At 36.6% G+C, this 72089-nt stretch overlaps 5 protein-coding genes across 7 annotated transcripts in view; 3 read left to right on the forward strand and 2 right to left on the reverse strand.

Moving 5' to 3' along the window:
* The first annotated feature begins 988 nt into the window (after positions 1–988).
* rad21b (RAD21 cohesin complex component b) lies at positions 989–26630 on the forward strand. 3 transcript variants are annotated; one of them, XM_079828639.1, is made up of 14 exons: positions 989–1102; positions 5200–5387; positions 7937–8066; positions 8146–8245; positions 8328–8434; positions 11684–11893; positions 11970–12095; positions 12171–12302; positions 13374–13597; positions 13814–13967; positions 20830–20975; positions 21057–21221; positions 25396–25479; positions 25582–26630. In XM_079828639.1, the coding sequence occupies exons 2-14, from the start codon at positions 5244–5246 to the stop codon at positions 25771–25773; spliced, it is 1914 nt and encodes a 637-aa protein (XP_079684765.1). In that variant the 5' UTR covers positions 989–1102; positions 5200–5243; the 3' UTR covers positions 25774–26630. The 3 variants fall into 3 exon arrangements, with proteins under 3 accessions (XP_079684765.1, XP_079684766.1, XP_079684764.1); XM_079828640.1 differs by having other exon boundaries at positions 25399–25479; positions 25582–26629; XM_079828638.1 differs by having other exon boundaries at positions 1016–1102; positions 20830–21221; positions 25399–25479; positions 25582–26629.
* Positions 26631–26686: 56 nt separating this feature from the next.
* mterf3 (mitochondrial transcription termination factor 3) lies at positions 26687–36997 on the forward strand. The gene is made up of 8 exons (XM_079829190.1): positions 26687–26762; positions 28805–29125; positions 29207–29359; positions 29432–29621; positions 34741–34888; positions 35011–35082; positions 35164–35325; positions 35905–36997. The coding sequence occupies exons 2-8, from the start codon at positions 28825–28827 to the stop codon at positions 36097–36099; spliced, it is 1221 nt and encodes a 406-aa protein (XP_079685316.1). The 5' UTR covers positions 26687–26762; positions 28805–28824; the 3' UTR covers positions 36100–36997.
* uqcrb (ubiquinol-cytochrome c reductase binding protein) lies at positions 36290–42396 on the forward strand. The gene is made up of 6 exons (XM_079829191.1): positions 36290–36339; positions 37609–37645; positions 37722–37815; positions 38475–38543; positions 38646–38812; positions 42198–42396. Exons 2-6 carry the CDS (start codon positions 37640–37642, stop codon positions 42273–42275), a joined length of 414 nt encoding a protein of 137 aa, XP_079685317.1. The 5' UTR covers positions 36290–36339; positions 37609–37639; the 3' UTR covers positions 42276–42396.
* Positions 42397–42424: 28 nt separating this feature from the next.
* Positions 42425–56020, reverse strand: lrrc14b (leucine rich repeat containing 14B). The gene is made up of 3 exons (XM_079829189.1): positions 54988–56020; positions 47865–48224; positions 42425–43456 (listed from the first exon to the last, which is right to left on the reverse strand). Exons 1-3 carry the CDS (start codon positions 55890–55892, stop codon positions 43141–43143), a joined length of 1581 nt encoding a protein of 526 aa, XP_079685315.1. The 5' UTR covers positions 55893–56020; the 3' UTR covers positions 42425–43140.
* A 5538-nt stretch (positions 56021–61558) lies between these two features.
* Positions 61559–72089, reverse strand: part of LOC307134200 (protein naked cuticle homolog 2) — a gene marked incomplete at both ends in the record, with an annotated part of 22759 nt that continues 12228 nt past the window's right edge. The window contains 7 exons of the mRNA XM_079829732.1: positions 61559–61974; positions 62887–63011; positions 64712–64769; positions 64887–65010; positions 65088–65183; positions 70232–70341; positions 70490–70532. Coding sequence (XP_079685858.1) covers positions 61559–61974; positions 62887–63011; positions 64712–64769; positions 64887–65010; positions 65088–65183; positions 70232–70341; positions 70490–70532 — 972 coding nt within the window. The remainder of the gene's footprint in view (positions 61975–62886; positions 63012–64711; positions 64770–64886; positions 65011–65087; positions 65184–70231; positions 70342–70489; positions 70533–72089) is intronic.

Consider the following 72089-nt stretch of genomic DNA (forward strand, 5'->3'; position numbering starts at 1 on the left):
TTATAAGATAAAAGTCATTTTTAAACAATTTAATGTTGTAGAATTAGGGAAATTACTATTTAGGGCTTTTATAAATAAAATAAATAAAATATTACCAAAAGGAAAGACATTTTTGATTACACAATGATACATCATAGAAGAAAATACACCAATCTGGACACCAAGAAATCATGATTTTCAGCTATATAAGACACTTTTTACAGAAAATATTATATTTTTATGACCTGTAACATCTTGTGATCCATGACAATGAGTAACAATTATCAAAATAATAAAAAAAGCTACAAAAATGTACACCCTGTCATCTTCAACTTTTATGAAAATAAACAAATTATTTTAACAAGTTAACGATACCTTGTGTGTGATTTCTTGATAAACAAATGAGGGCCAGTTAGGCTTTAGTTAGGCTGATTTTATTTAGAAAAGAATATGAAACTATCACATATTTTATTTGGCAATACATATTGGCAGTAATCTCATTATTATCAAAAGACTTTTACCGTTAACTAAAATGTTTTGTTGTGAAAGGGACACTATCTTTCTGCAGATCTACATTTTATAACCCCTATGTTTTGAAAATTGATTTATTCTACTTTGAATTTGTCCATGACAGGGTGGACTTATCTTATGGTTTGCTCATATTGTCAGCTTGCAGTTAATTTTTTAAAAAGTGCTGGAGCTTGACCAGTATGAATTTCTAACAGCCTAGGGTCTCCTTAATACAACACAGTTAAATGGAAAATCGCAGATGTTTATTTTGGAGTCCCAAAAGGCACTTTATGGTGATTTTGACCCACCTGCAATTATAGAATCACCCATGCAGACACATATTGCAGATGAGCAAACACTAAAAAAAATACATCTTGCAGATGTAAATGCAGACATCAAATAGAAATCTCTGTGATGTGCATGTGTGTGTGTGTGTGTGTGTGTGTGTGTGTGTGTGTGTGCTCCCCCAGCTCGTTTTATATGAACCTCGCGGCGGGAGGGGGCGTCGCCATTTTGTTTGTTTTAGTGAAACTGTGCAGTGGGAGGAGGAGGGTGAGAAAGGTACCCTAGATACGGTTGCTAAATACGGAAAGCTACGATAGGACCGTTTCGCGTAAGTACTCTCGGCGAAAACAACTAAAAATGCATTTAAGTGCTTGCATCGGAATCATCACCATTCGTTTTCGTGTGGAAACTTGCTAGAAAATCATATTCTCCATCCCTACACCAGGGACAAATGACAGCCGCAGCCTGTGCAGCATCAGTTCTTTATGTTATCACAAAATACGCTAAAATGACTAGTGAAGAATGCGTTTGACGCCTTTGCGCATGCAATGCACGAGCAAAATCCGCACATGGCGCGAGCGCAGGCAGATGTTGATCTCGCGACAGCAGACCGTTAGCGTGTTAGCTCTTCCTTTAACCGCATCCTTACACAACAGTTGTCCTTCATTCATTATTAACGAACGTTAAATTGAACTTACATTTCATAGACTATTACAGCCCAGGAATAAAGCCATTGAGGGAATAATAACTGCGGAAATAATGAGCGCATCACACAGGCCCCGCCATCACTTACAGTCACACACCCATCTCTGTAATAATAAGGGGTATTTAGGAAAACATCCATTCTAGATAATTAGTTGATTTAAAGAATACAAACTGAACTGTAAATATGAATGAATACGTGTATTGCATCAAACATTCAAGTAGTACATCTAATATAATTACCATTACATTCATAAATTGTAAAGGTAAACTAAAATGTCAACAAATGGAATGGCATAAGGCCATCAGCATCTGCAAATGTATCTTTTAATATATTTTTTAAATGTATGTACATGTATAACACTATACAGTGTATTATATTACCTTTGTATTAAAAAAAAAAAGGCATAGGGGAGAGCAGGGCACAACCTAACGCTTTTTGACTTTCTCAGTTTGTGTAAATGCTCTTGGGGTTCAGAGTATTTATTTTTTTCCCACATTAATTTCACACGTCTTGTACAATTATGTGGTTTTGTTTCATTAATGCAGTGTATACTTTTTTCTTGATTTACCCCGAAAGAATGGAAGTGAAATGTGACAACATGCCCCATAGGTGACCAAATGACAGCTTAAACTGATATAATCAAAAAAATATCCATGACCAACTAAAATATTTTGTCAATAAAATACAATTATTAACTTTTTCAAATAAAATAATGGCATTTTTTAATCATTAAAAATATACAACAAACACACCATAAAACACAGTTATACAGCATAGTTCAAAACAATAATAATTCATAATTTCTGAGCATTGACTCTCACCTATTCACCTTTTTCTCATGGTTTCTCAAACAAATTCATAAAAGTATAAAATATAATAGCACAGTTCTAATAGGGGCGCATTGTAACGCACCCCATCTGCGCAACTGGGATTTAACCCCGGTGTCTTCTGCTGGTTAGATCAGCATTAAAGAACTAGCTCAAGTGTTAAATAACATAAGATTAAAAAAATATCAGATTTGTCTTATTTTAAATAAACACAAAAATACTGATTAAAAATAAACTTAAGAAATGTACTTTTGCTATGGTTAAATACATGTTCAGTAATTTTGGCGCAATTTTCTCTCGAAATAATGTTGATATGGCAACTAGTAAATACACTAAGTTTTGTCATCCTGGCATGTGTGGAAATTGTTAAACCATGCGCATTACAACTAACCCCGTGTTAGGTTGTTCCCTGCGCTCCACTAGTTCTCCCAAAAATTATCCCATAATTTACTCACCCTCAAGCCATCCAAGGTATATGCTTTTCTTCTTTTAGACAAATACAATCTGAGTTATATTAAAAATGTCCTGGCTCTTCCAAGCTTTATAATGGCAGTGAATGGCAGCCCAAAATTTGAAGCCCAAAAGGTGCATCTATCCATCATATAACTGCTCCACACGGCTCTGCTGGGTTAATAAAGGCCTTCTGAAGTGAATAGATGGGTTTGCGTTAGAAAAATATCCATATTTATAACTTTCTAAAGTAAAGAAACCCCCCGGAGCCGTGTGGAGCACTTTTAAAATGGATGGATGCACTTTTATGGGCTGCCTTTCACTGCCATTATAAAGCTTGGATCAGCCAGGACATTTTTAATATAACTCTGATTGTATTCGTCTGAAAGAAGAAAGTCATATACACCTAGGATGGCTTGAGGGTGAGTAAATCATGGGATGATTTTTATTTTTGGGTGAACTAACCCTTTAACGCTACTGTGCTGGCGATTCTAATACAGCAGCTGTTGGAGAGACAGTACAATTTATATCGTTCTCTCTTCGGGCTGCAGGTATCAATCTTTTTCAATCAATTTTTATTTTATTTTTAAGTTGTAAAAACACTGTTGTGGAGTTTTTCTTTTACTATTTGATCAAATAGAAACACAAAAAATATATATTTAATGTAGTTTACCAAACTATGACGACTTCCACTTCTGAGAAACCCGAAAATGTGAAAAGGGTCAAATTGCTAAATGTATGACTGCTGTCTTTAATCAAATCTATTATTCCTAAACATTTTCAATAAACAACCAACAAAGGCAAGCAACTTATGATCAGTGTTGGGGGGTAACGCATTACAAGTAACTTGAGTTATGTAATCAGATTACTTTTTTCAAGTAACTAGTAGTAAAGTAACGCATTACTTTAAATTTACAACAAAATATCTGAGTTACTTTTTCAAATAAGGGGTAAGAGTAAACATTATGGTTATTGATATAGTACTAGACTAAATGTGAGCATGCATGTACTCATCTCACTTGCTCAAAAAGATTCAGTATTCCTCAAAATGAATAAAAACAGTAAAATGCAAACTCAGAATATTACGGAAACCTGCTATAATTATGTTAAAGGTGCAGTGTGTAATATTTATGAGGATCTATTGACAGAAATGCAATATACATAACTATGTTTTCAGTGGAGTATAAAGACCTTACATAATGAACCGTTATGTTTTTATTACCCTCGAATGAGCCATTTCTATCTACATCCACCGCGGGTCCCTTACAGTGAAGTCGCCATTTTGTGCCGCCATGTTTCTCTACAGAGCGCTAGTCACTCTGTGCTCTCTCTCCTACAACAACATTTTTGTCTGGTGTCGGCCACCGTAGCTTCTCTATGTGCTTCGAAAGGGAGGGGTTAGCGGTGCATGGTTGCAATTCACAACCTCACCACTAGATGTCGATAAAATGTATGTGGGCTTTTTAATTTTTTTAATCTCACTTTATGAACCAATGTCTTTGCTGCCCAGGTTAGAAAAAGTAACGTGAACGTAATGCATTACTTTCTGGAAAAACGAAATAACGGAATTAGTTACTTTTAACGCAATTTTGTAACGCATTACCTTTAAAAGTCACTTTCCCCAACACTGCTTATAACTAGCACTCACTATAACTAGAGAGATTCGCCAATGATTCGTTTGTTTGAGTCGAATCTTTTGATTGAATCAGAACACACATACTGGACGAAAGCAAGTTGGATTTATTAAAACATGCAAGAGCATGCTTTATGACTACAAACGTAGTAATGTGAATGCAAACTGCAGTGGGCTCTAGATGATTGTATTTAAATGTGGTGTAGCAAATGGTCATGGATACATGAAATTACAATGAATAGAAACGTAATTGAATATTGACTTTTTAGAGCATGTAACTACGCCGGGGGGTCAGGGACATCATGACAGAAATTAATTATTACATCCCATTTTAGGGTTCTTGGAAACTAATCTGACCATCACTATTAGCAGCATAAACAATAAAAACAAGTTTCCTGAGCTGTCTTCCATTGTTTGGTCACACTGACAGTCCGGCACAACAGCAATGTTTTGATACCACTAGCATTTACAGCATTCAAGGGCATAAAACTACAATAAAGTTATCTCTGCATACACTGTACAGAAGGTACAAAAGCTGTCACTGGGGTACTACTACAATCAAAAGGTACACCTTTGCACCTAAAGAGTGCATATTACCTCAAAGGTACATATTGGTACCAAAAGCGTATATTTTAGTACCTAAATGGTACATAGACACCACCCTAGTGACAGCTTTTGTCCCAGTGTATTATCCTGGGAGCCTGAGACAGGAAAGTCTTAACATCAAAAAAAAAAAGAGACAAAGACACGTCCCCTTTAAGATCAATCAAATCAATAATTCCTAACACCAGTGTCATTTTATTCTGCAGGTTCAGCGTCCCCCTCCACCTCAGTGTGAGACGGTGCAGGGACGATGTTCTACGCCCACTTTGTCCTCAGCAAACGTGGGCCGCTGGCCAAAATCTGGCTGGCGGCCCACTGGGATAAGAAGCTGACCAAAGCACACGTGTTCGAGTGCAATCTGGAGAGCAGCGTAGAGAGCATCATCTCTCCAAAGGTCAATGGATTCTCTTGAAATCACGCTGTTTAGGCTGTTTGTTTATATCAATACTAAACGCAAACATGTAATGTGATGCACATATTCATTTACATGTGCATTATTATTATTATTAAATGGATTCAGGCCTGAACTTCAGTGCATTCCTAGTGATAATGTCACTGGAGCTACCATGAGTATAAATGTAATTTTTGTCTTGATAACTAATATCTAAAAAGAAAACTAGCTTGTTTCCGCCACAGAATAAAACATTTTAAAAGATAATTCAGACTTTATATCTCACAATTATGACTTTATATAACACAATTATGACTTTATATCTCACAATTCTGTCTTTATATCTCACAATTCTGTCTTTATATCTTACAATTATTACTTTATATCCCACAATTCTGACTTTATATCTCACAATTATGACTTTATATCACTCAATTATGACTTTAAATCACACAATTCTGTCTTTATATCTCACAATTCTGTCTTAATATCTTACAATTATGACTTTATATCACAATTCTGTCTTTATATCTCACAATTCTGACTTTATATCACACAATTCTGACTTTATATCACACAATTCTGACTTTATATCTCACAATTCTGTCTTTATATCTCACAATTATGACTTTATATCACACAATTATGACTTTATATCACACAATTATGACTTTAAATCACACAATTCTGTCTTTATATCTCACAATTATGACTTTATATCACACAATTATGACTTTAAATCACACAATTATGTCTTTATATCTCACAACTATGTCTTTATATCACACAATTATGACTTTATATCACAATTCTGTCTTTATATCTCACAATTATGACTTTATATCACACAATTCTGTCTTTATATCTCACAATTATGACTTTATATCTCACAATTATGACTTTATGTCTCACAATTCTGTCTTTATATCTCACAATTCTGTCTTTATATCTCACAATTATGACTTTATTATCACACAATTATGACTTTATATCTCAAAATTCTGTCTTTATATCTCATAATTATGACTTTATATCTCACAATTATGACTTTATGTCTCACAATTCTGACTTTATATCTCATAATTATGACTTTATATCTCACAATTCTGACTATATCACACAATTATGACTTTATATCTCACAATTATGACTTTATATCTCAAAATTCTGTCTTTATATCTCATAATTATGACTTTATATCTCACAATTATGACTTTATGTCTCACAATTCTGACTTTATATCTCATAATTATGACTTTATATCACACAATTCTGACTTTATATCTCACAATTCTGTCTTTATATCTCACAATTATGACTTTATGTCTCACAATTCTGTCTTTATATCTCACAATTCTGTCTTTATATCTCATAATTATGACTTTATATCACACAATTCTGACTTTATATCACACAATTCTGACTTTATATCTCACAATCCTGACTTTATATCTCACAATTCTGACTATATCACACAATTATGACTTTATATCTCACAATTATGACTTTATATCTCAAAATTCTGTCTTTATATCTCATAATTATGACTTTATATCTCACAATTATGACTTTATGTCTCACAATTCTGACTTTATATCTCATAATTATGACTTTATATCACACAATTCTGACTTTATATCTCAAAATTCTGTCTTTATATCTCACAATTATGACTTTATGTCTCACAATTCTGTCTTTATATCTCACAATTCTGTCTTTATATCACACAATTCTGACTTTATATGTCACAATTCTGACTTTATATCTCACAATTCTGACTATATCACACAATTATGACTTTATATCTCACAATTCTGACTATATCACACAATTATGACTTTATATCTCACAATTATGACTTTATATCACACAATTCTGAGATGTAATGTTGCAATTGGGAGAAAAAAAAAGAGTCAGAATCGTGAGATAAAAAGTCGCAATTACCTTTTTATTTTACTTTTAGAAAACTATGGAAGCTTGTTTTTGCCACAGAATAAAACATTTACATACAAAAGTTAACATACACAATACAGTCAAAATTACAAAATTGTATTTATTTTTTATTCTGTGGCGGAAACAAGCTTCCATAGAAAACTGGCAGTCGTGTCAGAAGAGCTTTTTTAGCTGATATGTAGTAAATAGATTGCAAGACATGATATGCAAAGCATACACACGTTCACATGACATAAAATGTATGTAAACATGCATATCAAAGATACTTTTCTTATTTTCTTTCCTGTTGATCAGATTATTTCAGGTCTACACCACCCCTTTTCAATTCGATCAAAATCTCATTCATAAATGAAGTCTTTTCAGTCCAAGTGAGCCATCAATCAAATTATAAACAGATTATTTGGGTGCATGTAAAAATAAATGTATAGAACAAACTGTGAAATCTCTTTTAGTAATGTTCACAGACCTTTACTCATAAATCAAAAACCGCTGTTCTAAAATCACATTAGAAATTCCCTCTGGGATGCTTGCAATTGATATCATGACTGAGCAACTCTATAGCAGCTCCATTTACTTCTAATATGTGCTTAATTTGATAGGTAAAAATGGCTCTGCGTACATCTGGTCACTTACTCCTGGGCGTGGTGAGGATCTACCACAGAAAAGCCAAGTACCTGCTGGCAGACTGCAATGAGGCTTTTATTAAGATTAAAATGGCTTTTCGCCCAGGTAAGTTGTGGCTGGACTACATAAGAAGTTGATCCTGTTGCACTGCAAGAGATAATATATTGTGTATTGTTTGACCCAGGTGTGGTCGACCTGCCGGAGGAGAACCGTGAAGCTGCCTACAACGCCATCACATTACCTGAGGAGTTTCACGACTTCGATCAGCCTCTTCCGGACCTGGAGTATGTGCAACTTTCACTTTGTATGTAGTAGTTAGACTCGCGTGCTGTCAGTGTTGACCCTTCCCTGTGTTGTGGATTGCAGCGACATTGACGTTGCTCAGCAGTTCACCCTGAATCAGTCCCGTGTGGAGGAGATCACCATGCGAGAAGAAGTGGGAAACCTCAGTCTACTGCAAGACAATGATTTTGGTATGGCATAAAAAGCATCCTCTTCACTCATGGCAAAATGCTTGTTGTGGTTCAAAGCTGTTTGTATTATACATACTGTTGTTATATACACTCATCTAAAGGATTATTAGGAACACCTGTTCAATTTCTCATTAATGCAATTATCTAATCAACCAATCACATGGCAGTTGCTGCAATGCATTTAGGGGTGTGGTCCTGGTCAAGACAATCTCCTGAACTCCAAACTGAATGTCAGAATGGGAAAGAAAGGGGATTTAAGCAATTTTGAGCGTGGCATGGTTGTTGGTGCCAGACGGGCCGGTCTGAGTATTTCACAATCTGCTCAGTTACTGGGATTTTCACACACAACCATTTCTAGGGTTTACAAAGAATGGTGTGAAAAAGGGAAAAACATCCAGTATGCGGCAGTCCTGTGGGCGAAAATGCCTTGTTGATGCTAAAGGTCAGAGGAGAATGGGCCGACTGATTCAAGCTGACAGAAGAGCAACTTTGACTGAAATAACCACTCGTTACAACCGAGGTATGCAGCAAAAGCATTTGTGAAGCCACAACACGCACAACCTTGAGGCAGATGGGCTACAACAGCAGAAGACCCCACCGGGTACCACTCATCTCCACTACAAATAGGAAAAAGAGGCTATAATTTGCACAAGCTCACCAAAATTGGACAGTTGAAGACTAGAAAATTGTTGCCTGGTCTGATGAGTCTCGATTTCTGTTGAGACATTCAGATGGTAGAGTCAGAATTTGGCGTAAACAGAATGAGAACATGGATCCATCATGCCTTGTTACCACTGTGCAGGCTGGTGGTGGTGGTGTAATGGTGTGGGGGATGTATTCTTGGCACACTTTAGGCCCCTTAGTGCCAATTGGGCATCGTTTAAATGCCACGGCCTACCTGAGCTTCATGCCCTGGATGTGCATCCCACAAATCTCCATCAACTGCAAGATGCTCTCCTATCAATATGGGCCAACATTTCTAAAGAATGCTTTCAGCACCTTGTTGAATCAATGCCACGTAGAATTAAGGCAGTTCTGAAGGCGAAAGGGGGTCAAACACAGTATTAGTATGCTGTTCCTAATCCTTTAGGTGAGTGTACATACCTATTATGCTTTTTTGCATTCACACTTTCTTTAGTGTGTAATGATGCTGTTTGAGCATGAAAGTCCCTCCAGCTGGAGTTCTTCTTTATATCAGTGTCAGTGTTTCTGAACTCCCTGAAATGCCTCCATTATAGTTTTCTTCCAGGAACAAACACAGCACAATATTCCTCATTTAAATAATTGCCGCCCAAGGGATATGCTAAATAAAGGGGCGGGCCTGGTTGAGTTAGTTAGTAGTGTTTTGAAACCAAGCAACCTTCCGATTTCTCTCTTGAATCCAACACGGAAGTGACTTAAACTGCAATTCATTGACTGGCCGCTAGAGAGTCAATCCCATAGACCCCCCATGTTAAAATGCCCGAATTTACAGCAGAAAAATGTGTTTACAGCCTGGTACAAAAAGTGGTTTTGGTCTATACGGCTAATTTTGCCCTTCATGACAACTATGAGGGGGCAATATAATTATAAGTCATCCGTTTAAATTATATTAAGCCTTAAAGTTCTGTATAATTAAGGGAGTGCCCACTTGACAGGGTTTTTCCTACATTGAACATTATTTGGCGGCCGCCAAAACCAATTTTTGTCCCGCTAAAGCCTCATTTGATCAGTTATTGTGATTTATGATTGATGTAGTAGATGACTGCTGCGCTTGCGTTAACTGAGTGACAGAGAGAACGATCAGAGCTCCTCTCCCGCTCGCACACTCTCTGTCTTCAAAATAAGCATTCTTAGCTTTCTAATATTTCACATATTACGTTAATCAAAATCAAAAGGTCGGAAGACCGAATCCATGTTGCACGTGACGCTATCAGACAATATTTTCCTTTAATTACCGCTCGGTGTGAATTGCGCTAAAAAAACATTGACTCTTCTCTGACCAGCTGACATAAACCATACTTTCAATGAACGGGAAACAAATCCTATCTGGTTATGAAGTGTTTTCTGTGTATTGACAATGCTCTAACAGACGGGATTCGCACACAATCCAATGCTCTCCATTGACTTTGCATTGCGTGAGGCTGCCTCCTTGTCATTTCAGACTTATAACAAAAAACAGAACAATGCCTAAAAGCTGCTATGTGACTAGGTGTACAGCAAACAAGCTGAAAAACACAGAAATAAATTTTTCTAAGCTGTCGACCCAAAAAACGAGCTTTTAAGGAGACAAAAGTGGAGACAGGCAACAAGACATAAAGCATCAGCAAGAAGAATGGTTACATTTTGGGATCCTGACACGTGTGCAGTAAACATTTTGTCACTGTTAAGTCAAATATCCAAATGTCAGTTTTATATATGATATTTCCTGTCGCTGATTACGTTCCCCTCTAGTGGGCGTAGTTCTCACTGTCGCGCTCTGTCTCAATTGCCTGTATCCAATTTTTGTCCTTAAACGCTCGTATTTTGGATCAACAGCTTATAAAAAATTCTAGGTTTTTGGTTCTGGGTTTGTTAGCTTGTTTGCTGTACACTTTGTCTCATATCAGCTTTTAGACATTGTTCTGATTTTTGTTATAAGTCAGAAATGATAAGGAGGCCGCTTCACGCAATACAAAGTCAATGGAGAGCGTTGGATTGTTTTCCCCCTGGTGGGCGTGGTTTTCAGATTATGACGCGTGTCACTCTGTCTCTATGGATTCAGCAACCAGGCACCTCAGCTCCACCCATGCCCCGCCTCTTTGCCCATTTTCGGTTATCCGGGAGTGACCCGATGCTAAGATGGTGACGACCAGCTCCGCCCACTTTGCGCTTCAAAAATGCTCTTTATAAACCTACGGGTGACTTCACGGACACTACGTACATTGTTTTATACAGTCTATAGTTGAAACTGGCAGTTATGGTTAGGGGCGGGACATTTCTCAAACACGCTCGAAGCAGTTGACCAATCACAACACACTGGTCCAGCCGACCAATCAGAGCGCATTTGCTTTTCAGAAGGAGGGGCTTCATAGAGACAGGAACTAAACAGAGCGTTACTGACAGACTGGGAAGAGAGGAGCTGCAACAATGGAGAATATGGGGAAAATAATGTGTTTTTAACATTCAAGCATGAAATCCTGTTAACAAGGGCATAAATGGGTCTTCTTTAAACTGATTATCTCATACAGTACAGTCGATAATTAATAGCCAACACATTTTCCTCAACAGCTGATTTTGGGATGGATGACCGAGAGATGATGCGAGAGGAAGGTGCATTTGAAGTGGACATCATCCATGGGGCGTCTGCGTCTAACCTGCTGCTGGAGACAGAGTCGAGTAGCGTACAGATGGCTGACAAGTCCAACCACCTAGAGTACGACCAATACAAGGACGACTTTGGAGACAACCCTATGGAGAGCACTGAGGGAGGCATGCTGGGTAAGAGAGTCATCCACCAGCACAGAGCTGAATTTAAAAGCATCCGCTGAGACTGAGCTGGCTGATATACTTGCAGTGGACAAGCTGCTCAGTAACGAGGATGGAGGTGGTATTTTTGATGACCCTCCTGCCATCCCTGAGGGTGTGATGTTGCCCCAAGACCACGCTGGAGATGATGAGGATGATTTTGACAACCTATCACGTAAGAAAGCATATGACATAGCGATATGTTAACATGTTTTGCATGATAATAGAAATGCTGTATTTTGTCCAATAGCAGCAGGAGGTCCAGACAGTCCTGATTCTGGACCTGTTGAGCAGCTGCCCACCATGACAGACCAGACTGAACAGACCACCCTAGTCCATAATGAAGAGGAGGCTTTTGCTTTAGAGCCCATCGACATCACAGGTCAGCCAGAACAGATACATAGTAGTAATAGTGCAGTAATACAGTTAACACAAGTGTTACATGCCTAATCATATAGTTTCTACTGATGTAAATATGTCACAAAGGTCAAGTTATGTAGCTGACTGATAAAAGGTTTTTGGATATTTTACTGCAAAAATGTTACATAGTGCACCTTTAAGTCTCACGGGTATTTTTGTGGCAATAGCCAACAATACATTGTATGGGTCAAAATTATCGATTTTTCTTTTATGCCAAAAATCATTAGGATATTAAGTAAAGATCATGTTCCATGAAGATATTTAGTACATTTCTTGCGTAAATATATAAAAAAATGTATTATTAGTACTTAAATGCCTTGCTAAGGACTTCATTTGGACAACTTTAAAGGTGATTTTTTTTAATATTTAGATTTTTTATGCACCCTCAGATTCCAGATTTTCAAATAGTATCTCGGCGAAATGTTGTCCTATCCTAAACCATACATCAATGGAAAGCTTATTTATTAAGCTTTCATATTATATATACATCTCGATTATAAAAAAAATGACCCTTATGACTGGTTTTGTGGTCCAGGGTCAAATGTTTATTAAAGGGATAGGTCATTCAAAATTAAATATTCTGTCATAATTTACTCACTCTCATGTTGTTCCAAACCTGTATGACTTTTTTTCTTCTGTGGAACATAAACAAAGATATTTTGAAGAATGTTGGTAACCAAACAGTTGGTTCCCATTGACTTCCATTGTATTTTTTGTTCATATAATGGACGTCAATTGAGTACCGAAATTGTTTGGTTACCAACTTATCTCCACAGAAGAAAGAAAGTCATACAGGTTTGAAACAGCACGAGGGTGAGTAAATAATGACAGAATTTTTGTAACTATCCCTTTAACAAAAAAACCCCCGAATGATTAATGAGGTTTTTAATGTACAATAATCTATAGTGAGCAAGTGAAAATAATTTTTTGTCGAGCTTAATAGCATTTTGTGCCAATGTACCTGAAGTTCTCTTGCAAACAAAATGTCATCATCTTAGATGCCTTTCACCTCACCATCCTCTTATATTATTAGTGAAAGAAACCAAAGCGAAAAGAAAGAGGAAGCTGATTGTGGACAGTGTGAAGGAGCTGGACAGTAAGACCATCCGTGCCCAGCTGAGCGACTACTCCGACATTGTCACCACTCTGGATCTGGCTCCCCCCACCAAGAAGCTGATGATGTGGAAGGAAACAGGAGGAGTGGAGAAGCTGTTTTCTCTGCCAGCTCAGCCCCTCTGGAACAGCAGACTGCTCAAGGTCAGGACACATCTCTGGAACAAGCTGTGAGACATTAATGCAGGCTTTAGTGCAACAAAATGCATAAGGAGCCTTGGATATGTCTGTTTTTGGCACTCTTTTGCTCATTATTATACACAGAAATATACTAAAACAACTTATTTGGACAGGTTTTTTAGCTTTAAAAAGTGTAGTTACCCAATGAATTGCTGAGACCAGCTGTGCCCCTCTGTGCAGATGTTCACACGCTGCCTGACCCCTCTGGTGCCCGATGAACTGAGGAAGAGGAGGAAGGGTGGAGAAGCTGACAGCCTGGACGAGTTCCTCAAAGACCTGGAGAACCCTGAGGTTCCTCGAGAAGAGGCTCTGTCTCAGCAAAGAGACATCATTGGTAAGATGGGCTGGATCGTTGTCATTAACTACTAGAGCTGCACAATTTATCATTAAAGGATCATAATCTCGATTCAAACACCCACGTGATCTTATTCCTAACTGACAGTCAGTGCTTGACATTAACACCCGCCAACCCGCCAAATGCGGGTAGATTTCAGCTGTGGTGGGTAAGGCAGCCACTCCCACTAGCCACTTTGGCGGGTTGAATATAATTTCAGCCTTACAGCCAAATGAAATGCCAAGACCGTTGTATCACAAAATATTACAATTCAGCAAATTTCAATTCTTTATCGATTAACTTGCAGTTAGTGAAGGCGGGATAGGCAGAATCGCGCTGAATGACAGACAACAGAAGCGATCTCTCTCTGTCGCACGCGCGATCAGTTCTCCTTGCGCCTGAATAGTCAAATACACCCGCACACAGATGTCAAATTTTCCGTCGTGTGGAGGATCTCGCATGAAAACAGTCAGTTATGGCTTAAGTGTACATAAACAGGTGGGTAATAACTGGATATGTGTCCGAATATTACGTTGTGTACGAATGAAAATAGGGTTAGCTCACTTAACCTAACTGGAGTGTATGCAAACACGGAGGCGATCGACATTAAACAGCTCACACTTTATTCCCTGCAAAACTCTCACAAGAGTGCGTCACAAACTCCATTCCGTCCACAGCATTACTTAATAAAACAAAAAAACTAAATGTTAGCAACAGAAAATAATTCGCATACATGGGTGCTCGAGGCACAAGGGCGCACACACAAAATGCAGGCAGTTCAACAGGGAGCCCGCACTCTTAAAGGGGTGGTAAACCACGATTTCACTATTCTAACTTTAGCTAGCGTGTAATGTTGCTGCTTGAGCATAAACAACATCTGCAAAGTTACAACGTTCAAAGTTTAAAGCAAAGGGAGATATTTGCTTTTAAAGAAATCAGTTTCTAAGAACTACAGCAAACGGTCAGCAGGCGACTACACACATTCCTCCAGGGTTGGTGACATCAACAGGCTCAATATTTACATAAACCCCTCCTCCAAGAATATTAAATAAGGGGGGGTGAGGCCATTTTGTATCGCGGCGCTGTTGTGGTATAGTCAGGCTGGAGTGGTGTTGCTGCAATGCCGAGGAAACGCTGTTATTTTCATCCGGATTGCAGGTCTGGGGTACTTGCTCTGTTCAGCCTTCCTTGGGACGGGGGTGCGTTGCAGAGCGTTTAACATACAGCATGTTATATGCACGTGTGTTTGAGTCAGCGGGGAATCAGGCGCGCGCAGGGCTCCCTGCAGAGGAGATCTAACATCTAAGCACATCTAACAGAGGAAAACATCCACCGTCTTCGCGATTTCAATGCCAGATTTGCACAACGTCAGCTGCGTGAAAAAAACACTGCCGGTGCGTGGATGCACGACGCGCGCGCTGCACATCTCACGGAGGACAACACAAACTTCGCGAGTTCAATACAGGATATGCACAATGGCTTGTCCTGAAAGCTGGATTTACAAACAGAAGCTGTTTACGGGCCACAACCTGTAAGTCTGATTTATTTTTCATCGATGTGTTTTCCTGTAATAGGTTGTAGCAAGGAAGTAAACAGATGACAACACTGTTCTGCAAACCAGTCTGTTAAATGCTCATTCATACTTAACGTTATCCGACGAACACCTATCGTTACAAACACTAACGTTAAAATCTCAACAGCGAACCTGGCATTAGTGTAAATGATTCTTTGATTAGAGCTTTTATGTATTGTTTATCTACAGGCATGCTAAACATGGTTCTGTGTGTGATTTGGCTAACTTACTAGTTAAAGCCAGTGCTTAGTGTTCGTTTTGGGTTAGTTCTTGCGACAGATATTTGGCTATAATCGTTCTAAAAATACAAAAGTTAAAGTGCCATTCAGTAGCGATCATTATAGATCCGCAGTCTTTACTCTTGAGGACTGAACAGGTTCTGCTCGATCATCTTCACTCAAATGTTCTGGGTCTGATTCGGGCTCATATGGTTTTATTGACGCCGTTGTTTCTATGACCAAAGCACAGCCTCCGGTAAGGGGCGTGACGTTTCCGACATGCGTGCACTAGGCGGTTAGCGAATCACAACACACTGGGCCAGCTAACCAATCAGAGCCCACTGCGTATTTTTGAGGGACTGGCTTCATACAACCCGGAAAGCATCAGACCGTTTTACAAGGAGGGACAGAGCAGTGTAGAATAAAGGTCAAATATATTTTTTTAAAACGAAGCATGAACACATGTTACAGTGCACCCCACAAACACAATCAAGCCTTCAAAAGAATGTGTTTTACCACCCCTTTAAAGGTAACACACTGTATTCATACTCGTTACAATGTCATTAATGTTAATCAAACAACTACAGGTGTTAAATAAATGTATACATATTAAATAAACCTACTGTATCTGTATCTTTTTTTAGAGAAATGTACTATTACTTATATGTAATTTGCTTCTTTGTTCTTTTATATAGCCTAAGAAAAATAACTTGTATATAAAATTTCTCATATTAGCCATATTGCCCACCTGCACACCAGCTGATATACACTGTAGTCTTGATTTGGGTGGTCACTCTGCATTGAAAGTTTGAAAGGGTTTTAAATCTTCTAAATCTAGTAAAATGACTCAAAATCAAGTAATTTAAGCATGCCAAAGTCAACTTTATTTAATGTTATTTCCAAGCAGTAAAATTGTGGCCTGTGAAAATGCTGAGTGGCTGGTGAGCAAAAAAGTTAATGTCAAGCCCTGCTGAAAGTTGTCCTAGACAGTGTACATTCAGAGCTGAGTTCTGACCCAGAGAGAGCAGTTGTCATGTATAGATATGAAACAGCTTCACAAACACAAACAGTCTTTTCAACCACACAGTATCATTATTTCAGTCTTATAATAATTCATATGAACACAGAAGTACTGGGATAAAAGTTTATAGTTCGGATATAAACACTGATGTCTAGCGATCAAAATAGAGTAAATCCCCATTGAAAGCAACTTGACACCTTAAAGATTGTCAATTCAGAATCAGAATCAGAAAGAGCTTTATTGCCAAGTGTGCTTGCACACACAAGGATTTTTTCTTGGTGCTGAAGCTTCCAGTGCACATATACAATACAAACACAACAAGAACATAGTAATACAAGAAAAAAAAAGAATAAAAAATATGAAAAATAGTATAAATTTTATATTTATAAGGTCACAGTTATGTTTAGTCAGACTAAACATTTACAGATTATGAACATATTTACAGTATTTGAGTAGTATGAATATATAAATATAAATAATCTCCTGTGTTTAGAAGATTGCACTAAACAGTCAGAGTATTGCACTTTAGGGAAGGGGGGTGTATTTAACTGTTCAAGAGGGAAATGGCCTGTGGGAAGAAATTGAATTGAATCAATTACATCGGTGGCGACAAGTGACTGTTAAAAATGTATTTGTCATTGAATCATTCATTCAAGAGATTGGTTCAAAATCACTGATTCATCCAGTAATGAAACAAGTGAAGTCTTTATGGGTGAGCAGTGGTGTAAAGTATTTGAGTAAATGTAATAATTAGTTGCTGTACTTAAGTATCGTTTTGGCTACTGTAGTTGTATTGAGTAGCAAAGATATTAGCAAGTTTTACACTCTACTTGACTACATTTTTGAACAAGTAAATACTTTTTACTCCAATACGTTTGTGTTGAGTAATGCAGTTACACATTACATTTTGTATGGCACCTATCTCTTTCTGAAGCAGTTTGTTTATGCTATAAAGAAGCGAAATCGGATTTGCCAGGTACTATATCTTGAGCGTTTTGCCTTTACTCACCCAAACATGCCAGCAAGGCTACTTTACAGGAATGTGAGTGCATAGGTAGTTGATGAATCACAAGTGTTTGATTTATGGGATGAGGACATGATTGCAGCTGGTGGTAACCCAAAACCAGCACATCCAGTGTAAGAAAGCTTTGAATATTTCATTTTACTTAACATTATTTTATTTATCCGCTATATAGACGATACCTTTTTGAAGGATATTGGTTTACTTATGGCCTTTTAGTGCACTTGAGCTTAACTGAGACTTGAGAGTTTTTAGACGTTTAAGAGGCTGTTGTGTCGACCTTGATTTATTGCAATGTTGCTGTGGTCAGTTTTATTTAGATTTTAGAAAATAAACTTAAAAATCAATAGTTTCTTATTTTCACTGGTATGTCTCTCAGGTGTCGAGTGCATCGTTGAGCCTACATTCAGTATGAGTAAAATACTTAAGTGCTGTTCAAATCAGATACTCAAAGACTTTTACTCAATTTGTATTGGAATTGGTGACTTGTAATGGAGTAATTTTCGCTCTAAGGAATCTTTACTTTTACTCAAGCAGGGTTTTCAGGTACTCTTTACACCTCTGTGGGTGAATGAGTCATTGAATCATTCATTCAAACTGTTTTTATAAAAAATTATAATTAATTCAAATGAATTTTGTCAGAACCTCTAGTAAATTAGATGTTATTTTGTTTAGTTGTTTTATTTAGACTCTAGGGAGAATCATGATCTCTTTTTTAAACAACAACAACAACAAAAAATAGAAAAGGAAAAAGGAATGGTTTTGATTCCCAATTTATCCAGAATTGCGCAGCTCTACTAACTACTCATTGGATCATAAGGCATGTAATAATATGATAACCTGACTGTAAATCCAACTGATAGACGGTTATTTTGATGCTTTGAATTGAGATACACAAATGTTCAAAAGTTTGGGAACAGTAAGATTCTTTTGAATGTTCAAACATGAAAAAAAAAAATGTATCACAGTTTCCACAGAAATATTAAGCGGCACAACTGTTTTCAACATTGATAATAATCAGAAATGTTTCTTGAGCATCAAATCATCATATTAGAATGATTTCTGAAGGATCATGTGACACTGAAGACTGGAGTAATGATGATAAATCAGCTTTGATCACAGGAATAAATTACACTTTACTTTGTATTACAATAAAAAAACAGTTATTTTAAATTGTAATAATATTTCTCTGTTTTTACTGTATTTTTGATCAAATAAATTCAGCTTTGCTTACAGGAATAAATTACACTTTACAAAATATATTAAAATAAAAAAACAGTTATTTTAAATTGTAATAATATTTCTATGTTTTTATTGTATTTTTGATCAAATAAATGCAGCTTTGATTACAGGAATAAATTACACTTTACAATATATTACAATAAAAAACTGTTATTTTAAATTGTAATAATATTTCACTGTTTTTACTGTATTTTTGATCAAATAAATGCAGCTTTGATCACTGGAATAAATTACACTTTACAATATATTACAATAAAAAACAGTTATTTTAAATTGTAATAATATTTCTCTGTTTTTATTGTATTTTTGATCAAATAAATGCAGCTTTGATTACAGGAATAAATTACACTTTACAATATATTACAATAAAAAACTGTTATTTTAAATTGTAATAATATTTCACTGTTTTTACTGTATTTTTGATCAAATAAATGCAGCTTTGATCACAGGAATAAATTACTCTTTACAATATATTACAATAAAAAACAGTTATTTTAAATTGTAATAATATTTCACTGTTTTTACTGTATTTTTGATCAAATAAATGCAGCTTTGCTTACAGGAATAAATTACACTTTACAATATATTACAATAAAAAACAGTAATTTTAAATTGTAATAATATTTCACTGTTTTTACTGTATTTTTGATCAAATAAATGCAGCTTTGATTACAGGAATAAATTACACTTTACAATATATTACAATAAAAAACAGTAATTTTAAATTGTAATAATATTTCACTGTTTTTACTGTATTTTTGATCAAATAAATGCAGCTTTGATCACAGGAATAAATTACACTTTACAATATATTACAATAAAAAAACAGTAATTTTAAATTGTAATAATATTTCACTGTTTTTACTGTATTTTTGATCAAATAAATGCAGCTTTGATCACAGGAATAAATTACACTTTACAATATATTACAATAAAAAAACAGTTATTTTAAATTGTAATAATATTTCTCAGTTTTTACAGTATTTTTGATCAAATAAATTTAGCTTTGATCACAGGAATAAATTACACTTTACAATATATTACAATAAAAAAACAGTTATTTTAAATTGTAATAATATTTCTCTGTTTTTACTGTATTTTTGATCAAATAAATTCAGCTTTGATTACAGGAATAAATTACACTTTACAATATATTACAATAAAAAACAGTAATGTCAAATTGTAATAATATTTCACTGTTTTACTGTATTTTTGATCAAATAAATTCAGCTTTGATTACAGGAATAAATTACACTTTACAATATATTACAATAAAAAACAGTTATTTTAAATTGTAATAATATTTCTCTGTTTTTACTGTATTTTTGATCAAATAAATGCAGCTTTGATTACAGGAATAAATTACACTTTACAATATATTACAATAAAAAACAGTAATTTTAAATTGTAATAATATTTCACTGTTTTTACTGTATTTTTGATCAAATAAATGCAGCTTTGATCACAGGAATAAATTACACTTTACTATATATTACAATAAAAAACAGTTATTTTAAATTGTAATAATATTTCACTGTTTTTACAGTATTTTTGATCAAATAAATTCAGCTTTGATTACAGGAATAAATTACACTTTACTATATATTACAATTAAAAAAAAAAACAGTTATTTTAAATTGTAATAATATTTCTCTGTTTTTATTGTATTTTTGATCAAATAAATTCAGCTTTAGTGAGCATAATAGAGTTTCAGAAATTAGCAACCCCAAATGTTTGAAAGGTAGTTTTCTAGTTTGTTACTAATGCCCGTGTTTGGCGTTTTGCAGACCAGACCATCTTGGAGGAGCCCAGTGTTCTGCAGGCTTCAGCCATGGAGGGCAGTCGCACGACCCTCGATGAATCCGTCATGCCTCCTCCATCTGGACACCGCGGACTAAAGCGCAAAGCTCCGGACGCAGAGCCTGCCTTACCTGTGAGATTTAGAACTGCAGGTTTTTCAATGTGGATTTGTGTATGTTTTTCTAACGCTGTGTTCTCACCTATTTTCCTACAGTTGCTTGAGGATGATCGCTCCTCCATTGTTTCCACGCAGCACGTGAACATGCAGCAGGTGGAGCTTCCCCCTGAGGAACCAACCAGCATCTCACAGCTCATGCCTGAGTTCGACCTGATAGGAGAGAAGAGCAAAGATAAGAAGGATGATGAGGAGGAGGAGGAGGTGAGGAGGCTTTAACAGCCGCAAGAAAATCTGATAGCTTATTTTTTAAATAAGAAAACCTTAGTACAGCCAAACTATCTGCATTCGCTTTTCATTTTTCAGCTTTAAGCATCATAATAGTAGAAACTTCATTTAAAAACTAGGGCTGGGCAAATTAACGCGTTAACGCGGGCGATTAATTTTTTCAGCTTAACGCATTAAAAATATTTAACGCAAATAACGCAGCATCCGTTTTTATATCCATTTTTGCCTAGCGTTACATGATCATCACGCTCCTATTCATGTAAATGCTTCCAAGCGCGACAAGACACAAGAGAACGCGCTGTATGTCAATGTCCTGTCTGTGTGTGTGTGTGTGTGTGTGTGTGTCCTGTCTGTGTGGCTGCGTCTCATGTCACACTCTGACACACACACACACACTCGACGCACAGACAGACTCGCGTCAGTCTCCTGCTCACATCGAGTTCTCTTTTGCTCTTGAACAAACAATAACAACAACACAGAGAATTTTGAGTATTCTCATATTAGGAGTCTTAAATTAGTTAAATAAGAGTTGTGAGGAAATGAGATGCGCGGCGCGTCAGATCCGCGTCATGTTCGTCAGCGGCCATTCTTAAAGTGACAAGAGCACGGAACAGAGAAAATTGTAGCTTTAATGATGATGATTAATCTATATTTCATTTATTATTTATTAGGGCTGGGTAAAAAATTGCGATTTCTCGATTTTAACCGATTCTCACTTTTACAAAACAATATCGATTCTTAAATCCCAAGAATCGATAAGTCAATTTTTTTTTTACGAAATTCAAAAACATAGATATCGTTTTGGTGCTGTGGCGTGAGATCGCTCTGCCGCAGCTCAAGAGAACCAGCAGCGCGGAGCAAACATGAACGGATCTTATCTTCCGCCTTAATACCAGTAACAGCGTGAAATAAACACGAATGAGCTTCTTAAAGTGTGTTAAAAGATACAGGACAACTTACCGAAATCCGTATCATGACACATAGAATCGCTCAATCAGTGTTTCAACTGCAGAAAGATGCAAGTAAAACGGCAAGTAAACAATGTCACGTAACGTCACCGTTACCTCAGAAAAACCGTATCCAGTGTCCATAAACTCGTTAGTCAGCTAGAAAAATGAACTCTAGAGAAGAGCATTTTGCTAATTATATGCACCACATTACATAGGCTATTCATTGTCAATGTTCTTCAATATTTAATAAATCTGGCAAGTTTTTATGACAGCCACCCTTTAAATGTGTTTTTTTTTTTTTTTTTTTACTAATTGGAGTAGAATAATGATTATGTAATTGTAAAGTTAATATTATAACTGTATTATTATATAAAAAAAAACATAATTAAGTGTCATTTAAGTGTTTGTATACAAATCAGTTCATTTTTACCTTCAATATTAGTAGGATAATGTAGTATCAACTGACTCCCATAGTTTACAACATTAGTTCAGAAATTAGTTTTCCTTGAGAACATTTTCCATGTATTATACCTCATACATATCCAAAAGAATTGATATTGAATTGAATCGAAAATAATCGAAAGCTTGTGAATCGAAATCGAATCGAATTGTGAAATTTGTGTCAATACCCAGCCCTATTATTTATGCAGTTAAGAAAGGTGTTTGATAACTATCAGTGATGCGCGGGTCAATGTATAAACAACCCGCACCCGACCGACGTTTTCAACTAACCCGCCCGCAACTCGGACCGCAAAAAAAAAAGAAGAAAATATTGTACCCGACCCGCTTCCTGACCCGCATTTTTTAAAAGTAGTAAATGCTCATCGTAGCTCATTGGGCCATTGAGAAAATGTTTCAGGCCCTGACGTGGTGTGCTCAGAGGTGCAGCAGCGAGAGCAGGAAGTTCTTGAGGCGGCCCATCATTTTCCATTTCAGCTCCAGATGCATATTATTGATGAACGCGATGTTTATGTTTCGACCCGGCTTGAATAATTCATCAGCCCACATTTGGAAAAGTGTGAAAGCCCTTAGGAGCGCAAACTGTTATTTTTCTGAATGCTGTATGATATAGCCTAGTGTTATGTAATACAGGCTTGATTTATTCATTTATTTCGTTTAATTTTCTTAACAATTAAGATGCTGCATGTGTTTATCCAGTCTAATCGAAGCATGCGTCTCTCCCCCGACTTTCCCAACAAAAATCCCGCCCCCTCTCAGAAAATACATAAAACGGACTTTAAATGCGTTTAAAAGTAGCCTATTAAAATGGTACAATGGCATTGCTCAGTTCAACGTTTTGGGAAATCAGGCATTTTGTCCCGCGTCAGCATTTATTCAAAAGTTAATAACGCTCAACATTCAAAAGGTAAATAAGGATTTATTGACGATCCGACCGACCGTGACCCGAATATCATTAAAAATATTTTTGGATGACTCGTAACCGCGGGTAACCGCGGGTGGCCGCGGGCACCCGCTCATTTTGGATCAACCCGCGCATCACTGATAACTATTACATTTCTGTATATGTCTAACAGGGAAGGCCACGTGTAAAAATAACATTTATTATAATGGGTTTATGTAAAGATTGTTTTAAGTTCACTTGAATTAAAAGTTGTTTTTTAAAGCCTAATAAATGTTGAAATTACGAGCTTTCAGTTATACTGTAATGTAACGTCATTAATGTTTCATAGAGACATTAGTATCAGTGATACTGGCCTTCATTCATAAAAAGATGCCATTACAACACATATTTAAAATATGCTGTCTTTAAATTGTTTCTACATTAATTTAGAGAGTAACTGAAATTATTACAATATCAAAATATTAAAAACGTAAAATATTAAAAACTTGCGATTAATCGCGATTAATTACAGAACGTTTTTTTTTATTAATCAGTTTTAAAAAAGTTCTCGATTCCCAGCACTATTAAAAACATAATTTTTAAATAGACCTAGGACTTCTTTTACCATTCTTAAAGGATTAGTTCACTTTTTAATCAACTTTTGCTGATAATTTACTCACCCCCATGTCATCCAAGATGTCCATGTCTTTCTTTCTGCAGTCGAAAAGAAATTAAGGTTTTGGATGAAAATAGTCCAGGGTTTTTCTCCATATGATGGACTTCAGTGGGACCCAAACGGTTCAAGGTCCAAATGACAGTTTCAGTGCAGCTTCAAAGGGCTTTAAACGATACCAGACAATGAATAAGGGTCTTATCCAGCGAAACAATCAGTTTCTGCGAGAAACCGAGCAGTATTTATGCTATTTTACCTCTTAACAGATGAACGCGATTGTCTCTGAGCTCCTCCATTACTTCCAGAGAGTGAGGTCAAATTAGATTGTGGTCATAGATGTATTCGTAGATGCTTCATTAGCGACTGCATGGATCAGTAGAATGATGAATCTACTATCGTTATATATCTATAACCACGATCTAATTTGATCAACTGGACATTTCGTGACCTTTGTTTTCTTGTATGTGATTGGTTTAAGCCTTTTCTGTCGCTGCGAGTGTTAAAAAAATCGACATTGAAACGTTTTTTCGAAGCAGCACATTCGCGTTCGGTGTTGAAGCACTCATTACACAAACAGCTGATCAAAAAATAAAACCATCGCGCGAATCATTCGCGCGCCAAATCGCGTCCAGTGTGAAAGGACCTTTACTTCTTCCATTAAATCCCTTTTTAATCCTTTCATTATTTAATTTCTTTAAATAAAAAGACCCCTGCCCCCTTCAGAAAAAGGGTCTCCCCCAATGTTGGACATGGTAACGGACTTGCTCTTTTTCAGTGTCAGTGTTTCTGAACTCCCTGAAACGCCTCCATTGTAGTTTTGAGTTTTCTTCCGGGAAAAAAACACGTCACAATATTCCTCATTTAAATAATTACCGCCCAATGCATATGGTAAATAAAGGGGTGGGCCTGGTTGAGTTAGTTAGTAGTGTGTTGAAACTTACGGGCGGGGCATTCCCCAAACACGCTTGAAGCGCTTGACCAATCACAACACAGATCCAGCTGACCAATCAGAGCACATTGTGCTTTTCAGAAGGAGGGGCTTCATAGAGACAGGAACTAAACAGAGCGTTACTGACAGACTGGGAAGAGAGGAGCCGCAACAATGAAGAAATAATGTTTCAAGCATGAAAACCTATCCTAGTAGAGCCCAAAAAGCCCATTTAAATCTGAATTTTTGTTTATGAGGAGGAGGAAGGTCAGAGCGGAGACCAGGATCAGGAAGAGAGGAGGTGGAACAAGAGAACGCAGCAGATGCTCCACGGTTTACAGGTTTGACAGAATTAAAACTATGTTGATAATCAACATAAACGGATTTTATATCAACAAAATACCCTTTTTATTCCTCTGACTGCTTCCTCTTACTTCCCACAGAGAGTCATTGCTAAGACCGGAGCAGAATCCATCAGCTTGCTGGAGCTGTGCCGAAGCAACAACAAGAAACAAGCGGCTGCGAAGTTCTACAGCTTTCTGGTGCTAAAGAAACAGCAGGCGGTGGAGCTCAGACAGGACGAACCCTACAGCGATATCATCGCCACCCCTGGCCCCAGATTTCACATTATATAGACTCTTAAAGCTCAACACTGGCAGAATGTATTCTTTTCAATGGTTTTGTTTGTATATGATGTGTTATGAATATCTGTGCATGTGCATTTTAATGCATACTACATGTGTCTCACATGAGAAAAAAGACTTTTATAATGTTATAATGCAAAGGCTTTGAGCCTTCGGTTTGGTTGTCTTTAATAATGTTTTTCATATTATTTAATGTTGTTTTGCATGCTTTTTGGATGTTGACATGCAACATACTTGTTTACTTTCATGAAAGTGTTTCTTTGTTGTTAAAAGAGTAACATTTTAGCTGCTCCAAAGATATAAAAGTTCATAGTTTGTATGTTTAAAAAAATATATAATGGATGAAGTATCATCCTACAGTGTTTTTGCTTTGCTCTGTTTTAAAAAAAAGCTACTACAGTAACAATACTATTTCCCTAAAGCTTCAGTGTTGTGAATATTCACCCGAAAGCAGCTTTAGTTTTGCCTGTCAGACAGAAAAATTAAAGCAATTATATATTGTGATATACAATGATATTGTGCCATTTGTTGTAAAGATAATTTTTGTAATTGTGCAAGCACTTTTTAAAACAGTCTCACAGACTTTGGTTTTATCGATGTTACCTATATGGCAACGCTCTGTTTTGTATGTTACAGTAATTAAACTCTATCCGTTACAGTGCAGTACAGTCTTTTATTTAAAATGCCTTGGAAACAGCTTGTTTTATTTATATGGGTAAAAAAACATTTAAAGATAATGTTGATAACCGGTTATATCATTATAGTCTTACACATCATGTGGTTTGCCTGTTGCACTGACTTGGTACAAACGTGTTATGTAATTTTTGTAATAAACAGTAATGAATGCATTTGTTCTCTGTCTGTATTTATCATTGCATGAATCATCCGTGCGTTAGGAGGCGCTGTGACTCAACGAAGAAGAGCAAAGACAACACGTGAACGCGCAGCAGTGCCACTCGGTTTGTGCTACTCCGAAACAGGTAATGTTTTGTTTTTATAAGATGTCAGTTCATGTTTATGATGTGTACTGTGATAAAGCTTTGATATAAACGGCATAATTAGTCCGCGTTTCACCATCTCTGGGTAACTAACTTATGTTGATGACATTGAATGGAGTCAATCACATACACTGATATAAACTAATGCATGCATTATTTAATTAAATATTATGTATTTTCACAATATACTCCTGAGTCCCATGCAACAAAGACTTGTTTTCCCATGTACAGATTTTAGACACATTTTAGCGAATTTCTCAGAGACTATACATGTCACATATTTAAAGGGACAGTTCATATAAAATTTAAAATTCTGTCATTATTCACACTCATTTAAGAGTTTTGCTCATCTTCGAAACACAAATGAAGATCATTTTGATGAAATCTGAGCGCTTTCTGTGACTGTCCCTCCATTGACAGAACTTCAAACGCAATGACACTTTCATGCTCCAGAAAACTAGTAAAGCCATTTTTAATGTATTCTATGTGACTAGTGGTTTAACCTCAATTTTATGAAGCAACATGAGTGCCTTTGTTTGCGCAGAAAAATATAAATTACCAATTACCACTACACAAAACATGAATCTTATGCGCGTTCACGAGAGCACCATGACCCATGTGTGTTGTGTTGATGCGAGAGCGGATGTTGTTGCGTGAACGCGCGTTGGAAATTAATATTTTGTAAAGTGGTAAATTATGTTGTTAGGTTTTTTTTGCACAAAACTAAGCACTTGCGTTGCTTCATGAAATGGAGGTTAAACCACTCGGATTTCAATTAAAAATTAATTTATGTTCTGAAGATGAATTAAAGTCTTACAGGTTTGGAACGACATGCGGTAGAGTTTTTTTTATTTTTTATTGAATCATTTCAAATAACAAACAGGCATTATCATATTAACAATGATAGACATCAACAATAAAACCAAGCAGCATATTGTAAACAATATACTAGTAACATATTGCATAATAAAAAAATAAATAAAAAAATGAAATAAATAAAAACCTAACAAACATGAAAAGCAAATTATAACAGAATAAATAAAATTTCAGGGGGGGTTAATCCATATATACTGACAGTAATTTAGAGAGCTTTAAGGCATTTCTCCTTTTTAGTTGTTTTAAGGATTTAAATACAATTTTAAAGTCATTTTTAAATGCCTCACAACATGGAGAAACTTTAATAAATCTACATTTGTGTAGGTAAAATTTGGCTACAATCATCATATGACATGCGGTTGAGTGAATGTTTATTTTTGTGTGAACTATCCCTTTAAATCTGGGTGTCCTATAAAGAGCACATTCAGGGCTTTTCAGAGATACCAAATGTTTAAAGTTTTTACCATAATAACTCCCTGCCCTCTTATGGAAATATGTTTTGTAATTATTTAAATCTGACAAATTTTCAAATTGTTCGTCGTAAATCAATATCTCAGGAAAATGTGGGCTTTCAAATCAGAATATGCATTTCTTTTATGAAACAGGACATTGATTTCACAGGACAGCAGGACTTAAAGCATGTTTATCAGGCATTTTGGGAGACACAAGAAGTGAAATTATGTATCAATATTCCTATGAAATATGAGATATTCTTATGAAAATGTTAAGTTATTACGTCCATTACTATTATACTTATTTTTTTCATGACATATTGGCCCAAGAACACATTAATATGCAAATTAGATACATTGTATTAAATGGGACTATCCATTTATAGCCATCTTGCAAGTAAAATCGTATATCAAATCATTCTGTTATATCCTTCATAACATAGTTGAGAATCATCTTTATACAAAGTTTGGTTAAAAAAACCTAAAAAAAAATTGTGCCTATGCATGTCTTATATAATTGGATTTTTTTTATTGTCTTAGTGTCCTCTACAGAGGACATAGCATAAAATATATCTTATTAATATTTCTCCATTTGTTTCTAATGCTCCAAACAATGTAATGACATTAAAAAAATCACAAAACAATTCTGGTTCTCAGGAGGATCTATAATCATGTAACGCAATCTTATTCCACCAGGAAAACGTGTGTGAGTCGTCATGCATCTTTGTCAGCGATGTGTGAGTTTGTTGCTCTCAAGGCCGTTATTATCTGCAGCTCTCCAGCCGTTGACACGCACACTGCATCAGCGCTCGCATCATATCCTGCTGCAGCCCGTCTACAGTCTCACACAGAGACACACCACAGAGACATGGACACCGTGGGGAAGACGAAACTTAACGGACCACCAAACTGCTTCACCAGAGGCCTATAATAACAAGACTGATCTGAGAGAGGTTGTGCCATTAGAACATTTGAACGGGCATCAAATATCAAGCCAAGCGTCTCTTTCGGATATAGGTATGGATATATACCTCCTCGTATACCTTGCGTGTGAATCCCTGATGCTTAATTTTGAACCTTTAATCTTGTTTACTATAGGCTTGGATGCAGTTGTGCGTCCTTCTCCGCTTCAGGAAATCAGTCAGGAGGAAGCCGTCCAGATCCAAGTGCCTTCTGCCCTTCCGCCGGACTCCTTCACACTCAGACCTTATGTGGATAAATCCGAAACTCTCAGCAAACTCGTTCAGCTTGGTATGTCTCTCACATCTTTAGTTAGTTATGTTGGATTCTTTTGGATTTGTCTAATCTTTTCCTCGTTTCCAGGTGTCAACCTGTGGGAACTGGAGCAGAGGCCCAATGTGGGCTCCATGCTGGTTAGGCTTGACTTCCATGCCGATGTTGCACCCAAACTACTCTTCCTCAAAGATCTGGGAGTTGAGGAGTCTAAACTGGGCACACTGCTCACCAAGAACCCCTTCATCCTCACAGAAAGCCTGGACAATCTTGAAGCCAGGTCAGAAAGAGAATTTAACCTCTTAACCGGATTGAGGGCGCATTCGTCCTCAAGCTTTATTTGTTTAAATTAGCTCAAATGACTGTCAGATGTAAGTAATTACAAGTGACAAACTATACATCATTTAAAAGATCTAAGAGTCAAGCTTCCATTTTTTACCTCTGTTTTATTCTCAAAGTCTTATAGTTACAGTAATTTGTTAATATGTGTCAGGAGTTATGAATATGAAAACCGCGTCGGTACCGTTTGATTGTAATATGAGCCTCAGCTGATCTCATTCATAAAAAACTCCTCTATTCTCCTCACGAAGACTCGCGACAAATCAACATCCCTCAGGGCTTTTAGTTCAAAAGTGTGCAGATGAGGAGAAATATTGATAGATTCTTATATGTCTGTGTCAAATTTCTAAACAGAGGAGTATTTTTTATTCAATACTTCTTCAAAATGCGCAGATGTAGCCTATTCATGAGCGATGGAGACTCTTATGTGTTGTTTTCAATTCATCCTGGCAGCCGGAGGGCGCTCTGTGCACATGTAGTCCATATGGTACAGACAGACGAAGAAGATACCATGTGCCATAATAGAAGTCCATAATAAAAGCTTCCTGAGATCGCTAAAGATGCAAATAGAGACAATTGAAGATAATAAACACATAATCGCAACGATGTATGTTCTTTGTATAAAGATGTATAAAGATGTGTTCTTTATACCATGTTGGGTGTATTCATAATAGATTATATTTATAATGCAATGCTATTCGACATAGCTTTTATCAATATGCAGAATATTGTAAAATGATATATTTTCTGTCTGATTTTTTGATCCGAAGCCAAATGAGACCACAGAAGGTTATTTAAAACATCCCACTTGTGATATAAAGTAATTTTGGAGAAAAACGTGGTTTTAATCTTTATTGTATTTTGATTGTGTGCTAAGCTAACATGCTAGCTAGCCAATGCACCTGCCACCTGGGCAAACACGTTATTTTTATTAATAATTTTGAATAGACTGAAATGAAAAACCCACTGAAATGTTTCTATTGTCAACAACGGCATTTGAGGCACTTTAGAAGGTGAAGTGAGAAGTTTGATTATAAATGAGGTTTGAATAGAACAGTTTGAATAGAGAGTCGTCAGTGATTACAATGAAGACAAAAGAATAAGATAATTTAGAGCCATAACCAGACCAGAGAGGTATGAAAGTGTTCTGGGGAGACTGAAACTGAATGGGCAGTTTGCACCTCAAAACAATAGAGACAATAAACTGAATGGTAGCTCAGAAGAGAGATGGCAATAAACATCAGTTAACATTTTAGAGAAATCTCAAAATAAAATCATAAAATTCAGAGTTTTAGACTTATCATCTTCAGATTTGAAATATAACATGGTCAGACATGTGGCTTCAGCTGTAGTGCACTTCTAGATTGCTAAAATGCCAACTTCATTTTATTTTCATAAAGATATTTTATACAAATATATTTCTAATAACTTTACAAAACGTTGAAGCTTATTATAGCTATTTTTGATTATGAAAATAATTATAATTTTGAATTTACAGTAAACTGCCAAGTGTCTGCTTTCAAATGACGCCATACTTATGATTTTAGTGCAAAGGAATCATTAACTGTAACAGTTTTAGTCTGATTATGCCATTTCTTAGGATTTTTTCAAAAGCGGGGGTGCAGGCTAACAGGTTAAAGAGGACCTGATGTGATTGTTTACATGTTCAACTTTCTTTAGTGTGTAATGTTTCTGTCTGAGCGTGAAAAAGCACCGTCCCTCCAGCGGGAGTTCTTCTCTATATCAGTGTCAGTGTTTCTGAACTACCTGAAACGCCTCCAGAGTTTTTTTCCAGGAACGAACACGCTACAATATTCTTCGTTTAACACTAGAACTGCCAGAGGTCGGTGTATACCTAAAACCGCCAGCGGGTAAAATTTACCCATGCAAATTATTACTATATTGATTTGCTAAAAAACGTAATATGTCACTGTATTATGCCACTGTCTACACAAAGTAATGTATAGAGTTATGAAATTATTATTTTTAGTCGTCATGTTTTTGTCCTGTTGTTTTATGCTATTTTAATCAGGCTACACTAATCACTTTTTTGTGACTATAGGCCAGCAATGGCCAGCCAGCAATGACGACGAGAAATAGATGGAAATAAATACATATTTGGGTGATGTAATATTATAATAAAATGACATTAATCCCATATTAAGATAACCGATGTTATTTAAATTACTAAAATACCCTAAATAGACAATGAAGAGCAATAATAATCCACCGCACTGCATAAGATGTATGACAACTTACGATAAGGATAACATACGAATTCAAGCGCACAGTTTGACCTAATTAATTATTCATTTGTATAGTTATCTAATTAATTTGAATAAGAGAACAACACCAATAAACTCGGGATAATCATGAAAATTGTTTTATTCATTCCATCATATTGGATTTTTTTTCAGGAAACGAGCAGACTTGAATAAATAGCAACACAGTAGCAAACAATACTCTAAATACAAAATTGCAAAACAAAAATGTATAATTAATCCAAAGTCTGAACATTTATAAATAGGCTAAAACATCTTTATTTGACCGTGCGTTGTGTGACTGTTTACAGTAAACCGATGCGTTGCTCAAACAGCGCGAAAATAGAGGAATTATATAGGGGTAAATTTGACCCGCTGGCGCTTATAGGTATAAATGCCCCGTTTTTAAATCTGGTTTTATCTAAACAATTTTTAACAACATTCATAAATAGCACAGTTTTAGTAAAAGTCAGTGACTGGGAGACTTGGATATTTTATTGGAAATCTGTTATGTACATTTGAAAAACAGCCATGGGTAAATTTTTACCAATTTTTTTTACCCTTTTACACTTTACCAATCACAACACACTGCTCCAGCCGACCAATCAGAGCACATTGTGCTTTTCAGATGAAGGGGCTTCATAGAGACAGGAACTTAACAGTGGTGCGTTACCCGAAAGCATCATTAGCCAACTATGGTCGCGAGCAAGTTTCCGTCATTATCAGCATAGTTCAGCGATTCTGTGTTTCCAGAAAGCACAGTGCCAGCGGACATTTGCAAGCCGCATCGCTAAGCTCTCGACCCGTGGTTGACATGAATGTCATTTACGTCTTTTAGTTAGTCAAGAGATTTAAAGCGCTGTTTTTGAAGAGAGTGCATGTGCGTACGTGCTCTAGTTCGTAAGAACGAGCCTGTGATTGATTCTGGAAATAAAGCATAATATCTGGGAAAAATAAGAATTAGTCCTAGGATGCCATGTTTGTAATTTATAGCAAAAAAAATCTAGTAATTCCATCTAAAACGGCTTAATTAAAATAGGTTCTTACTCCACTACCTGTGTGACATCAACCAACGTGGTTTAATGACAAATTTGTGACAATACAGTTTCGGGAAACAGTCGTGACTAGCTATTCTTCAGTGATGCATTGTACTTAAGTTACGTAGTTAAAGGGATAGTTCACCCAAAAATGAAAATTAGCCCATGATTTACTCACCCTCAAGTCATCCTAGATGTATCTGACATTCTGCTTTCAGACGAATAAAATCAGAGTTATATTAAAAAAGCTTTGGCTAATCCAAGCTTTATAATGAAATTGTTGCATCGTTTTTGAAGTCCATAAAAGTGCATCTTTCCATCATATAACTGCTCTACACGGCTCCGGGGGGTTAATAAAGGCCTTCTGAAGCGAAGCGATGTGTTTGTGTAAGAAAAATATCCATATTTAAGACTTTTGAAAGTAAAATATCTAGCTTCCAGCCGATCGCCTTCCTTATTCAATTTACGGAAAAAGTTTAGTTCCTCTCGTAGTTCAAAATCCTTACGTTACGTCTGATGATATTGCACACCAACCATAGCACATTGAACTGAGAGAGGAACTACATTTTTTCCGTTAATTGAATATGGAAGGCGATCGGCCTTAAATATGGACATTTTTACTTGGGATGACTTGAGGGTGAGTAAATCGTGGGCTAATTTTCATTTTTGGGTGAACTATCCCTTTAAGGAGCGAGTTACGGTGTTGTACAGGAAATTCACCCCAGAGAGTTGCTGACAGACTGAGAAGAGAGGAGCCAAAAAACTGAATCAAGACTTTGTAAAAGGGCAGAAAATTTTTTTTTTTACTTAGATTATTAATTAAAGGGTAACTTCAGTGATTTAGCATTAGGCTTTGTATCAGTAGAAACCCGGTAGTATATTGGAATTATGATATTTCCCCCCTCATGTCGCCCTGAGAAGAGAATGCATTTAATTTTTGGAAAAAATCCTCAGATGACGCAAATGTCGTCATTTTACATCATCGGAGGATTTTTGGCCAGAGGCTAGAGACTACAGCCAGTAGAAGGAGCTGTTCTGCATGTTTTCAACCCGCCCACAGGGGAGAGATCTCACTCACAGAATGTAAATGCGCACAGCCGCTGCCACTCCGCTCAACCTCGGGCATTCATAACGGAGCGATGTGGAGCAAAGTGAGTGTTTCAACTTTTCAATGAATTCCTAAAGTTTAGCTTCCAAATGCATGATCTGATAACGCGCCAGACTGGACACGCACCGAGAATGACAGCCGCGCTTACCTCAGCTCTGCTCAGCTCTTCTCTCATGATGAATGAAATCTGACTCCTGCTGCGTCTGTGACGTGACTTTCGTTCGGCTCACTCACACTTTCAGTTTTTAATTGTAGTGTCTGTTCTCTAACTGAACTAAATGATTTTATTACTATGAATATCAAAACGTCATTTGGGGCGGTGCCGATGTGGGCAAGTGATAACCAATAGCTGTGGCTTTGGGAGTGGCCTCGTAGGGCAGCGAAGCAAGTGCATTCTGGGAGTTGTCTTTCATCCACATGAGACAAAAATACATTTTCTCAGTCTAGAAGGCACCAACTTCAAAAATAATTTCACATTTCTCCTACATAAATGACCCAGTTTAAATACACATTCATCTTCCCAGCGCTGAAGTGCCCCTTTAATTAGAAAGCGATTTGAGCCTTGACTTGTCCATTGAACATAATGTCTGTACTTCTCTCCAACTGCTTCATTTGTTGATAGTTTCCTTCTTCCTCTGGTCTGTTCATTTTCAGGGTGTCCTATTTGAAAGCAAAGAAGTTCAGTCAGCAGTCAGTGGCTGCCATGGTGAGCAGAGCTCCATACCTGCTGAACTTCAGTGTTGAGAGGCTCGACAACCGCCTTGGGTTTTTTCAGCAGCAGTTGGGACTCAGTGCTGAGAAGGTGAAGTTGCATTTTGTGTCTCTTTTTCTAGTATTGGAAGTTTACCTAATATTCATCCTGACCTTTAGCATGAGCAGAAGAGCTACGTTTACCACAAGTGTTGTCATGATTGATGCTTTCAGATCCGGAATGTTGTGACTCGTCTACCGAAACTACTCTGTGGAAGTTTAGAGCCAATTAAGGAGAATCTGAAGGTCTGACATTTTGTTGGTCTTACTTAGTTTTGTTTTTAATTGTAATACTGTGACAGATACTCATTTATTTCTCTCATGCAGGTTTGTGAACTGGAGTTTGGATTTCGTGGAAATGAAATCCAACACATTGTCACCACCGTTCCTAAAGTTCTCATCGCTAATAAAAGGAAACTCACACAGATATTTGACTTCATTCACAACACCATGGACGTTCCACACTCACTTATTGCAAAGTTCCCACAGGTAAATATTGAATCCTTCGATACACAAATGTAGAGTTTAGAGCGGTGATGGCTTGTAGAGATGGGATAATATTTTAACAGAGGCATTTTACATGGTATTTTTATAACCTGTAATGCATGGTTTTGTTTGACGAATTCAAATATTGTGCCTTTTTTAAAGGAACACACCGACTTTTTGGGACTTTAGCTTATTCAGTGTATCCCCCAGAGTTAGATAAGTCCATACATACCATTCTCATCTCCGTCTGACGCACCCACCGCTAGCCTAGCTTAGCACAAAGACTGGAGGTAAATGGCTCCAGCTAGCCTAGCTTAGCACAAAGACTGGAGGTAAATGGCTCCAGCTAGCCTACTGCTCAATAAGTGACAAAATAATGCCCACATTTGACTTATCTAACTCTGGGGGGTACGGTGAATAAGCTAAAGTCCCAAAAAGTCGCCGTTAATATAAATTGCATTTTCAAAGAAGAGAAATAGTTAGTCTATTCTGCTGTATTAAATGATAAATAATGTCTTTGTGTCATGCAATGTGAGTTTACTTTAACATGCTAATTATTATTATTTTCTTTACTTCTCAAAGGTCTTCAATGCCAAATTCCTTCGCATCCGAGAGCGACATTTGTTTCTAGAATACTTAGGCCGGGCTCAGTACCAACCGTCTCAACCCAACTACATCTCTTTGGATCGCTTGGTGTTCCTGCCGGATGATGTTTTCTGCTCAGAAGTAGCATTAGCCACCCTTGAAGACTTAGAAAGATTTCAGAAAACGTTGTAGATGTACAGAATAAATTAATTTACTTTTTTCTCATGAATAAACATTTAACATCGGCATGAAATGGAAGTTGCGATTGTCTTTTCTTCCTATTGTGATGAGTGAAACGGCTTGTAGGGCAGGACTTGATTTTGTCCATTGGTAATTGATTGGATGGTTGTGGTTTGCTATTGGTGGATCTCATGTGAGTGACAGGTTGCCCCGCTCCCGTCATCAGAGAAGAGATGTCGCCACAAGAGAGAGGTGAAGTTATTTTAATTAAAGATTAAGAGGAACATTAAATACTGAGATACTCCATTAAAAAAAACAAGAACTGTCATTTTTGCTTTTGTAGTGACTTTAAAAGTTGAACTGCTCTTGTGCACATTGGGAAAGGTCACCTGTTCATCTCTTAGGATATATTCCAGTTTAATATTGGGGCACATGCATAAGTTCAGGGTTAGTGGTTGCACTTTATTTTACAGTATGTGACCCCATTCACTTTCATAGAATGGAGGAAAAAATACTACTGAAGTCAATGGGGCCCATCAACTGTTTTGTTACTGTTTTGTTACACAAGTAAGTAATATAAGGTTAATAGTTTCATGGTTAGCACCTAGTTATTATTAATATATTGTAACTACTATAATAAGTGCATAGTACAGTGTAGAATACAGGAGTAAAACCACATATAGTACTTGTGAACAATTTTGTCCCTAAAGTTGTACCGTATCAACAGTTTCATTAAAGATCATGCTTGAGATTAAATATGAGGGGAAAATATAAAGAAACCCAAGTAAACATTTTGTAGTAAATATCAGTTTTTTTATTGTCATTTCCAAACAACCTGTAAATTGGTCAAACTATGCACAGAATTTAAATATTAAATTTGGTATATTTAATATAAATAAAACTAGATATGAAAACGGCCTTTGCGAGAGAATCGTGTCTGATATTTTTTGGTAACACTTTACAATGGTTTACAAGATTAGTTAGTAAATGTATTAACTAACAATGAGCAAAACATTTGTTACAGTATTTATTCATCTTTGTTAATGTTAGTAAAAAATCGAGCTGTTAGTTCACATGCATTAACTAATGTTAACAAACACAACGTTTGATTTTAATAATGTATTAGTAAACATTAACTAAGATTAATTAATGGCATAGATAACTAATTAATCTTATTATAAAGTGTTAGCCATTTCCCCCCCAAAAAATGCTTAAATGTAATTTCCATCATATAATATGGCACTGGTGGAAAAGCAGAATTATCTAGTGATGAGTGTTGGACATATTTATTTAATAAAATATTGAAAATGTAAAAACTGGACAAAAACTGCCCATAGTTGAAGAAACAACCATCTAACAATATGGTAGTTTCTTTTTTATGTTACACACAAAAGAAGATATTTTGAAGAATATGGGTAACCAGACTGTTGATGAACCCTATTGACCTTCATTGAATGGAGGAAAAAATGTTTTTGTTGTGTTACTAATATTCTTCAAATTATCTTCTATTGTGTTCAACAGAAGACAGAAACTCATACAGGTTTGGAGCGACATGAGGGTGAGTAAATGACAGAATTTTCATTTTTGGGTGAACTATCCCTTTAAGGAAAACTCTGACAGCCAATCACTTGCAGAGAGTGGGGTTACGTAATCACCGGACGACACGTCACATATCCCACAATACTGCGCGACTTTCCTGGCGAACAGAAATGGCGTCGAGGGCACCAGGTAAAATGTGCTATTTGTGAGAATTTTTTGAGCTTGTGAATTTGTTGTCATCGTTTTAAAGAGTTATTTTATAACCCGTCCGCTTTCTGCGCTGTTAGAATGACTGTTTGTTGACGCTATTGTTATTTTTGTCATGTAAATCCCTGATGTCCTCTACTGAGTGTCCTCGTCTGCACTAGTTAGACGAAAAATATGTTTACTTTCCCACATCGCTTGTAATAACTGCTTTGTGTGTGTGTTTTCTAAGTATTAGACATAATTAAATGCTCTTTGGGTCACTCTCTAATATTTAACCGAGTGTAGAGACCCTTAACCGAGTCTCATATCAGCTGTGACCGTTTATCAGACGTTTTACTGCTCTTAAAGGGACAGTTCACTTATAGGTCATTATATGAAAAAAATCATTCTCAAGTTTTTCCAACCCTGTATGGGTTTCTTTCTTCTTCTGAACACAAAAGAAGATATTTTAAAGAATGTTTGTAATAAAACAGTTGAAAAAACACCATGGAAGTCAATGGGTACCATCCAACATTCTTCCAAATATCATCATTTGTGTTCAACAGAAGAAAGAGACTCAGCTTGAGGGTGAGTGTGAACTATCCCTGCCAAAGTGACCATGAACGCCACATTATAAGTCATTTATTCCTGTTTCTGTACAGCTGCAACCGGAAGGCTCCTGGTGGGCTTCAGAAAGTGGTACTACAACGCATGCGGTTTCAACAAAATTGGTAAGCAGTGCCAACGCTTTACCATGCAGTTTAGAAAGTGTGACCTTCAAGAAGTGACATTATGGTTTGCAAATGTATCAATTTCTGCCTCATGTCATGTAGGTTTGATGCGGGATGACACCATCTACGAGGACGCTAATGTGAAAGAGGCCGTTCGTCGGCTCCCTGAGCCGGTTTACAACGACAGGATGTTCCGCATCAAGAGAGCTCTGGATCTTACCATGAAGCAACAGATTCTTCCCAAGGACCAGTGGACTAAATATGAGGAGGTGAGAGAGGTTAAAGTGTGTATACTTAGATTTATGTGATATACTAAATAGAGATCAACCGATATTGAATTTTGTTTTTATTTATTATTACGATACCAATTATTTGCACGTTTATATGCCTGATTACCGATTTTTACAGTTTTATTTCTGGTTTTGACAATTACTGTAATTTCTGCAATTTCACTCCCTTGCATATAAAACAAACTTCTACATTAATAATTAGTCTGAAAGAGTGCAAAATACAGTCTGAACCACCTGAAGAATAATAATAATATTTAAAAAATGACTACTTTAGTGTAGCTTAGTAATCCCAGTTGCATCTTTCTTTATTTATAATCGCTTTAATATTAACACCAGGCAAAATAAATCTACAAAGTGTATATTTTTAAATGGAAAACAAAGCCCAGCAACTCCCCATAAATATGAGCATAAATATAATAATTTGTTTTAAACTACAGTTTTAAAAGGTGTATGTATTTAATTGACTAAAGAGAATGAAACACGCTGGAATATTCTATGTAATATGCTTACATTGCGCATTTGTTTTCCTGGAATACACTAGGGAATACTCATAATTGTCGATTATTCCCCTTTTGTTGTAATTGCGATTTATTAATTATGATTATCAGAATTTATATTGAGTTATGTTTTGAATAGCTTTATACTAGGGGTGTAACGGTACACGTATTCGTACCGAACCGTTTCGGTACAGGGCTTTCGGTTTGGTGCACACGTGTACCGAACGGTTTCCGAATTGATCTTTTAACAGTTCACAGTCGGCTTGTTTTAAGCGCGGAACACAGTTCAATCCTAGTTCCCACACTAACATATTAAGTATTCAGTCCATTTTATCACGAAATTCAAACGATAAATGCCGCTTTGACGTAATTTAATGTGGCGTGACTGATCACTGTTCAAGCGCGTGTGAACGTGATCGTCTGTGAACTCGATCGATCATCTCTTCCCTGAGAATAAACATGAATGAACATCTAAGGTGTGTTGAGGATACATTACAACTTACTGTCTCGTATTATATGTGGCGTAATCGCTCAATCAGTGTTTCAACGGCGGAAAGACCTCAATATAACAGCTGTAAAAAATGTCATGTAGCATCACATTTACCTCAGGCGGTCGTTCAGTGTCCACAGAATTTTATTCACTAGAGAAATCAACTCTTTCACTAAATATATGCTCTATATTAGCCTATATATATTCATTATATTCTACTTAACCTGTTAGTGATGTCTTTATTATTTCATGTAGGCTATGTTTAAATAAACCTGTCATGAAAATATGTATAAATTATTATATTTCAACAACGAATTGGAGAAAAAATTATTTTATAATCAGATTTAAAAGTTATTGCAAAAACTGCCTTATGTGAAGTTTACATGTTTGCGTATGTTATTTGAGTGTTGATTATTATACCTAAAAATAAATAGCAACTGAATTTAGGCTAATATTTTGGGTTCTGTTGTTAACCTTTAATATTAATGTGCAAGTAAGGGTCCCTATAGTTTACAGCAATATCTTCAATAAACATTGTTATAATTTAATTCATTTAAGGACAGAATTTTTTTTTTTCTTCTTCAGTAAACCACTGTTTTAACAAAAATAAATAAAAAGCAATTTGGTAACACTGCTGTACTGAACTCGTACTGAACCGTGACTTCAAAACCGAGGTGCCTACCGAACTGTCAGTTTTGTGTACCGTTACACCCCTAGTTTATGCTATATTTTTATATGAAAATAAGCTGAAAACATTTTATTGCTTATCTTTAGCATTAAACCTCAAATGTTAACTAGACATTGGTTTGATCTTGATATTGTTATACTAAAACTGGAAAACCCCTTAACCTGTAGAAAGAAACACACACACCTTAAGCACACAGAGTAATGTAAGTGGACGATTTGTATTAATATTATAATTTTTGTAATTGCACCTTTGAACGATTATGTAATTGTAATCACGACTAGGAATTCAATTAATTGTGCAGCCCAATTAATTGACATGCATCTCAACATTATGTATATGTAGAAATGCACATTTTAAATGTTTAGAGCCGCACCCCCTCTAAAAAGTTATTTCTGTATGCATCAGAATCATTCCAATATGATGGTTACAAAGATGTATTTATCTAGGGCTGCACAATTAATTGAATTTCTAATCGTGATTACAATTGCATAATTGTTCAAAGGTGCAATTACAAACATTGTCAGAAAAATTAACAAACCAGAAAATACCTACTGACAAGTTCCGTTTTTATCTGATCTGCATAGCTGTAATTATTTAATGGCAAATGAAAGGTTATATAGTAAGTGTTTGTATAATATAGGGAGTTTTAAATGAGTGGATCTTGTTAAATCCCCACATGATTTTATATCCAGTTAATAAACAGCACTATAAATGTGTCTTCACGAGACTAATGATGAGTGTAGACAACAGAGACAGAATTAAATTCAGTGCCTTTATTTCCAACCGGCACTGTTCATGGCTATTTTTTATAATTGATGTATAGTTATGTCTCTATTGGGACAGGACTTGATAGATTACTTGACTCAGTCTGTTTTTTTTTTTTTTGCAACAAGTTTAAACCACATGTCAATCATTTATGTAACATGTCTCATTTGTGCATTAATGGCTGTTATGTTAAAGTTTATTAACTAAGGGTGGCACGTTATTTTACCTTTGAACACTTTAAAGGGATAGTTCACCCAAAAATGAAAATTCTGTCATTTACTCACCCTCAAGTTGTTCCAAACCTATATGAGTTTCTTTTTTCTGCTGAACACAAAAGATATTTTGAAGAATGTTTGTAAGCAGTGAGCAACCATTGACTACAGTAGTATTTTTTTCCTTCAATGGTTGCTCTATCTGCTTGGTTACAGACATTCTTCTAAATATCATCTATGTTCAGCAGAACAAACAAACTCATACAGGTTTGGAACAACTTGAGGGTGAGGAAATGACAGAATATAAATTGTTGGGTGAACTATCCCTTTAAGGGCAGCCTTGGGTGCAATTCTCAAAACTCCCACAAGATGACACCATTTATTTGTGAATATAATATTTAAAAAAAAAACGATCACTCTGTGAAAATGCTTAAATATCAGGAATATAATATTGGTAAAATTGATAATCGGTCGATCTCTAATACTAAATATGTATTTAGTATGTATGTCCCAAACATTATTGACATGCATCTCAATAGAAATGCATTTTAAATGTTTAGTAATGCAAAACATTTTTGATGCGTCAGAATCGTTACAATTGTGTAGCATCTCCATTGCCCAGTGTTCCATGCAGGGCGAGTAAAAATAAATTTTAACTTTGTAATTAAGCTTCTTTCAGCTGTTTTCATCTGCTGTTCGTTGTTCCTCGTAGGACACGCCTTACCTTGAGCCGTATCTGGTGGAGGTTATCCGTGAAAAGAAGGAAATCGAGGAGTGGGCGAGCAAGTAGGATGAGTGTGAGGCTGAAACTCCTCGTTGATGTGGTGTCTGTCGTCTTGTATTTAAGAGAAAATGTATTATGTGACGAGTTCCTATACTTATTAAAATGTCCTTTCTGACAAATCTTCAAATGCCTGTGGGGTTTTTTTTTTTTTTTTAAATGAATGTTACATAATTCCAAAGATAATGCCATTAAATACAAATGGATGTTGCACATAACTCGCATTTTACAAGACATACAGTAAGTACATGAATACTGTTAGTTGCAAATATTTTTAATTCTTTATTAGATGTATTGTGCATGTCTTTTTACAGATAACTTATGCCAACCTTACTAAATATACATACTGTGAACTAATATACAAGTATATTAAAACATTCAACTATCATATTTTCTCATTGAATTATAGAAACCAAGACAGTAAAAAGATGTCAGTAAACAAATGTAAAATAAGTACACAGAATAAAGGCAATAATTGGTACCGCTACTGGTTAACCATTTAACATTACAGTGTAATTATTGAAAGCCAGGCATAAGTTGCCAATTATATTACATGTTTAATTTATTACCATAATGTCACATTTAGCAATGTTGTTTATTTAATGTTTGGTGAGCCTATCAACAATTCAAACAATATTAATTACAGGTGTTATTGCTTTTTATATATAATCATTAAAATATTTTTGCTCATGGCTGCATTTATTTAATCAAATTATTACAAATATTAGTATTCTACTTGAATATATTTCAAACTAATTTATGCCTGCAATCAAAGCTGTTTTTCATGCTTCTTGTCACATAATCCTCCAGAAATCATTTCTCATTATAAATATAAAAAAGACACATTCTAAGGTTCTGGTTCACGTTGAACGTCTCACTCCATCATTCTCTGCTCTCTCCGTTGAGTTACACTATTGACTGTGTCGATGAAGTTGCCTACGACACTGTTGAACGACTGCAGCATGGACACTCCCAGCTCATTGCTGGTCTCGTTGATGTCAGGGTCATAGGCTCCAAATAATGGCGTGCAGACTTCTATGTGTCTTTTCCCCTCCCTCTCTAAGATACCAACCAGTTCAGTCCTGGCTTGCTGGAACTTCTCCCTGTCGTAATCCATTAGTGCCGTATCGTTCAGCGGGTAAGATGCACCTTCAGGATAACAGTCACGAGGGACGGGCAGCTCGACATATCTGTGGGACATTACAACATACATTCAAACTGTTAAAGGGTTAGTTCACCCAAAAATGAAAATTCTGTCATTAATTACTTACCCTCATGTCATTCGACACCCGTCAGACCTCCGTTCATCTTCAGACACAAATGAAGATATTTTAGTTGAAATCTGATGGCTCAGAAAGGCCTAAAAGGTACTAAAGACGTTGTTACAAAGTCCATCTCACTACAGTGGTTCTAAAATAACTTTATGAAGCGATGAGAATAGTTTTTGTGCGCAAAAAAAACCCTAAATAATGACTTATATAGTGATGACGATTTCAAAACACAGCATCATGAAGCTTCGAAGCGTTATGAATCAGTGAGTCGAATCATGATTCGGATCGCATGTCAAACTGCGGCGATTCAAACTGCTGAATCGACTCACTGATTCATAACGCTTCGAAGCTTCATTATGCAGTGTTTTGAAATCGTCATCACTATATAAGTCGTTATTCAGGGGGGTTTTTTGCGCACAAAAACTATTCTCGTCGATTCATAAAGTTATTTTAGAACCACTGTAGTGAGATGGACTTTGTAACGACGTCTTTAGTGCCTTTTAAGGGTCTTGAGAGTGAACCGTGCCATTGTGCCAATGGAGGCCTTTCAGAGCCATCAGATTTACACTAAAATATCTTCATTTGTGTCTGAAGATGAACGGAGGTCTGACGGGTGTCGAACGACATGAGGGTAAGTAATTAATGACAGAATTTTCATTTTTGGCTAAACTAACCCTTTAAAGGGGACCTATTATCAGAGGTGTCAAAACTATTCACATTCATTACTCAGGTGAGTATAGATACTAGGGTTTAAAAAGACTTCTGTAGAAGTTGAAGTATCAACTAAAGCAAGTGTAAAAGTACTGATTTCAAAACTAAAAGTTATATAAGGAAAAAAAAATGCCATTATGGACAACAGCTTAGGCCGTGTCACAGGAGCCTATAGTGCACCACAAAAAGAAACATTTTTCTGAAGGCTATAATGTTGAACAATTTGGGATGCACTAGGCTACCTGTTTCAGCCGCATATGCCCTTTGAAAATGAACGTATTTTAGTACAATGCAAATACATTAAAGAACCATATATATATATATATATATATATATATATATATATATGTGTGTGTACTACTGAGCATTACGTGATTTGTGTCGTGCGATGGATCGCGTACAAACCAATAGGGTGTCTCAATAGTATACGTTTATACTTCTCATCCAACCACAATCAAATTCACTCTATCCACATGGGGCAATTTATCTGGATAGGTTTTTTTTTTTTTTGGAATGAAAACAAGCCGAAATGAAATAGGAGTAACCAGGCCATTTTTAAAATGAAAGGAGTAGAAGTAAAAAGTCGGCTGAAAAATAAATGAATCCAGTATAGATACCCAAAATTTCTACTCAAGTAAGGTAAAGACTTTGTACTTCGTTACTTGACACCTCTGCCTATTATACCCTTTTACAAAGTCTTGATTTTGTTTTTGGGCTCTACTAGAATAGGTTTTCATGCTTGAATGTTTAAAAATATTTTATATTAATCTGAAATTACATACTTCCCCAACTATATAGTAGGCGAAAAACAGTATGTCTGAATTCACAGTACTCAAAGAGTAGGCAACAAGCCCCTAGTATTTCTGGTGAGATTCTGAAGTGTGCATACAATTGACACTTTACTATCCCACAGGAGTGAATGACAGTGAAGCAACGCAAATGACAATGATAGGTCACATGACAGCATATCCAGATTACATTCATACTAGATAGAACATACTGTTTTAGTGGTCATGAAGTAATTACTTGTTCAAAATAAGCACCTACTCAAGTGCGTATGTGATTTCGGACGCAGCCTCTGTTTAGTTCCTGTCTCTATGAAGCCCCTCCTTCTGAAAAGCTCAATGTGCCCTGATTGGTCAACCGCGTGTTTGGGAAATGTCACGCCCCTTACTGTGAATCTATGGGTAGACAGCAAATTGATTCGCTTTAAAGCTACACTGTGTAGCTTCAAAGTTGTTTAAAGCTGTTGTTTAAAGCTGTGTTTTTTAGTTTATTCTTAGCTAAAAACGCTTAGTTCTTTCAAAAATATGTGCTCATTAATGTATGTTTACTTCTTTCAAGTAATAAAGTATTCTCGTAAGTTTATAATATGCCATTGAAAATACATACGGGTGAGGGGTTCGAATGCCGTCGCCATGTTGCCCCTCCATCTTGAAAGTACATTAGCCAAAGAGGGACATACCCGTAAATTCAAGCTTTGCCTTTCGCGTTTTAACACTCGATGGCACCGTGTCGAATGTGGACGAGGTCGAACTGGAAGCCATGTTAATCTTGGACTAAATCGGCCACCGTAGGAGTTAAAACGAAATCGGAATTGAGAGGAACAGAAACTAATATTCACTGGATGGTCATATATCTTTTCACCGCTAGATGGGGAAAAATAACACAGTGTAGCTTTAAGAACAGTTGTTGCAAATTCAGTTTTACAATAAAATTCGATGCGATTTGATCGACGATTCAAATCTGCATTTTTAAGTGCACTCGTTTAATCGGACTCAACATTCACCAATGCTAAATTAGTCTTATTTAACAACATGCATTCATTACTTCAACAAGCTCATTGTTTAACTTAATACATTGTTAGCTAACCGAGTGGTATGTACATTTCTGAAATGCATAACACTCTAAATTGTAATGTAGACGCATGCATTTTCTGTAAAGCTGCTTTGAAACAATATGTATTGTGAAAAGTGCTATACAACAGGCACGTGCAGAGGGGGGGGCTTCGGGTTCTTGAGCCCCTGCCCTTTTTCAAAATGAATCAAAAGTGGTCAATAAAACTAAATAAATGTGATTATAATAACATGACAATGTATACAATAGTAACGAACGGCTCAAAAGTCGGACAATTTCTGTTGAGGCGTTGCCATAACGCGTTGCTATGGGTTGCGTGCGTTTTGATTGACAGCTGATTTTCCACTGTTCGGAAACGGCTTTCGAGCCAAATATGGTCCTTTCAGAGAGTGTGTGGCCTCACGGGAAAAAAGTAAACCAATATTTTTTCTTCATCCATAATCAGAGCTAATGTGTTGATTTAATTACAAATCTATACATTATATATTTTAAAGTATTACACAATTCACCAATGCCCGTTTGTCATATACACCATCCAATCGTGATCTGGCAAAGCAAGTTCAAATTCCATTGGGCGATGTGAAGCGGTAATTTTCTGTTCTTATTCATAAATCGGTTGAAAATTACATGGACAGACGAACTAACGTTTGTGGAACGATTTCCTGTGGTTTGTGTCATTTTTTAAATTGCATCACTAACTAAATGGATTTTAACTGACAACAAACAAATCCCTGCACAAAACCACAGCAGCAAACGTCGCATTAATGGTAAGTAGTGTTAAATTCACTTGTATTTATGTATATTGATAAACCGTTTACTATTTCATGAAACTATCAAAGTTAACAAAACCCGAGTGCCACCGGCTCCTACAGGCCTATTATGTGAAGTGTAGGCTGGCGAAATGATTACGTGAAATGACTATTATATTAACTTACCATTTTTGAATATTATGCAGCATTATAAGTCTCTTATGTTCATCAAGCCTGCATTTATTTGATAAAAAAAACAGCAATATTGTGAAATATTACTAAAATAATGGTTTTCTATTTTAAAATAATTTAAAATATAATTTATTCCTGTGATCACAGCTGGATTTTCAGCATCATTACTCCACTCTTCAGTGTCACATGATCATTCAGAAATCATTCTAATATGAGGATTTAATGTCAATGATGGAAACGGTGATACTCTTTTCAAGATTCTTTGATTAATAAAAAGTTAAAAAGAACATAATGTAATAATATTTCACAATATTAGGATAGTTTTTTCTGTATTTTTGATTAAATAAATCCAGGCTTGATGAGCATAAGGATAGATATATATATTTAATATATACACATATACATATATATATATATTATTGCCCCTTTTTTACATTTGAGCCCCTGCCCCTGAAGAACTCTCTGCACGGCCCTGCTATACAAATAGATGTGAATTGAAAATTGACATGCTTCCCTAATGTGTCTTAGTAGAACAGGTACCTTTGAAACATACTATGATTTGGGACACACCGATTCTAATTTCGGATACTATTTAGGACGGATAGTATTCGAATTGGCACCAAAGTCCCTTTCTATATATATATAGTCTTTGTTGGGACGCAGTGAGGGAGTTCAGAGACACTGATATAGCGAAGAACTCCCTCTGGAGGGACTTTGCAGAGCTTTTTCACGCTCAAACTGCATCATTACACACTAGAGAAAGATGAACATGTAAACAAGCATACTAAGAGCCCAATTAACACACAGTCTTTCTGTACCTCAAAGCAGGAAAGCCCAGAGCCAGTGTGTTAAACAGCAGGCGCAGGGCAGCCGTGCTCAGTGGGTTCCCCAGGATCTTCAGTTCCTGTAGCATGTGACAGGGTCTCAGTGCTTGTGTGAGTGTGTCCAGGGTCTCGTCATCCAGCCCACACTCCTCCAGACCCAGGCTAGTGAGAGTGGCAGAACAGCGATGCAGAAGCTTCCGGAAGGTGTTGGGGAAGACGTCCGCTACCGCATGGCCGCTCAGGTCCAGCTTCACGATGTGCTCGCTGTGCAGGCTGTTGGCGAAGTAGGCCATGTCCACTCCATTCAGACTGCAGTTCGCCAACTCGATACACTGCAGCGGAGTGTTTAGGGGACTGGTGAAACAAACAGATTCAAGTTACTCAAAACCGGTGTTTGGGAATGATCCCAAACATAACAGCATTAAGGAATTCACACTAAATATGTGACCTATATATAGACCAACTACTATAATATTATAACTATTAATATATCAAAAATAAAGACATGGTAACACTTTATTTTAAGGTGACAGTTCCATGTTCCCTCTATAGTAATAACAGAAAATAAAGTGTCAGCAGGTTTGGTTTAGGGGTTGTTAATTGTAATTATGCAAAATTTAAATGTGTCATTGTTAAAGTGTAATAAAATATTTAAGTACCGAGTAATATTAATTAACTACATGTACTTACTATAGGGTTAGTTCGAGGGTTATTGTGTTTAATTATATATATATATATATATATATATATATATATATATATATATATATATATATATATATATATATATATATATATATATATATATATATATATATATATATATATATATATATATATATATATATATATATATATATATATATATAGTTATTACTATGGTAAGGACATGTAACATATGTAACAAGGACACTGTAAAATAAAGTAATTTTTACTTTCTACTCAAGTACATTTTTCGAGTGTTTTTTTAGGAAACTTTTACTTCACTACATTCCAAAGCATAAACGTCGTACTTTTTATTGCACTACATTTTTTTTTTTTTTTACATTTTTTACATTTAATACTTAATTACATTACAAATGTAGTACTTTCTTACTTGTAATTACTTTTACTTGAGTAAAAGTAAGAAAGTAATACGTTTGTAATGTAATTAGGTATTAAATGATATTCAATATGAAACAATAAAAGTGCAATAAAAAGTACATTATTATGCTTTGGAATGTTGTGAAGTAAAATTTGTCCTAAGAAAAACACTTGACAAATGTAGTGTGTGTGTGTGCGTGTGTCTGTGTGGGCATGTTTTTGTGAAATATCAGGACACAAATGTGTATAATGACATAGGTATGACATAGGTATTACAAAAAGAGGGTGAAATATGAGGACGTTCCCCATGTCCTCACTTTTCAAAATGCTTATAAATCACACAGAATGAGGTTTTTTCACAGAAAGTAAACTGCACAGTCTCCTGTGATGGGTAGGTTTAGGGGCTGTGTGTGTGTGTGCGTGCGTGCGTGCGTGTGTGTGTGTGTTGGGTAGGTTTAGGGGCAGGGGCAGTGTTAGGGGATAGAAAATACGGTTTGTACGGTATAAAAACCTTTACGCCTATGGAATGTCCTCACATTTCACAAAAACAAACATGTGTGTCTGTCTGTGTGTGTCTGTGTGTGTGTGCGTGTGTACACACACGTGTATGTATGTATGTATGTGTATAAAAGGCCTATTTCTCTCGAATCTGTGTTAGTGAGCACTTCTCCTTTGCCGAGATCATCCATCCACCTCACAGGTGTGGTATATCAAGATGCTGATTAGAAAGCATGATTATTGCACAGCTGCCCCCAATAAAATGCCACTCTAAAATGTGCAGTTTTATCACACAGCACAATGCCATTGCCACAGATGTTGCAAGTTTTGAAGGAGCGTGCAATTGGCATGCTGACTGCAGGAATGTCCAGCAGAGCGGTTGAGTAATAAGTACTGAGTAATATTAATGAACAACATGTACTTCCTATAGGGTTATGGTAGGATTAGGGTTTTATTGTTGTTGTTGTTGAGGGTTAGTTGCATGTAATTATGCATAATTTACTGTTATTACTATGGTAAGTACATGTAACAAGGACACTGTAAAATAAAGTGTTATTATACCCTAACTCTATAGTAAGTGCATGTCGTTAACTGTACTTACTCACATAAGTACTGAATAATGTTAATGATGTAACTACATCACCTTAAAATAAGGTGTAACCTAATGTTTAAAACCAATTTGACAAAAAGCTGCATTGAAATATCTGCAAATCATGAAAAATAGTTTTTTGCTTCTCTGCTGCAAATTATCTAGTTTAGAAAGCTGCATTTATTTGAATAAAACACAGTAACATTATTACAATTTAAAATAGCTGTTTTCTATGTAAATATATTGTAAAATGTAATTTATTCCTGTGATCAAACATGAATTTATCATCATTACTCCAGTCTTCAGTGTCACATGACCCTTCAGAAATCATTCTAATGTGATGATTTGATGCTCAAGAAACATTTCTGATTATCAATGTTGAAAACAGTTGTGCTGAATATGAATAGTATAAAAAGGATAATGTAAAATGAATACAAAAATATGAATATCATGGGCCAGATCGTGTTTGGCACCTGTATGACATGTGATGTTTTGACTGTTATAAGACACGTGTGCTGCTATTTACAGCGAATGTAGGACGTACTGTTTTGCCAGTCATGTCCTGGCCTACTTAGAGTTTGCAATGGGACAGCTGTCTGCATTCTAACAGTCACACAACACACTGGGAGCTATTTCAACAACAACACGCTAGACAACACAGTTTGATATTAAACTGCACACCCTCAAATAAGATTCTCAGATCTTACATTTAAGTGAAAAAGATTCCCTATAGGGTCATGGTTTCCACAAAAATATGAAGCAGCACAACTGTTTTCAACATTGATAATAATCATAAATGTTTCTTGAGCAGCAAATCATCATATTAGAATGATTTCTGAAGTATCATGTGACACTGAAGACTGGAGTAATGATGATGAATATAGTAAAACAAAATTAAATATTACAATATTGTTTTACATTTTAATAATGTTTAACAATATTATCTTTTTACTGTATTTTGATCAAATAGATGCAGAAGATGATTCTTTCAAAAACCAACCCCAAACTTGAGTCTACCCAGCAATTTAGCATTTAAAAGACGTCTAATAGCCGTCCAAACACAGCCCTGATGTCTAGACTAAAGCGAGGAAAAATTTGGGCTGTCAGTGAAAATGTAAGACGTCTAACCATATCCCAAGTATAGACTAGTCATCTAGAACATGAACATGAAATGAAACCAAACACCTTGTAATCACTGTTGACTGCTCGCATGATTGAATATCAAGTTATTTTGGCAAAAACGACATGTGATCAAATTCAAGCTTATTTCAGCTAGAAGTGGGCTACTCATAGCCAGACTGTATCGGGTCTATAGCTAACCGAGAGTGAAATGGCTATTGCTTGCTGGGTATGAGATCTACTCTTACACTGACCAATGCAGAGTCACCATATTATGCCATATCTCAGACATTCCAAGATCCGACAAATCATTGATTCAATCGGCAAAAACGAGAGCCAACCAATGGGGAAAGAGACACAGGTTCTGCCAAAACCTGACAAAGTGTCTGTTGCCGTTTGTCAGTGCAGTGTGAACTGACCTTAAATAACCTTTTGTGCAATGGAAAGGGTCCATTGATGTTAAAGGTTCTTCACGGATGCCAGAAAACAGAACCTTTATTTTTAAGAACATATGTGTAGGAGTTAAATGGCAGCTGTGGTCTCATTGTAGTTTTAAAGGGTTAGTTCACACAAAAATGTACATTATCCCATGATTTACTCAACCTCAAGCCATCCTGTGTGTATATGACTTTCTTCTTTCAGCCAAACACAATCGGACTTCTATTAAAAATATCCTGGCTCAAAGCTTTTTAATGGAATTGAATCCAGGTTTTTGAAGCTCCAAAAAGTGCATCCATCCATCATAAAAGTACTCTATACATACTCCATAATAAAAGGCCTTCTGAAGCCAAGCCATGGGTTTTTGTAAGAAACATATCCATATTTTAAACTTTATAAACCATAATCACTGGCTTCCGGCAATGGCCGTACACGCGTTTCAGAAAGGGTTGAGTCCCTGCGGCAGGGTGACCTCTGACCCGATGTTTGACATAGCTACATTTTTAGGCTGGTCTGCCTCAGTCTAAAGGCCTGTACACACCGGGACGAATATCGCGCGCGCTTATCGCCAGCGTTTTTCGGCGTGTCTTGAGTGTTCACACCCAAGCGATTTTCACTGGCGATGCGCCTTCAAAATAAAAAAACGAACCCGAGGCTTTTTTTTTTTAAATGACGCTTTTACGCCTGCCGTTATGCGCGTCGGTGTGCACACTCACATTGGCGCCCTTTGTTTAGTCACGAGGCGTTAAACGTCGGTGATAGACGCGCGCGAAAATCGTTCCGGTGTGAACAGGTCTTAACAGTGCTTGTCACCATCATGACAGAATGAGTGAGATGGCCAATCAAATAAAAGTAGTCAGGGCTTACCGCTTTAGCAGTGAAAGTGTGTTGTAATACGTTAGTAGCTAAACATTTACAGTGCGTCTGAAATCGCATAAGTCCCAACTATATAGTATGCGAAAAACGCCAACAGAGTAGTATGTCCGAATTCATAGTATTGGAAAAACAGTAGACAAAAAGTACCCAGATGTGAATGGAGGTGAAGGGAAAACTGACACTGGTAAGTCGCATGATAACGACAACATGGCGGATGTAGTACGTATGGATTACATTCATACTACACACATTAATAACACTTTTATTAACAGTCACAAAGTTAAAATTCAAATGTAGTACCTACTCACATAGTATGTGATTTTGTGTGCAGCATTAATATTTGACAACTTTTTTACGACAAACGTTCAGTGGGGGACAGTAATATGCAGCGATGCAAACGACTCCACATTTTTATGCAATTTCACCGTTTTGAATTGAAAATGCGCCATTTTACATGATTCATAATCATAAATGAATTGGACATGACGAGAAATGCTTAGCATTTTTTACAGATACGAAAAAGAGTAAATGAGTGAATATCTAAAAAAAATATATATATAAATATATATATAACATTTGCAAAAATTACTACATTTCTTCTTTTATTTCATTTTCTTGAATCCCCTTATAATCCTTTAAAGGGGTGATGAATTGAGAAATCAATTTTCCTTTGAGCCTTTGATATATAAAAGTTCATCATGATATAAGAATATTCTGTAAGTTTCAGAGCTGAAAACTTCCTTGTTAGTCAAAGAAAAGCTTTTATTGACACCAGGCGAAGAAAACGAGAGATCTCGACCACTGGCGTAATAGGATGCAGAAGCGCCGCCTCAAGCCCCGCCCACCGACTCGTGGAGCTAAACGGGTCGCGTTACCGAGCAATAAACATGACTGTTTCAGCTCACGTGTGTAAGACATTGCGCTTGTTCACTTCATTTCATCGCAGAATCGATTGTAAACAAGATACAGGTCGAGACTGGATTTGTAGATACATTGAGATTAAAACACAATGCTGTGCTTCTATATTGGATCAGTCAGGAACGGTGCAACACACTTATTTGAGTAAAACATGTTTTTTTATATGTGTTAGTATTGCATTGTTACAGATCTTTTGATATCTATTGATTACATATCTTAGCACAGTCACAGGCTGGAGAAGGTGTTATTGGTTAATTCGTGATCAGACTCGGACATGTAACACCAGTGCTCGCAAAGCCCAAAGTACCAGGGCTGTGTGTTTTTCAGACGGGCTACCAAAACTTATCACAAGCCTGCCGACGGGCTGTCTTAAATAGTGAAATATTCCTCTCTTGTGCGTGCGTGTGTGTGTACGGTTCGTGGTTATATTTACTGATCAGGCCGGCCAAGTAATACAAAAATAACATTCCAATTAACCACAGGTGGATGGGAGATGAATCATTGTTTGTTCGATAAAGATATTTTGCGAGTCTTGTGAGCGTTTCTCCAGATGCTTTCAAAACAATCCCCACATGTACTGAGGGGAGCTGAAGCTCATTAAATATGCAAATCTTATCCAATCCTAGCCGTGGGCGTTTACTTCCAAGTCTTCAGAGCGGCACGGCCATCAAAACCAAGCGTTTTTCAGAGAGCCTCAAAACCAAGGCAGAAAATAACCTATTACTTATTCATTATGATGTTTTTGAATGTAAAAACCACGCAAAAGTCATAAGTTGACCTCAGACAACAGTAGAATTGTTTTTTTGAAAAGCCAGTTCATGACCCCTTTAAAGGGGTGGTTGCATGCGATTTCACTTTTATAACTTTAGTTAGTGTGTAATGTTGCTGCTTGAGCATAAACAGTATCTGCAAAGTTACAGCGCTGAAAGTTCAATGCAAACGGAGATATTGTCTTTTAAAGTTATGGCAGTTTATTGCCTACAAAAACGGCCGGTTTGGACTACAACAAGCTTCTTCCCGGGTTGGTGACATCATAAACCCTTGCTATTAACATAAACACTGCCCCCGCAAACCCGCAACAAAGTGGGCGAGGCCACGTCGCAGTCATTACGAAAGAGAGAGAACTGTTGCAGAACTACAAACTACATTTGGCCATCTAACCAATCTAAGACCATTGCGTTTTTCGGAGGGATGGGCTTCATAGAAGCAGAAAGCAAACGAGCCGTTCAAAGGACAGTGGAGACAGCGGGGTGGAATAAAGGTAAAATATAAGAAAAATATGGCGTTAAAAAAAAAAAAGTATTAAGACATTTTATACTGCGCCCTATAAACACAACCAAGCCTAGAAAAAAAAACACAGAACCACCCCTTTAACCATTTAAAAACCAATTTTCTCTTTTTTGTACAAGACATGGTTATGGCCTTGCTTTCATGATGGATGGATGCACTTTTTGGAGTGTCAAAAACTTCAAAAAATATATATATAGTATGAATGTGTGTGTAGCTGATTATGTTCTTTTGAAAGAAGAAGGTCATTTCCAGTAAATGATGGGATAATTTTGAATTTTGTGTGAACTGTTCCTTTAAAGTCTTTACCTCAGCAGTTTCCTCAGATGTCCTGTAAGGGTGGAGAACCCCAGATAGAGCTCTCTCAGCTCGGTCAGTTTGCTCATCAGCTCACCCAGAACTCCCATGAGGCCCTGGTCATCCGGGCCCAACCTGTGTACATTCAAAGCCTGCGCGGGTAACGTGATGGAGCGCAGCTGGGGGAAATTCAGCTGGGAGAGCATTACCTCAATGTGCGGAGCCTCCAGATGTACGTTGTGCACCACCTCCAGCTTCTGCAGGCCGTGTGACTCCACCAGCTTCAGGAGGTAAAAGAGGTTCCTGAGGCTCAACGAATCCACACGCAGCCCAACAAAGTGCAGTTTTAACGGGCAATGTCTGCGCAGCAACAGAGCCTGAGCCACCACCTCATTGTTCCGTCCAGTAACAAAAGCATCCAAGCGGACATCTACCTCCATTTCAAACGCTGATGGAGGCGCTTGACCGGCCTGCATGGACACCATAGTCTCGTAGCACACGCGGGTCAGCAGCTCGGTTCGTGCCCAGCGTCCGAGGGTCCGTCCGCAGGGACAGACCTGGTGTTCAGTGTCTTGCAGCCCGATTATATCCACCACACTGAGCTTTTTTGCATACGTGCTCGGAGCTTGAAACACATAGTCCCTCAGACCCGTGAGAAAGGCCTCCAGACAGAGCCTGCATGTGCGGGACGTGAGATCATCCGGACAGTCCACCGTCCGGCCCAACAGTTTGCGCAAGTTGATCTCCGTCAAAGGCCACGTCTGGATCAAGTCGTGGAGCACTGTGGCCTCCTCACGCAGATAGCTGGCCTTGAAGAGGATCGGGTAGAGATTGCAAGACAAGCAGTGGAGGTTCTTACACGCAAACGGGCCGGTTTGGACAAAGCCCTCGGCTGCTAGGAACTTCAAGCTCTTCATGGCTGTGTTTGTCAGCTCCCAAGATCAAGGACACTTCTTTAGAGCTGTCAGCCTTTAGGAGTTGTGGTGTGTTTCTTCTTCCCCGTTTCAAACAACATATACATGTGCTGAGCGAGAGCATGAGGAGGGAGGCAGTCGAGAGGGGGTTAGTTATTTATAGAAGCAGCTGTCTCATACTCTCATTGCTATCAGGCAGAGGTTAAACAGCTATTAGCTTTGACGTCTGCCAAGAAAAAAAGAAGTCTCTTACCTGTGCTCAACAGTTGGTACAATGGCAGTCTGTGGCTGTAGGAAAAATCTGGTATTTTATGGGTTAATCGTTGGAAAGGAAAAAGAAGATATATACACTGAAGGTGCAGCTAGGGGTGGGCGATATGACCAAATCTTATATCACAATATGATACATTTTATATCACGGTAATGATACATTCTAAAAAAAAAAGGTGAAGAACCGCTGAAGAACCAAAATTGGTGCTATATAGCACTAAAAAAGGTTCCCCTATGATTACGAGCCATATAGAACCTTTTTTTTTTAGAGTGTATAATAGAGGGTGTTATTTTTGTTTTGAATAAGGTTATTATTATTATTATTATTATTATTATTATTATTATAATATCAAATTCTTATTAAAATTCTTATCACCATTTTCAAAATCATTTGTGACCCTGGACCAAGATTTATACATCATATGAATAAAAAAAGATTCCCATTGATGTATGGTTTGTTATGATAGGATAATATTTGGCCGAGATACAACTATTTGAAAATCTGGTATCTGAGGGTGCAAAAAAATCGAAATATTGAGAAACATCGCCTTTAAAGTCCTTAGGCATGCATATTACTACTAATAACACATTTTTGATATATTTAGGGTAGGACATTTACTAAATATCTTCATGGAACATGATCACCTGTGGTTGATTTTTGGCATAAAAGAAAAATCGATAATTTTGACCTATACAATGTCTTGGTGGCTATTGCCACAAATATACCCCGTGAGACGCATGACTGGTTTGTGCTCCAGGGTCACATAACTAAAAAAAAACTAATAATAGCCTTAAAAAACTGATAAAGCAAATGATAAAACTACAATAGAACAAAGACGCAAACCTGAAAAGCACTAGAAATACTACACAAAATGTATAAAGTAATCAAATGTATATAAAAACAAATGCATTGCAACGTCACGTGAGCATAACTGCGATAGAGACCAAAATCTCCACCAGTTGATACATTTCTAGCGGTTAATGGTGTCAACCATTATATATATTTTATAGAATAAAATATATATAATAAAAGGTATATTTTAGAATAAGGAAGAAAAATATAATTGCAACTTCCATTGCATGCCAACTTTAAAACCAAGCAACTTTCTTTTGGGCAACGCTGCGAATTAGCTTGATCATGAGTGAAGTCAGCATGGAAACTTTTAGAGTTTTTTTGCGGTCACATTTACCATTGCTCAGCGAAATTCCGCAAGAAAATTCTAGTAATTTTAATAGGAATCCACATAAAAAAGCAGATTTTGCTCATGTTCAAATGGGTCAAGCGAATTCGCCAACAGAAAACCGTGTGGTTTTAATGCGATTTCACCATTGGCAATGACTTGCTGAATTTTCGCTAATGTGACCACACCGGATTTCAATTGGAATGACTGGATTTTGCCTACGAAAATTTGCAGAGCAATGGTAAATGTACCTTGACAAAAACATTGGATTTAAGTCATTATAATTGTACTCAGATGACATTTAACGTGCAAGAGACATTTTTTTGGCTTGTTTGTTTTGATTTTTGAGCATCTCACCATACAGGATGCTCCGTACTTAAAGTAAATGTGCAGTTTCTGTTTTTAAATTTAATCTTTTATTTTGCTTGCTTCAACAATAAAACATGGCATTTTCTAATATAATATTAGCAGCCCTATTCAGAACGTAAACACGCAATATGGTTGTAAAGACTGTGGTTTAAAAAATACTGATTGCAGCCTATGTTTTATAATAAGCAAGCTGACTCAAAACTACATTAATGGGAACATTGATATGTAATACCATACAATAAAAGTGGTCATATAGTCTAGAAAACACATTCCTGAGGAAAAAAATTGTATTGCACCTCACAAGAGCAACTATTACAATCATTACTTTAAGAATTAAGCATATACTAACATGGTACATTTTCCAAACCAAAAAGGAAAGTCCACCATCCAAAGCATAATTATCAAAATGGGAGCTATGGATTAAACCAGGGGCCAGTTGCATAAACAGCCACTAAGGATACGCTCACACTGCTCAATTATGGTTTATTGCTCAGATCCGGGGGTTTTTGTATAGCTCTTCACATTGTTGATTTAAATGTGGCCAATCTCAGATTCCAGTGTGAACAGATAATGGTCCTGAACTGACCCGCAAGCGCAAAAGAACGATAACATTTTTCTTTTTTAAAAACCCGCCACACGTCATGCTCTCATACAGAAGTAAACACGGAGAACATTAAAGTGAGTCATTCATTACGTGTTTATTCAGTGAGATCTGCCGCGAAAACCAGTGGATTTATGCACAGGCAATATAAAAGAACTAAGACGAGGATATGAAAAAAAGAGCAGATTTTTTAAACATTTATGATGTTTTGCTTGTGTATCAAGCCGTCACTGTACTTGAGAGCTCTGACACATCACTGTCCTTCACTGACTACCTATCGCAACTGTCTGGATAACTTCAGGAGTGTAAAATCTCTGAAGTGACTCCCTTGAGCGCAGAATTGTGACGAATGTTGCTCTAGTGTGACGTAAAAGTTGCATGAATTCCGATATGACTGTTCAGACCGAAAATATCAAAATATCGACCTGTATCGGATTTAGGAACACATTGGAAGTGGCACAAATAAGAATGGAAAAGATCATCATCCATGTGGTTTGTGCCGTTCACACTGTCAAGAGAAAAACAGACCTGAAAATCAGATTTGGACTTACAGTACATAGTAGCCTATGTGGCTTAAGAACTAGTCTGACCAAATATAGCTGCAAGCAGCAATACCGGGGCCAAGCGCAAATAAGAAGACAAGACATGCCAAAATGGCTGGGAGTGTCAGATAAACAGCAGCAATGAGAAATTAAAGGCATTTGAAGATGATTTTAGGCAAAAAGGCTGAAAAATGCATTGTAGTCCATGGGAATTGCATGTTTTGTTTGCCACCAAGAGGCACAATCCTGCACAAAGTGTCCTCGGAGTGAGCCCATACATACGTGTCAATTTTGGTGAAAATCTCATTTCATTATGGAGTTATAGACATTTATATGTAGATTTATAATAGATTTGACTACCCCTTACTATCAATATTTTGACATTTGGGCATTAACATATAGCTATCGACCCATGTTTTCGAACTTCTGACGCTGGTTTCGTCTCGATCGGACTAGCGGTTTCAAAGATATCAGCTAATGTTTTTTAAGCGCTAAATTACCGCGCTGCACAAACCATACGCTGAAACCTGGCAAGTCTGGTATCGTTGGACTCGGCAAGGATTCAGGAGACAAAAAAAAGTTACTCCCATGAAAATAAGTTAACCACACCCAAAGTTATAAGCGTTTGGGAAAAAGAATTCTCCACTAGGTGGCGCTGTTTTAAAACTTCTCAGGCTCCTTCAGGGCATCGTGGTGATGACCCAAACCGAGTTTTGTAACAATCCGTTCATGTTTTCATAAAATACAGCAGGTTAGAACACAATTCAAAATGGCCGATATGGAAAAATTGGATATCAGATGACTCGACATGCCGTCCTGAATCTAACAAGACCACTTTTAACAAACGGTTCAGAAGTTATTTTCATGAAAATCAGAGCTACGGCCTAGGAGGAGTTCGAAAAAGTAGTTTTTTTGGATAATTAAAAATGCCGGGAATAATTTCATGACGGAAAAAGACGTCATAGAGTGCAATCGAATCAGCTTCATTTTGTTTCTAGCCATTTGGGTTCAAAAGTTATTAGCATAAACATGAGTGAAACTTTGGACAGGTGGTGGCGCTAGAGGGATTGTTTTAGAGACTCCAAAATTGGTGTGGTTAATGTTGGACCAGTCCTCTATCTGTGTGCCAAATTTCATAACTTTCCCGCAAGCGGTTCTATGGGCTGCCATTGACTTCAATGGCGGAATAATAATAAGAAATCTAACGGTTTCAATAGGTGCCTCTGCACCTTCAGTGCTTGGCCCCTAACTAGTAGTTTGCTAAGTGGTAATCCGTCTTACTTTTTGGATTCAAATTAGACCAATCTGACTTTTTAGATCTAGACTTAAAGCTGAAAACTAGCTTTTAAGCAGTGTTGGGGAGTAACTAGTTGCATGTAACAGAGTTACGCAATTTCATTTCAAAATAAACGTAACTAATCAGTTACTGATAAAAATTGTGTAATTAAATTAGTTAATATAACGATCTCTGTGTTTTAGAGGTTAACCCTGACTGGCTTGAATGTTTGAAAATAACAGTTGGTCATAAACAGTTGGAAACATTTGTTAGAAAATTTAGAAAAGTAATCAGTTACATTACATTAATAAAGTAATTGAAATAGTTACACAACTTATTACATTTTAAATAGAGTAACTTGTAATCTATAACCTATTACATTTCTAAAGTAACCTTCCCAACACTGCTTTTAAGTCTGATCTCAAACTGGGGTCGGGGACTCCCAGGGGTCCTCCAAAAGGTTATTAGGGGTCCCTAGAAAATATCTGAGAATAAAATGAACAGCAAAAATGGATAAAGTCTACCAACACTGTAAAAAAAATTGAACTCCAATTGAACATTTTCTAGTGACCGATCACATCTACATTTTTCATTTGGCCAAATTGAATTTCTTTGAATTAATGCAATTTAATCCACAGAAATTCAATTTGACCAACTAAAAAAAAAATGTGATCGGTCACTAGAAAATTTTCAATTGGAGACCTGATTTTTTTTTTTACAGTGAAACAATCTGTTTAATTTCTAAATGTTTTTCTCCTTTCTTGCCGTATACATACTTTCCAGATTTGTATATGTTTGCTTTGTATACATCTAGTGAGTTTTTCTCACTATAGTCCCCTTTATCTCGCTCACTGGGGTTGTAAGGCAGTATTCATAAATCAGTATAGTATTAGATGCTTACGTACATTTATTGTGAAAGTTGCTTATACAAATAATTTCTTCTTTAGGTTTATACATCCAACATTAAGTATAGCCAATTTAAGTTTGGAAACAATATGTTGTATTTCTAATATCACTGTCACACTTATTATTTATCTAACGGTTTAAATGTCTGTTTGTTTTTTCATATAGATAAAAATATATAGATGGATTTTAGGAAGGGGGTCCCTCATAATAGATGCATCATATTTGGAGGTCCTTGGAATCATAAAGTTTGTAAACCTCTGCTCTAAGCAAGCAGTTTATGCAACCGGCCACATTTTGAGGACTACTCTGTTCATAACCACAAGGGGGCGGTGCAAACCAACACAATGAACACTGATTCTTTTCTACTGACCGAGTTAAACATTTTATGCGCAGGTGCGGTTCTCATATCATCTAAAAACACAGTGGTTCAGTCCCTTTTATTGTAGAAATGTTCAAGCTCTGTTTGGCGGATGAACCACCTGCATCTTTGATTTTACTGAAAAATATAACACCGCTTTGTACATTCAGGAGGATTTCAGAACTCTTACGCAGGGGTGGTGGTGGTGGTGATGGTGGTGATGGTGATGCTCATGGTGATGATGGTGTTCATGTCTTTGAGGAACGGGCTGTACGTCTCTGTCATGGTTGCTTCTGGACGGAGATGCAGTGTCACGGGCTCTGGCGCGGATGCGTTTGCTGGAGCTGTGCTGCAGAGGCTGCTGTTGGGACGGGTGGCACCAGGTCATACGGTGATGCCCATGGAGCTTGCTGGGTTTGGTTGTGGCTCCGCTATAACCCACAGACTTGCTGCGGCTGCGGAGGGACCTGAGGAAAGGAATGGATTTGCCAGAGGACTCCACAGGACTGCAGGTCTCGGCTTGAGAGCGACGATGATGGCCACGAGCTGGGCCGTCCTGAGGCTGCTCCTCAGCAGAAGCTTCTGAGTAGAATTAATTATATTTAAAGGGTTAGTTCACCCAAAAATGAAAATTCTGTCATTAATTACTTACCCTCATGTCGTTGGACACCCGTCAGACCTCCGTTCATCTTCAGACACAAATGAAGATATTTTAGTTGAAATCTGATGGCTCTGAAAGCCCTCCATTGGCACAATGGCACTTCACACTCTCAAGACCCTTAAAAGGCACTAAAGACGTCGTTACAAAGTCCATCTCACTACAGTGGTTCTACTATAAAGTGACGAGAATAGTTTTGTGCGCAAAAAAACCCTAAATAACGACTTATATAGTGATGACGATTTCAAAACACTGCATAATGAAGCTTCGAAGCGTTATGAATCAGTGAGTCGATTCAGCGGTTTGAATCGCCAAAGTGACGTGATTTCAGCAGTTTGACACGCGATCCGAATCATAATTCGACTCACTGATTCATAACGCTTCGAAGCTTCATGATGCATTATTTTGAAATTGGTCATCACTATATAAGTCGTTATTTAGGTTTTTTTTGCGCACAAAAACTATTCTCGTCGCTTCATAAAGTTATTGTAGAACCACTGTAGTGAGATGGATTTTGTAACGACGTCTTTAGTGCCTTTTAAGGGTCTTGAGAGTGAACCGTGCATTGTGCCAATGGAGGCCTTTCAGAGCCATCAGATTTACACTAAAATATCTTCATTTGTGTACCGAAGATGAACGGAGGTCTGACGGGTGTCCAACGACATGAGGGTAAGTAATTAATGACAGAATTTTAATTTTTGGGTGAACTAACCCTTTAAGAAACAACTAGTCTTCTATGAGGACAAAACCTGGCCTTCATAAAACTGCTTTTCGGCAAGATGTTTCTCATAAAAGGCATGTGGCGATTGCTCAAAGGATAAATGTCAAGCGATCACCTTCAAATCGAGAGGCGTAGTTCTCAATTCCAGCCAGATCCAGATAGTGGTTCCTTCGTTCTGTGTTTTCATCCACGGAGTAGTGCTTCTTCTCCAGAACACCCGGCTGATCCGAGTTCAGTCCTCTGGCAGAAGACAATCATAGAATAGAAATTATATTATTGTAATATTGTATCAGTGTCGGTAACAATGTTGTTATTAGTAACTAAAACTATTAAAATTGTTAACTAAAATAAAGCTGAAATAAATATCAGATTTAAAAAAAAGCTCACTTTCAGTTGTTTTCTTGGCAAATAACTGAAATAAAGTATATTCAAGAATGAAATTATTAAAACGGAAATAAAAAAAAGCACATAAAATGTATCAAACTTAAATTAAAAGTAATTTATTCTAATTGAATTAATTAAAATTAAAACTGAAAATATAAATATATTATAAAATATTAAAAAAAATTATAAATAGTATAAAAATAATGTAATAGTTGAAATTATTATAATATTTCTAATTTTGTTTCACTGGTAAATAATGAAAACTGAAAAGATAAAAATGAACTTTTTCCTTTTTATAAAATATATATAAATATCATAATAGTAAATACTAAAATAATACTGGTTAGTAACAAATTTTATTACATTTTGTAATAATTAATAAATAAAATAAATATATAATAATAATTATATATTAAAATATATTATATATAAAAAAATAACTAATATTTTTTTTTTATTCAATGATAAAGAATGAAAACGGAAAAGATTAAAAAAAATTATATATATTTTTTATATTTTTATTAAATATAAAAAAATATGTATAAATAGTATATAAATGCTACAATAATACTGGTTAGTAACAAATGATTACATTTTGTTATAATTTTGTTCCACTGGATAAATTATCATAATATATCTAATTTTGTTTCACTGGTAAATAATGAAAACTGAAAAGATAAAAATAAACTTTTTTCTTTTTATATTTTTATAAAATATAAAACATTTATACATAGTATATAAATACAAAAATACTTGTTGGTAATTATAATTTTATTCCATTTTGTTATAATTTTGTTCCATTGGGTCAATAATTTATATAATAATTTTGTTCCACTGAGTCAATAATTGACAAATTTTTTTCCACTGGAAAAATAACTAATATAAAAAAAATCAATGGTAATTAATGAAAACCGAAAAGATTAAAAAAAAAAAAAAAAAAAAAAAAAAAAAAAAATTATATATATATATATATATATGTGTGTATGTGTGTATATATGTGTATATATGTGTATGTATGTATATATGTATATATGTATATATGTATATATGTATATATGTATATATGTATATATGTATATATATATATATATATGTATATGTATATGTATATGTATATGTATATATATATATATATATATATATATATATATATATATATATATATATATATATATATATATATATATATATATATATATATATATATATATATATATATATATATATATATATATATATATATATATATATATATATACACACACACATACACATACATATACCATTATATATATATTGTTATAAAATATAAAAAATATTTATAAATAGTATATAAATACTAAAATAATACTGGTTAGTAACTATAATTATTCAATTTTGTTATAATTTTGTTCCACTGGGTAATTCAATTATATAATAATAATTTTGTTTCACTGGTAAATAATTCAAATTTTGTTCAACTCAGTACATAATTAATTTCCTGCATCAATATATTCTCAAGAAAAACTCATTCATATAGCAAAGACGTGATTTGAGAATGATGGCTCTCTACACACCGTACTGCCTCCTCCATCTCATCCCGCTCATTCAGAGACTGCATCCCAGCATCCCCATCTCAAGAAAGACAAAGGTACAAAGCAAAAGTTGTATTATATCATGTATATTTCATCAAAGTGGGCGTCCAGTAAACAGATCAGCCCACTTGTTTATCATGAAAGGATCAGTCTTCACCTCTTCTGCTGGTTAATGGAGTGAGACTGAGCTTCACACGCAGGCTTGAGCCATTGCTAAGCACCAGCCGTTTGACTGACGCCTCCACCGCCTCATAGATCGTCTGCATCAAGCTCAACATATTCTGCAACAAACACAACAAGAGGAACTCTATAGCTAAATGATTGATCACTGTAATGATATGGCAGATCTGAGCTTTACCTCTCTGGTTATTTTCCCATTGCTGTCCAAATCATACAACGTAATCATCCACTCCTGACGGTTTTCATCCAGGACCGACACATTACTCTCCCTCTCCTAATATCAACAGTACAAGAATGGCAGAGAAAGGATGCATTAGAGGACAGTAAAGACTTTCACATTGTTACAAAAAGATTTCGGTTTCAAATAAATGCTGTTATTTTGAACTTTCTATTCATTAAAGATATATATATATATTTTGGGATGGATTGAATGGGATGGATGGATGGATAGATATAGATAGATATATTATATACAAGCAGCACAACTGTTTTCAGCATTGATAATAATCATAAATGTTTCATGAGCAGCAAATCATCATATTAGAATGATTTGTGAAGGATCATGTGACACTGAAGACTGGAGTAATGATGCTGAAAATTCAGCTTTGATCACAGGAATGGACTTTTGGACTATAAAAGGTAAAAATGACATATTTTCTGCAGTCCAATAGGCCAATTTCACACATCCGGATTTTTGCCTTCCGAGATGGCCCACGCCGGGTAAAAGTTTTTCTAATAACAGTGATAGCCAAGCATAGTAAGAACCAGTTCGGGAATCAAAGTCTATATATGAAATTGATCTCATGAAAATATTTGATCTGTCTTGGTGAATTATTGGTGAGACTACAAAGTGCTCATTAAACGATTAGTTCACTTCAAAATGAAAATTTCCTGATATTTTACTCACCCCCATCTCATCCAAGATGTTCATGTCTTTCTTTCTTCAGTTGAAAAGAAATCAAGTTTGAGGAAAACATTCCAGGATTTTTCTCCACACAATGGTTTTCAATGGCAACCAACGGTTGAAGGTCCAAATCAAAGCAGTTTCAGAGGAAGGGCTTCAGAGGCTCTGCACGATCACACACGAGGAATAGGGTCTGACCTAGCCAAACCATCAGTCATTTTCAAAGAAAATTGAAAATGAATGTACTTTTTAAGCTAAATTGCTCATCTTACGCTGCTCTGCACACACCACGGATTGCGCAGTCACGTCTGAAAGGTCATGCTAAACTTATAGGCAGAAGTACAGCCTCGTGTTTACAAAGCGCTCGTGCGAACACTAATACAAACATCCTTTAGCAAAAAAATGGTAAAATAACGATGTCCGACGATTTTGAAGTTGAAGATGGAGTGTTTTTTGGTAAAGGCCATTTGTATTAGTCTTCGCACGTTCGCTTGGGGCGGTACTTACGCCTATTACTATTTGTAAACTAAATTAACCATATAAACTAAATTACTGATCTAAAGCCCACATTGTCACTGTATGATAGTTGAAATGAACTGATGACATCACCGTTTTCTCTGAAGCGGCTCTACGGCCGAATAAAATTCTGTTGCATTATTTTCCAGTTTAACACTGTGAAGCTGCTTTGAAACAATCTGCATTGTAAAAAGTGCTATATAAATAAAGTTGACTTGACTACGTCTAGTGTGACCTTTCCGACGTGATTACGCAATCAATACTTTGCTACTGGTGTCACAGAGCAGTGCAAGATGAGCAATTTAGGTTAAAAAGTATAAATGTTTATTTTTTTCTTGAAAATGACTGATGGTTTGGCTAGATCAGACCCTATTCCTCGTGTGTGATCGTGCAGAGCCTCTGAAGCCCTTCCTTTGAAACTGCATTGATGTGGACCTTCAACATTTTGGTTGCCATTGAAGTCCATTATGAGGAGAAAAATCCTGAAATGTTTTCCTGAAAAAACTTAATTTCTTTTCCACCGAAGAAAGAAAAACATGAACATCTTGGAAGAGATGGGGGTGAGTAAAATACCAGGGAATTTTCATTTTGAAGTGAACTAATCCTTTAAGAGACAAATTCAAGAATTAATTCGAAGTGTGCATCTTCGCACTCGATGTGCTGTAAAAGCAGTGTTTTTCCAGATGTGATGGGGAAATCATTGGCTTGTGTATTAATATCACAATATTATATCCCTGCATTCATAAACTCATTTTTATTAATGATAAATACTCGTTGCATGGTGATGAATGAGTACATATATGACAGACGGTAAATTCGAGCACGGTCTGAATAGCTGTATAAGCTACAAACAAGTAGGCTACAACTTAATATCATCGCAGATTATATAACAGCAACTTGGAAAACAGAAAAGATAGCCACAGACGTATAAAGGAAATAACTTTCGCTAACCCAGCGTCACGTGATTTTCGATTCTTGTGAAATTGGCCCACTGACGCGTTTCCGTCGCTGACATTTTCCCTATTAAACGCTGAAACGACTGTTTATACAACATGCAGTGTTTCTGTGACTTAATACTTTCCCCTTAAAAACATACTACAGCGTGTGTAGAAACAGAACAATGTCTAAAAGCTGCTGTGTGACAAGGTGTACAGCAAACAAGCTAAAAAACGCAGAAATACGTTTTTATAAGCTGTCGACCCAAAAAAAACGAGCGTTTAAGGAGACAAAAGTGGAGACAGGCAACAAGACGTGAAGCTTCAGCAGGAAGAATGGGTACATTTTGGGATCCTGACACTCAGTGTGTGTGTGTGTGTGTGTGTGTGTGTGTAAACATGTCACTGTTAACTCAAATATCCAAATGTCAGTTTTATATATTATATTTCCTGTCGCTGATTACGTTCCCCTCCAGTGGGCGTAGTTCTCAGTGTCGCGCTCTGTCTCAATTCTCATGTCCTTAAAGGCTCGTTTTTTGGGTCAACAGCTTATAAAAACGTCTGGGTTTTTCGTTCTGGGTTGTTTAGCTTGTTTGCTGTACACCTTGTCACATTTCAGCTTTTATACATTGTTCTGTTTTTTTGTTATAAGTCAAAAATGACAAGGAGGCCGCTTCACGCAATGCAAAGTCAATGGAGACGGTTTGATTGTTTCCCCCCCCCGGTGGGCGTGGTCTTCAGATTATGACGCGTGTCTCTATAGTCACAAGGAGGCAACCTCAAACATGGAGTCAACACACACAGACAGCGTCCTCACAAAAGTTTGTCAATTGTATGTGTTTAAAGGTTTGCCACTTTGAAATTGATTTTACATCATTTACACCATGGCACTTCAGTGCTCGAGCTGTTTTCTGTGACAGAGAGCCGAGCCGCATCATGTCTCTGACAACTTGGGATGGCGAAAACTAAACATTTTCTTGACCGACCACCGAGCCTCATTAGCCGGTTGAAACCATAGACTGTAAAAAAATATTGACGTAGTGTCCGTGACGTCACCCATAGGATTCTGATGAGCCGTTCTGAAGCGCAAAGTAGGGACGAGATGGCCGTTGCCATCCTGGCAGCGCGTCATCGCGCGTCACTCCCGGATAACAGAAAATGGGCAAAAAGGCGGGACGTGGGCGGAGCTTAAGTGACGCGATGACTAACAGACAGCAGATAAATGGCTATCCACCTGTCACTCGAAATGGCCACGCCCTTAATTATGCAGAATTTTAAGGCTTTATATAATGTAAACGAATGAGTTATAAAAAAATTCACCCCCCTCACAGTTGTCATGAAGGGCAAAATGAGCCGTATAGACCAAAAGCATAATTTGTACCAGGCTGTAAACATGTTTTATTCTGCTCTAAAGTTGGCCATTTTAACATGGGGCTCAATGAGATTCTGCTCCCTTCTGGATCCAGTCCCTAGCGGCCAGTCGATGAATTGCAGTTTGAGGCACTTCCGTATTGGCTTCAAGAGAAACTGCGGGAGGTTGACGCTTGGTTGAAACCAGTTAACTGATTAGTTTAAAATATGCTGCGCTATTTGAAATAACAGCCGCGAGTCGCGCCTGCAATTTCGCAACTCTGTCGCATCTCTCTGCCGCTCTGCCTCCCGCTCTCACACACACACTGTCCTGGCGCCACCGCCTCCCTTCCACTCACGTCACTTTTTTTAAATCCCCTACAGCGCGAAACATGAGTCCCGCAAACGCGGCGCCGAGGAGCTTGTTTGTAATCGGAGGACAAGTGGCTCCTTAGTTTCGAAATGGTTTGGGTACAAGGTGATCCCGTTGAAAATAAAGGCATTTGTCTAGCGTTAGAAGCTCATTTGAAACATTGCCGCGGCTCATTTAAGAAAATGACAGCTCCGAAGAGACGCCGCTTTAGTTCGAGGTAGTGCTAACAATAATAAAGAAAGATGATGATCAACACCTTATGTGTTACCACTGAAATGTAGATGTAATATATTTCCAAATGTAAGCCCATCTTATGGGGAATGTTGTCTAATAGACTGCAACACGATAAAACCAATGGATAAAACAGGCACCTTCTCGGCCAAGGCAGGTATAACTCACTTTTTTTTTGATACGGTCAACCATCGGTCAAACGGTCATCGATTAACATCCCTACTGACAACGCACGAAGCCTGAAGCCACATCACTTTCACTTGCGTCTTCAGTAAACTGTCAATTGTATGCGTTTTAAGGCTTGCCAGTTTGGACATTAAAGCGATTTTAGACCATCGGATGTGTATCATTATATTGAGCTACTGCGCTGATGCATTGTGACACACAAACAAACAGTAGCTCGCCTCGCACAAGGAGCGCAGAAACTCATTGTCAACGCTGTCCTGTGATTTATCACTAAAGTAGCTTAGAAACTCAAAAGTTATAGCATATAGTTTTCTACTTATGAAGTTAGTTAACTACATACAACGCACAGCTTCACAATTAATAAAGAGAGTTATGACATTCACACACGCAATCGCCCTTTCATTAATGCATTCAAATAACTGTACTCTCATGGTGCTAATTTTTAATTTAAATAATCGTTCATTAATTGTAATCGAGTGTTCAATTAATCAAGGTTTTTATTTTAGGTCATATCATCCAGCCCTAAATGTGAGTCATATGATTGCTAAGCATCTAGCCGTACTAACATCGCATCGTATCACACTGCACACGATGCAATGCGGGGTTAACAGGGTTAAAAACTACGCTAATCCTGCTCCAGAGCAAAGCTTCATAACCCTGGGTAAAAAGAGTGAAACGTTCCTTTACCCGGGGTTCAAAGCGGGGTTTAGAGCGACGATAACCAAGGGTTAAGCGCAGTATGAATAGCCCTTATGAGGTTAGGCCGCATTAGGTTATCAAACCTGACATTCCTTGTGTATGTAGTTTTCTGAATGGCAGACACTTACATCACTCTTCCCGTTTCTCCTCAGTGCATTTTTGAGTGGATGCTGCCTAACATTTTCAGGGGAAGTAGAAGATTTGGGATTTTCCATAACTCTCTCTGGTGGCAGTGTTACTGCAGATAACAGATAATGTTAACACATCTTACAAAGACTTAGAAAAAAATCCAACAATATTTGACAAAATGACAGATTAGTCTGCATTACTTTGCTTCAAACAGAGACACTGTTTGTGAACGAGTTTCCTTTCAAAGCTCGACTTACCTTGCAGCGCACAGTAATGATCTGGATCTCTAGCACACAGATCCTAGAGTTAAACAGGCAAAACAAATCATTAAAACTTTGGACATCCACAGAAAATAATGGACAACAGTGAAGGATGAACCCACAGGACGACCGAGCTCATGCTAGTGTCTGTGGAGGGGGAACATCTGTAAGATGACAGATCTATGAGCCGGTTTTGTATATCATTTGTTTAGGGAACCTGTTTTTGAGTTGGAAACCCATGCAGCCCCCATAATGAATTCACCAGGAACAAGAAAGAAAAAAAAAAATCACTTCATTCTTTGCACTCCTGTGGTCTTGAGCTCAATTGTTTCCAGACACATTGCACTGCTGCTTTCTGAAGGAGGAAGTGAATGACAGAACAGCTCAACATCATCTGTGGTCCTTCCTGCCACAGCTCTGTCCCTCTAATACTAGCAAAAACAACTGCATGTGTGCGCTGAACAAATCTGACTGATTGTGTCATATTCCAAGATTAACGTTTAATTTAACGTTAAAGGGATAGTTCAACCAAAAATGAAAATTCTGTCATTAATTACTCACCCTCATTTCACTCTTTCGTTCAGTTTTCTATCCCTCCATTGTCAGCCACACAACTACCACTGACACTTCAAAACGTTCATAAAAAGATCGTAAAACTGATCCATATGAATTGAGCGGTTTAGTCCAAATTTTCTGAAGAGACTCGATCACTTTATATGATGAACAGAATCAATTTAGGCTTTTATTCACATATAAATATTCATCAACTCACAGCAAGAACCAATGAGGTTCATTCTCATGTTACGCATCACGTTTGCGCTTCAGCATAAACCAATGAGGTTCATTCTCGTGTTACGCATCACGTTTGAGCTTCAGCAAGAACCAATGAGGTTCATTCTCGTGTTACGCATCACATTTGAGCTTCAGCAAGAACCAATGAGGTTCATTCTCGTGTTACGCATCACGTTTGAGCTTCAGCAAGAACCAATGAGGTTCATTCTCGTGTTACGCATCACGTTTGAGCTTCAGCAAAAACCAATGAGGTTCATTCTCATGTTACGCATCACATTTGAGCTTCAGCAAGAACCAATGAGGTTCATTCTCGCACTACGCATCACGTTTGAGCTTCAGCGAGAACCAATGAGGTTCATTCTCGTGTTACGCATCACGTTTGAGCTTCTGCGATATTTTACTGCGATAATTTACAGCAATTTACTTTATTATATTCAAAAGAATCCTTACAACAATCAATACATTTACAGAATATTACCAATCACCATTAAAAAAAAAATTGAATTTTAAATAAATCCATGACAGATATTCTGTTGCATTTTTAATAATGAACTTAATAGAATATAATATTGCATGAAAGACTGTGAATTCATTGTTCAGATTACGACGACACATCTATTTTTTAAAAAGAGGACAGAGTTAGCAGCACTGTGAATTTTAACAAAATTCCCTCTCAGACAGGGCATGATGTCGACACGGTGTTACTCATGGCAGCTTTTACATCATCCGCAACTATAAAACCAGATATTAAACTCACAAACTCATGAAGTGTGCTAATTCAAGACCAGATTTGAGAAGCACATGG

This window comes from Gobio gobio, assembly GCF_949357685.1.
Source record: "Gobio gobio genome assembly, chromosome: 11".
Classification (NCBI taxonomy): domain Eukaryota; kingdom Metazoa; phylum Chordata; class Actinopteri; order Cypriniformes; family Gobionidae; genus Gobio; species Gobio gobio.

Coding starts and splice junctions, on each gene's coding strand:
- rad21b (XM_079828638.1), top strand. CDS start 5,244: ATGTTCTACGCCCACTTTGTCCTCAGCAAACGTGGGCCGCTGGCCAAA. Junction 12,096..12,170: donor TGATTTTGACAACCTATCAC/GTAAGAAAGCAT, acceptor TTTGTCCAATAG/CAGCAGGAGGTCCAGACAGT. Junction 25,480..25,581: donor AGATGCTCCACGGTTTACAG/GTTTGACAGAAT, acceptor TACTTCCCACAG/AGAGTCATTGCTAAGACCGG.
- mterf3 (XM_079829190.1), top strand. CDS start 28,825: ATGCATCTTTGTCAGCGATGTGTGAGTTTGTTGCTCTCAAGGCCGTTA. Junction 35,083..35,163: donor CAATTAAGGAGAATCTGAAG/GTCTGACATTTT, acceptor TCTCTCATGCAG/GTTTGTGAACTGGAGTTTGG. Junction 35,326..35,904: donor TTATTGCAAAGTTCCCACAG/GTAAATATTGAA, acceptor TACTTCTCAAAG/GTCTTCAATGCCAAATTCCT.
- uqcrb (XM_079829191.1), top strand. Junction 37,816..38,474: donor AATGGCGTCGAGGGCACCAG/GTAAAATGTGCT, acceptor GTTTCTGTACAG/CTGCAACCGGAAGGCTCCTG. Junction 38,544..38,645: donor ATGCGGTTTCAACAAAATTG/GTAAGCAGTGCC, acceptor CATGTCATGTAG/GTTTGATGCGGGATGACACC.
- lrrc14b (XM_079829189.1), bottom strand. CDS start 55,892: ATGAAGAGCTTGAAGTTCCTAGCAGCCGAGGGCTTTGTCCAAACCGGC. Junction 48,225..54,987: donor CATCTGAGGAAACTGCTGAG/GTAAAGACTTTA, acceptor TTGTTTCACCAG/TCCCCTAAACACTCCGCTGC. Junction 43,457..47,864: donor CTGGGCTTTCCTGCTTTGAG/GTACAGAAAGAC, acceptor AATGTCCCACAG/ATATGTCGAGCTGCCCGTCC.